General features: G+C 51.4%; 1 protein-coding gene across 7 annotated transcripts; it reads left to right on the top strand.

The window, feature by feature from the left end:
• The first annotated feature begins 10,418 nt into the window (after nucleotides 1-10,418).
• On the top strand, nucleotides 10,419-33,932 carry PCDH1 (protocadherin 1). 7 transcript variants are annotated; one of them, XM_066272801.1, is made up of 6 exons: nucleotides 18,278-18,405; nucleotides 18,578-19,440; nucleotides 22,356-24,551; nucleotides 30,270-30,489; nucleotides 31,469-31,507; nucleotides 32,693-32,830. In XM_066272801.1, exons 1-5 carry the CDS (start codon nucleotides 18,321-18,323, stop codon nucleotides 31,492-31,494), a joined length of 3,390 nt encoding a protein of 1,129 aa, XP_066128898.1. In that variant the 5' UTR covers nucleotides 18,278-18,320; the 3' UTR covers nucleotides 31,495-31,507; nucleotides 32,693-32,830. The 7 variants fall into 7 exon arrangements, with proteins under 7 accessions (XP_066128894.1, XP_066128895.1, XP_066128897.1 ...); XM_066272797.1 differs by lacking the exons at nucleotides 18,278-18,405; nucleotides 31,469-31,507 and adding an exon at nucleotides 10,419-10,643 and having other exon boundaries at nucleotides 32,693-33,932; XM_066272798.1 differs by lacking the exons at nucleotides 18,278-18,405; nucleotides 31,469-31,507 and adding an exon at nucleotides 11,862-12,144 and having other exon boundaries at nucleotides 32,693-33,932.
• Nucleotides 33,933-70,428: the final 36,496 nt, after the last annotated feature.

The raw sequence follows: 70,428 nt of genomic DNA, 5'->3' as shown, positions 1-70,428 counted from the left end.
TTCTTCAGATCTGATCTGGCCTTCTCTGCCATTCCCTCTTCCCTCAGATTAATAAAAGAGGTTAAGTTCCCCCATTATCCGCTCTCATTATTCTCTGTTATTTTCCTTGGATGCACCTATTATAACTGTAATTAAGTGATTATTTGTGTGATTATATATGTATAGTTTGTGGTTCCTGTAGACTGAGCACTTCAGTTGGTTAGGGCTGCCTTTCTCTCTGCTCTTCACTGTACCCCCAGTGCCTAGCATAGTGCCTGATACATAGCAGATATTCAATACAATTTAAATGAAACTAAAGGGTTTGGGGAAAGAAAAGCAAAGTAGGAGGGAAAGGGGCCCAGAAAGTCAGAGCAGATGGTTCCAAACTCTTTTGATTTGGGCCTCTGAATATCACCAGTCTCTCCCTCATCTGCCAGAGTGACATAATGTTCCCTGGGCAATGTCCAATGGAAATATAGAAGGACAGTACTAGGATTCAAGGAAACAGAGATTTCTCAGCAGGGGGGAACATGTTTGCGTGACATCTGGCCTGGTCTGGCTCCTCACTTTTCCACAATGTGACTATGAGTTCATATTTCTGGGTCAAGCCTTCCATGAGGAGCCCCCACTTATAGATGTTTCCTGGTAAGATAGAAGATGTTTGTTGCTGAGAACGTATGATTTTGACAATAATAACAAAAATATTAAAGAGCCGTAAGGTTACTATATGCCAGGCACTGGACTAAACATTTTATACACACACACAGACACACACACACACACACATTATTTTTTTAGTTGCAAGGAGGGGAGATAGTGAGACAGACTTCCGCATGTGCCCTGACTGGGATCCACCTGGTGACCCCATCTAGGGCTGATGTGCAAGTCAACAGTGCTATTTTTAGCACCTGAGGCTGATGCATTTGGACCAACCAAGCCATCCTCTGTGTCCAGGGCTTGATACTTGAACTAATTGAGCCACTGGCTGCAGGAGGAGAAGAGAGGGAGAAAGGGGAAAGAAGTAGATGGTCACTTCTCTTGTGTGCCCTGACTGGGAATCGAACCTCAAGTATCCATACACTGGGCCAGTGCTTTATCCACTGAGCTACCAACCAGTGGATAAATATATACATATTTATATAAAATTACTTAAATCAATTCTTTAACTATTTTGTGAGGTAAGTACATATTGTTCCCATTTACAGATGAGGAATAAGCTTAAAGATATTATGTCATTGGCCCAAGGTCACACAACCAGAAAGCAGCTGAGCCAGGAAAGGACTTTTTTTTTTTACAGAGACAGAGAGAGTCAGAGAGAGGGATAGACAGGGACAGACAGACAGGAACAAAGAGATGAGAAGCATCAATTATTAGTTTTTTGTTGCGCATTGTGACACCCTAGTTCATTGATTGCTTTCTCATATGTTCCTTGACCGTGGGCCTTAGCATACCGAGTAACCCCTTGCTTGAGCCAGTGACCTTGGGTCCAAGCTGGTGAGCTTTGCTCAAACCAGATGAACCTGTGCTCAAGCTGGCGACCTCGGGGTCTCGAACCTGGATCCTCTGCATCCCAGTCCAACACTCTATCTACTGTGCCACCGCCTGGTCAGGCCAGCCAGGAAAGGACTTTTGAGGCCATGCTTTTACCCACCAGAATATACTACCTTTCATTTTAAGCCCATGAGGAGATGTGAACCCACTCCCCATCTTTAGACTTTCCTACTCACTCAGCAGATAGAAACTGTGCCATTTGTGGACTAGGGATTTATTTGGGATCTTGGATGTTGTCACTATTTCCTTGTCCTAGAAGCACCTGGACCTGGCTCTTGATTCCTGGAGTCAGAGAAAAGGAGAGATGCCAAAACATTTGGAATCACAGGAAGAAGCAGATACAGGCAGCTGGAAGGTGCCAGTTCTTTGATGTTCTCCAGCAAAACAATGCTGGGCTCCGGCCCTCTTGCTTGAGAGATAGGCCCATGTTAGCCTTCTCTCTGTACTTCTCTATTTCCCGTGGTGATCCTGTGGACTCTTCACTGATCTTGAGGCAGGTGACAGGTGAGCCACATAAGGCCGCAGAAACCAAAACCAGTCAGTGTTAGGGGGAAGTTGCCACGGAGCACAGGACCTCTTTTTGAAACTGCACTCAGGGCCTCAGATTATTGTGCATAGCCCCTTCCAGGAAGTGAGAACTGTCTTGGACATTGGGTCATGGTCTCTTCTTTGCCCCTCTCTCTCCCTACTGCACTGACTTTAGCTTTGTTTCCTCAGTGACTAGCAGATCAGCTCTATAGCTCCAAATAAGGTCTAGAATCACTTTTAAGCCTTGGTCATGTAGCTCAGTTGGTTAAAATGTCATCCTGCTGAACCAAGGTTGTGGGTTTGATCCCCAGTCAGGGCACATATAGGAGTCAACCAATGAACTCATAGATGAGTGAAACAACAGGTCAATGTTTCTCTCTCTATCTCTCTTTCTTTCTTCCCCTCTAAAATCAACAAATTAAAAAAAAGACTACTAAGGTCCAAGACTTCATGTGGATGAAATTTGGTCTGTCACAGACATTTTCTGGCTCACCCTTTCAACCTGCATTGATCCTCTAGTCTGTGAACTCCTAAAGGGCAGGGTCAAGTATTGAATACAGTCAATTGGCATGTGTTCTCCATTTCTACTTTCTTCTACTATGTTACAGGAAATAGAAAGCTCGACTACATTTCCCTGACTCCCTTATAATTAAGTTCACTTGTGTGACTAGAAGGCAGAAAGGAGGAAGAGGCCTTCTCTCTGTTATTTTTGTCTTTCTGCCGGCAAACAGGATCCTCGAGACATGGGGTTCTCCTGTAAGGGCCACTCCAGCTTCCTGTCTCTTCTGCCTAACTCCTGGGAGGCAAATCTCTTGCAATGTGTTCTTTAATTTAATGGTTCCAATGGTGGCCTTTTGAGTCCCCATCTCTTTGATCATGGCCTAAGTATTGAATATTAGTTCTCCTGGTATTATTAGCTTTTTTGGTAAATTTTCCAGGAGTCCATTCTGCAAGTCCTTTTAATGTTTTTATAAACATGTTAAATTTCCTTCAGTTTAAAATACCTACAGTAGTTTCTGTTTCTTGCATTGAACCAATCCCTCAAAGAGTTGCAAAATGACTTCTTCAAGTAACTGAAAAAAAAAAACAAAAGCAAGAATAGTGCAGGATAGGAAGCTAGTGAGCAGAGACAAAAATGCATTATCAGCTTTTTTCACTGATAATCAGCAGACTTTCCCATTCAGGGTATAACAAAGATAGAGAGAGGCAGGGGCAGAGCAGGTAGGTAGGTAGACAAAGAAATGGACTTATATTTCAAAGGTTGTATGACATATGCATAGGGGATAGACAGGCAAATAAACACACAGTTCAAATATGGGCATTCAGAAGCTGGCTATAGATCCACTGTGGAATGTGAATAAATGTATGTGACCCTTAGACAGACAGACAGACAGACAGACAGAAAGATACACACACACACACACACACACACACACTATGACTCAGGATTTTCTCTCCTAGTTTGAAAATTCAACCCATTTATTTACTATGATATGGCCCCAAATGGGATGAAGAATGATATAGAAGGTAAAAGATGGGCATGTGTTAGGAGGATTAGACTGTGAAGTGATAAGGCTGCAGTGAAAGAAGGAAGAATTGTGTGGGAATAATGAAGAAGAGCCAGAAGTAGGTGGGAAGGTATAGTGGGAGTGAACTTAAATGAAAAGGAGGAAAGGAGCCTGACCAGGCTGTGGCACAGTGGATAGGGAATCAAACTGAGACTCAGAGGACTCAGGTTCGAAACCCCGAGATCACTGGCTTAAAGTCCAAGGTCGCTGGCTTGAACCCAAGGTCGCTGGCTTGAGCAACGGCTCACTTGCTCTGCTGTAGCCCCATCCCCCAATCAAGGCACATATGAGAAGCAATCAGTGAACAACTAGGGTGCTGCAACAAACAATCAATGGTTCTCATCTCTCTCCCTTCCTGTCTGTCCCTATCTGTTCCTCTCTCTGACTCTATCTCTGTTAAAAAAAAAAAAAAAAAAAGGAGGGAAGGAGGTGAATGAAGGAGTGTTTGAGGGCAGAAAAGCAAAAAAACCCAACCTTCTCACTCCTGGAAAACTTAATCTTTACCACACATGCCTGGAAAATAGTAGTCATTACATATACATTTACTGAACTGAAGAACAAAGGGAGGATGGGGAGGCAGGATCAGGCAGAATGGACTATGTGTGTACTAATAACCACTAACATCTGCCAAGTCTCATCATGAGCCAGCACTCTACTAAGCACTTTTTACATGTATTATCATTTTAAATCCACACAAACACTCTATGAGGCAACTTTTAAATTACCCCCACTTAATAGATGAAGAAACTGAGTCTCAGATAGCTTACGTAGCTCATCCAAGGTCACACAGATAGTAAGAGGCAGAGTTAGGATTTGAATCATGGCTTGTCAGACTTCAAAACCAGTGTTTCTCCCCACTACATGATATGTATTCCCCTCTGAGTCAAGGGTAGATCCATAACCCCACCTCTACATTCCCACCCAGCACACAAAAGTTTAGAGGGGAGCCCAGGGACATGGTCCCAGACCTGGCCTAGTAGAGAGGATAAGACTAGCAGAGGAGGGATGGGAGCAGGCAGCTGGGGCCAGGCCAGGCCCCCTGTCCGGGGAGGGACCATATTAAAGCCTCATCTTCAACAACGCAAAGAAAAACAATTTGAAACTTAATCATCTCCCAGAATTATGATCCCTCCCCACAGCAGGGAGCACATTAGTAGAGCTGAGAAATGATAATTCAGCAGCCCCCAACCCAGCAGGGAGGAAACTAGAGGAGGTTGGAAGAGAGAGGGAGGAAAACAGAAACAGAGGCACAGGGAGATGGGGAGAGAGAGAAGCAAGGGCCTGATCTCTCGGAGGTCTTTCTTCTGCGGGGTTTGAACAAAATTCCAAGGGAGTGGCCTGGAGGAACTTAACCCTTCAATTCTGCTCAGATAGGGCAGAGGTCAAGTTTACTCCTTGGGTCAGTTCTCAGCACAGATGGATCCCATATTTGGAGCTGCACTAATACCCACCCAGGACGGGTGTGGTCTGTGGTCTTAGCGGGGGGTGAAAGAGAGTTCCCAATCCCCAGGGCTGGCCCTGAGCACCCTGTTGTCCTATGGTACCTACGCGAATCAGCGGTCCGTCAGGACCTGAGGTGCTGGACAGCTCCCAGCCCCAGAAAAGCATCTTTGGAGTGAGGCAGAGGGGTGGGGCGAGGCTTCCCCCGCGCCCCGGCCGTCCCCACCCTTAGGAGACGCGCGAAGGCTTCTGGGAGCTAGTGGGGAAAGAGCTCGAGGTCGTGAAGCGGTTCCGATGGGGATCTGGTGGGGACCTGGAGACTGGAGCCCTGGGGGCAACTTCTCCAGACGCATTCCTTCCTCCTGAGTCGAGACCCCACATTGCCCCCACCACCCCGCGCCGGGGACAATGGCGCCTTCAGCCCTTAGAGATGAATGGAGCCTTTGAGAGCCGCACGCCACGGGGTCAGCGGCGGCCACCGGGTCCGGGGCTGCCCAGCCTCCAGAGCACTCTTGTGGGGAGGAAGGCATCCAATGGTCACTGTCTTAGAGACTGGTGGCTCTTAGGAAGGAGATTCATTTCGGAGCAGGCAGCTCCTGGTAAAAATCTATTTCGGGGGTGGGGCTGGGGTGGGGGGGGTGCGGATAGAACAACCCCTTTGACACCTGTACCGGGCGAGAAAACAGTTCTGTGTCCTCTCCTCAGCAGGCAGCACAGCAAGATGCGTGGAGACAGAATCTAGAACACTTCTGCTACCTCATCTCTCCCTTCCCCAGGTTCCATCCTCCCTTTGGATGAGACAGCTTTTCTCCTTCTCTCAGTGCCCATGTCTCTTCTCCTGGGTCTGCCCTGAGATCTGGTCTGTCTTCTTCCCGGCTACTGTCTCCCTTCCCCTTCCCGCAATGCACAGACTACTTGGTTTCTATAGAAACAGGCCCTGGAAGGCTCTGCCAGGAGGCCAAGGCCAATATTGCTCTTGAGGGGGAGGGAAAGATAGGAACAGAAAGTGAGGAACAGGAGATGAGTTCTAGCTATTCCCTGAAGAGGAGGAGACCTGTTGGGAGTGAGACTTTCACTGTTGGAGATGGGGAGTGAGGGCCATCAGGAAGAAGGGAGAGAGATGCAATTATGTAATGTGATTGAGACAGACTTGAGGGACTCCTTTTTGCTCCCCCAGTTCTCAGTGATCCAAACATCTGGACAAGCCCCCTCAGAAGGGAAAGTGGGCAAATAAGTAGGGAGACAGGTAATACCAAGAGCTCTGTCTGTTTCTATTCACGCTGAGGCTCCATATCGTTTCTATTCACGCTGAGGCTCCATATTGTTTTACTTTCCTGGAGTACATGCCCACTTGAAAGGAGTTCCCCCAGGGAATAGGAAGGGCCTAGGAAATAGGAGGGGAAATGGAAGTGGGTGTGGGTGTTTAGGGCTGTTCAGGAATGTCCCCTAGACAGATGGAACTAGAGGTGGCCAGAGGCCTAGGAGGGCCACGTGCTTTTTCAGCATCCCTCCTGAGCACCTCTTCTGAGGAGTTGGTGGTGGGCTGGGAGGCTGCAGCTGCCTCACTCTGTCCATCCTGTTGGGTTTGACTATGGGGAAAAAAAGCAGAGGTGAGCAGCTAGAGGGTTGCCAGCAGAGAAGTAAGAAGCTTAGGAAGGAGGGTCCAGGAGAGGGGTGGGTGGCTGACTGCTGATATGCATGTGGCTGGGGAAAGTAGGAAGCTTCCTAGAGGCTTGACTCTCAGATCCTGGGAAGTGAGCCCCAGCCTCATACCCTTGCAATGTTTCCAACTCAGGCAATGCTGCCTTTTGGGCAGGGACTACTGGAAATCTTGGAATCCTGGGAGAGTGTGTTGTGGGGTTGCTTGGGAAGGAGCCTCTCAGGTTATTAGAAGGTTCAGCAAAGCTTCCCTGAGAAGAGGGGGAGCAAATGGGGTCCTTTGGACACATAAGGTTTCCTGGACTTGAGCCATTGGCTCTCCCTTGACCATAGCTCCCAGCACAGCCGTTTTGGTGTTTGCTTATTTTGGTTATTTTTTGATCAGATATTTTGGCACTGTGCACACTGCCTCCTGTTGCCATGGCAGCCGTGACAGGGGCTGAGACACCGTGAGAAAAATACCAAAATTAATGAGTGAGTGAAAGTGCAGCTGAAAGAAAAACAAGGTTAAAAAAAGAGTTAAAACAGTAATGAAAACAAGCTTCTCGGTTCCACAGCAGAACAGCTGCTGAAGCCTCCCCAGAGTAGCAGCCCCCGCTCAGCCTCTGGCTCCTGGCATCTCCCAGACCTCAAGGCAGAACTCACTAGCCTTCCCCCACCCAGCTAGCTACAGACACAGTAACAGCCACTCAGGACATGTCCCAAGTACAACAGCAGATAAGTTCCAACAGCAGGTCAGCTTTCATCTTAGGCAGCATCCTGTCTCCTAGAACAGCATCCCGAGGAACAACTTCTCACCTCCTAGGCAACATAGTCTAGGCTACAGCCCCCACACAACAGTGGTCCAGCTATATTACCAGGAAATGGCCTCCCAGCAACACTTGAGCTTCAGAGCTATGGCTGCAGGCATAACAGCATCCCAGCTAGAGTACTGCACACAGTAACAGCCCAGCCACAAGCCTGGGCAACAGCATCTTAGCTATAGCCAATCCCTGTACACTGTCATTACAGCTATAGCTTAGGACCAATAGCATCCCAGCTACAATACACAACAGTAGCTTGCTTTTATCCCAGGTAACAGCCTTCCTCCCCAGTACAGGCTCCTAGCAACAGCCTCTCATCTCCTAAGACCTAGGCCATGGATCCAGTTACAGCTCCACCTATGTCATATTAGTAGAGAGTGGGTTCACAACTATCCCCAGTCTCAGGTGTGCCAGCTTTACACCTATAGCTTCAGGTCCAATGGCATTTTAGTTACAGACCTCCCCTCCACATGCACACATGAATACACACACACATACACACTTATGCACAGCTTGGCAACAGTCTCTCTTGTAATCTGATTATTCTGGCTGTAGCCTAGGCATACAATATCACAGCATCACAACAGTGTCTCAGCTGCAATTAGAGGCAACAGCCTTTCTGTTACAGTGCCAGGCCTTACAGAAGCCCAGTCCTCTTAGCTACATCTCAGGTACACACATATCACAGCAAGAGCCTTAGGTTACAAACATCCCAACCACTCTTACACCTAGCATCCCCTTTGCTTCAATCCCAGGCCACAGTCTCAGCTGGAATCTCAAGGCACCATCAGTTTCAGGAGCCCTACAATTCTCTACTTGCTAAACAAGTCCTCCTCCCAGTCTGATACAGGACTGGGAGGCTGGCTTCTCTTCTCTTCAAATGCCGCCTCCCAGTCCCTGTCCTTTGCCAGCTCCCCTCCCTGGGGAAGTCAGTTCTAATCTCTATGTCTACATTGCAGGCTCAGGTCCCCCATAAAGCCCAGGTTGGCAGCTGGGTAGGAGGGTATGGGGACAGGGAGAAGAGTGGGCACACCCTGATTTGCCCTGGCCCAGTTCTGCTTATACCACTTGGTGCAGGATTTGGGTTTGATGGTGGTGAAGCAGAGAGGACAGAGGAGAACATCTGGGAGATTAGCATTTCCTGCCCAGCTCTGCAGCCGCCTATCTTGCTCAGCCCCAAGCAAGGAAGGAGAACAGAGGAGCCTTTGAATGGCTCCCAGCAAGCAGACTGGGGAGGGCTTGCTGCATTGGGAAGGAGGCACATGCTGGGGGCAGGGAGGCTGGGGCAGCTCCTATGTGGAAGATTTCTTCTCTCTGGGCCACTGATTCCTTCCTTGGAGCTGTGCTCAGTGATGGGGAGAGTATGAGTCTTGCAGGAGACAGAGAGAAGCCACTTACAGGGCAGATCCTCCTTTTACTAGCTCACCCTATCTCTCATCCAGAGCCCCTGACCTGGGCTCCTGGGGCTAAGGGCTAAGGGCTGGGGGTAGAGACTAGATCAGAGTCCAGGCCAGAAAGGGAGTCCAGTTGAGGTGGACTGCTCCGGGAGAGATCTTGGGCAGTCCTTGTGAGGCTTAGCTGGCCAGAGATCCCACCCTTACCTTGAAGAGCGTTCTATAGATAGGCCAGGTATAAGGAGGGAAGGAAGCAGAGGGAAGAAACAGGGATAGAAGAGTGGTATGGATGGGAAAATGGGGGAAGACAAGGAGGAGGAGTTAGAGGTTATGGTAAATAAAGGCCCTTCAACTGGTCATCGATAATAGGTCTTTCCACACCGAAGGCCAGGCCTTGCCAGCGACAGCCTTCTTCATTCTTCTGACCTAGAACATCCTGCCTATGCCTCTAGGTGGCAGGAGGTCATATTGAACTGGGGCATTTGGGAGCCTAGGGTACCAAACCCTGAGCGAAGGAAAGGGAGTTCCCAAGCTGCTCTGCGACCTCTAGATGGCGCCAGAGAGCCAGAGCTGAGCGAGAGAAACAAGAGTATCCAAATTGTAAGACATGGCGTGTGACACTGTGTGTGACTCGGTGAGTGTGAGTGTGACAGGGAACGTGTGGCACTGCGAGGGCATGTGACACAGGCCGTGACACTGCGCGGCCTCGCGGGGCAGGGACCCGTGTGACTCTGTGTGAATGTGTGTATGTCACTGGTAAGTGTGTGGGGCCATAGCTCCCTTCCACCCTGAGAACAGGTGATTGGGGGACCCTCAAATAGCCCGACTCGGCGCGTCACCTCATTCTCACACTTGCAAATCTCCCCCATTCACATTCTACAGGAGGCTCCGGGTCCCATTACCCTCCACCTCCAATGGTCCCCTCCATAAGCCCCACCTCCACGGTTTGCTGCGGCCACCGAGGCTGACCGCTCTGCGGCTTCGGCCAGAGGGGGAGGGGTGGTTTTTCCCGGAGCGCAGTGGGAAGGGAGGGCCACACGGGGTGATCTGGGGGTCCTGGCGGGAAAAGAATGGATCTGGAGGAGCAGAGATGCCCATAGAAGAAGGCCCTGGGGAAGACACTTCCCCTGCCTCGACTTCCGGGAGGTGGGGGAATCAGGGTAGGGACAGGTGTTTGAGTGAGGTTAGGAAGGGAATTCAGGAGGGGTCCCAGATGGGGGTTCGGGTGGTCTAAGTGTAAAGTGAAGAGCCAGGAAGGGGGACGGCCTGTGTATCCGGGCCCCGAGTAGTGGAGAGATAGCAAATGGGGCTCCGGGCTTTGGGGAGCAGTGCTCGGGGTCCCCTCCCAGTGGGACCAGAACGGTCCGGAGCTCCACCTCCCGGCCGGGGTTGTGGGGGGCGGGGAGGCGGGCGGGAGGCGGGCAGGCGGGCCAGGAGGGAGGAGGAGGGAGGGGGCGGGACGGGCTGTGCGCTCTGCTAGCTGCTGGCTCCGCCGCCGCTGCCGCCGCCGCTGCCGCCGCCGCCGCCGCCGCCGCCTCACACACTCGGGGAGCGGGAGCGCGGCGCGGACGCGGAGCCGCCGGGGCTGCTGCGCCCATAGCCAGCTGGAGCCGGAGCCTGAATCGCAGCGCCAGCCCGAGCCGTGCCGAGCCGCAGCCCGGGCCAGGGCTCTTAGTGGCTCATGGACTGCAAGGCCGGCGGCCGGCGCTGCCCCGAGGCGGGTAAGGATCCGGCGGCGGTGGAGGCGGCGGCGGCTCCCGGCCGGGAGCGGCCATGGCCGGAGGGAGCTGCGGGAGGGGCGCTCATCCGTACGAGGCCAAGGGGGCCCCGTTAGTGCTCAGAGCGCTGGGGCAGAGGTGGGAGATGCTGGAAGGTCGGAGTAGAGATTGTGGCCGGGGCACCCCGGCCTCCAAGGTCCGCGGCGAGAAGCAGAGAGAGGAGCGGGAGTGCTGAATCGGACCCCAGGTTTGGCGTCCCGCACCCATGCTCGCTTGAAGCCGCCAGGATAAGGAGACTGTAGGAGCTTGCGGGATGGAGATGGTTTTTGGGGAAGCGCACAGCACCCAGTTTTTGGGGGGGGTCCCCGAAGACGAAACAGCAAACCCCCTCATTCACAACGCGCGCGCGCGCGCGCGCGCACACACACACACACACACACACACACTTGTTGGGTGACCAGCTTTGCTCGCTCAGGCGCTTCCAGATCCCCGCGGGCACCCTGAGGACCAGACCACAGACATACGTACACGCATACACACATCCGTTCATATGTGCACACAGACATACCTTCGGCACACCAGCGCCCACTGGGGCACCCTCACTAGCTCAGAACCCGCTTCAACGCCTGCATGTTCAGCGGCAGGGACACACAACCAGTGTGACATTCGGACACATCACAATCTTGTGCCCTCATGTAGGAGTGTCAGGGCCACAGTTCGCCAGATGAACACTTAAAACCTAGCCTCACACATATATTCTTTTGAGAAATACACCCTAAATCAAATTATGTTACCTACTTCTTGGCCAGAACATAGGTACACATCACAAGTCGACTTTCATCCCTGGACTACAACCACATAAACACACAACCCAGTGTCTCAGCACACGCGGTGAGGGCACACACCCTAACACAGCAAGTGGCACCTGCAGCAGTGCCTCACGATCACAAACATAAAATCTATTGCTTCAGCTATCTCCTAACAGTGGTTGTCTAACACACCTTACAACAAGAGTGTCACATTACACCTCGCAGTATATACACACTCCCTCGGAGGCCAGATTCCCTCTGGCGTAGCCGGGCTGCCTGGCGAGCCCCTAGCGCCCCTTCACCTTAATCACATTGTTAGTGTAAATATCCGCACAGAGAGAACCTGGGGACCTGCGGACCGGCTTCCCCGCCGGCGCCTCCCCCACCCCCACTTCGAGGCTGGGCCGGCTGTGTATTCCCGGAACCAGCTGGACCAGGCTGGCCGCGCCATCCAGCCTCCCCGGGGCTCCAGGGCCCTAGGTCCCTTTGCAGAGGGTGCAAGCCTGGGGCGGCGTTTGTGATCCTCTCGGACCTTTAAGCTGTGTTCGCCGAGCCACCTGGGTCCCCAGCACACCTGTTCCCCTCTCACACCTGGGCACCCCCTCCGCGGGTTCTCGGCTGCAGGCCAGAGTCTTGAGCGCTGGCAAGGCCCTGGGGCCAGAAGGGAGATCGCAGCACGCGCAGGAGCAAAAGTGGTAGGTGAGATGAACTGGCACCCCTTCCCCCGACTATCCTCGGTAGCCCAGACTTCTGGCCTCAATTTCCCCAGCGGTGGTTGGCAACTGTTCCGTCTAGCAGGAAATACTCGGGTCGGCTTTGAGGTCTTTGAGGATTGAGCGCGGGGCAAAGACCCCTTTTTCCGCTGGCCGCGAGATGGTCGAATTTATGAGAATGTCCCCGCCAGGCCTGGCTCGCCGCTTTGTGATTCCGGCGCCGGATCCCTCCCCGCCCCCTCCTGGCGCCCGCTGCGTGGCTCCAGCCCACGCGGGCTTGCGGGAGACCCTCAAAAGAGGCCAGAGATGCGGGGGAGGGGTAGAGATTCCCCGCAGCTGCCCTTGGGGCTGGGGGCGCCAGGGGCCCACAGGCCGAGGCGCGTGCTCATCCCGCGGCGCCCCCGCCTCTCCTGGAACCGCCTGAGCTCGAGGATGGTGGTGGATTAACTGTCGCCATCACCCCCTCATCCCCCACCCTCAACATTCCTGTGTTCTCTGGGAGGAGATGCCCCGCTCTCTGGGTGTATGCGGGGAGCGCCCGCTTACCACCGCGCTGTAGCCAGGGGCTGCCCTGGCCGGCAGAGCCCGGGACGTCGTGCTGGAAGACGCAGGGAGCCTTCCATTACCTGCTCTGGGCCCTTTTCTGCCAGGAAAGAGGGCACCCAGGAGGTTTTTGTGACAGCCCAGAGGTCTGGGTGTTTGTCTGGGGAGGGGCAGAGTGTTACTTTCTTGACGTAGGGGTCTCGAAAGATTGAAAATTGTAATTACAACTAGACCAAGGCAAGGGGTGAAATTGAGGGGGGAGGGATAAGAAGAACCTCCAGAGACGGCGGCGGGGGCCAGTGTGGTAGGGGAGCAGGTCTGGTTTCCCTGCTTCCCTGCACCACCCAATCCTCAGTTCTGAAAGGGATCAGCTGGAAAGGGGTATCATGCTGGTCTGCTGTCCTCCTGGCAGAGGACCTGCTGCTATGGCTGTTTCTTCGGGGGAGCTGGGCTAGACCCTGAGAGTGAGCTAACTGCTGGGAAAAGTGGGATGGAAGGGCTAGGGGAGGACCTGCAAGGGTGGGGTGTGTGGCTGGGTGGGAATCAAGGATGAGCGGGAGAGGAGATGGAGGAGGCCCCTCTAATACAGACAGGGTGAGGGCTGCCCTGTGTTGAGCAAGGATTGTTGGTGCTGCAGGGAGAGATTCAACAATGTACTGAGCACCTGTCTGCCAAGGCCCATGGTGGGTGGTGAGGATGCAGTACAGTAGTAAGGTACAGACCATCATTGCCTTCATAGGTCTTCCCAGCTGGCAGGAGACTGATTTGTCTTTGAACCAGTGAGCACCTACTGTGTGCCTGATGCTGGGAATAAAATGCTCTAGTCAGTGATAAAGAGAGGTGTGTGTTTATTTATTTATATATCCTATACAATGTAACAGACCTTGATGCATTCATTTAATCCTCCCAAATAACTTCAAGAGGCAGGATTTATTTCCATTTCATAGCATGGAAATAGGTTCAGAAAGGTGTAGTCACTTGGCCAAGGTCACACAGCTAGGAAGTGGTGGAGCAAGGGTTTGAACCCTGACAATCTGATTGAAGAGTGCAGGTGTCTGGAAGCCCTGCAAAGACTAATAGAGGGTTGTGGGAGAGAAGGGAGAGAGGAGCTAAGGGTTGGCACTTGCTCACTGTGGGAGGTCCTGAACAACTCCACCCCACACAGTCCTGCTTGCTTGCCTTCCTTTCACAGACATTCACTTTATCTCTTGGTGTTTTGTGCTTGGTGTGGGTGCCTGTTGTGTAACAGTGCAGAGGTGAGGTCTGGGGGTCTGGGACTGACCTGGTCACTGGGATATTGATAGCTGACTCCTAGGATTTAGTGTATCTGTGGCCACAACATTGGAAAGGAGTGGACCCCAGTCCCCGAAGTGGGTTGAAAATGAAGGTTCTAGGTGATCCCTCACCACTGCTCTCCTCTCTCCCCAAATATTGACACAGATGGTGTTTTTCCTTGGCCTTTCCTGGACTCTGCCCCCTCACACCTCACTGTGCTTTAGGTCTGAGAAGGATGAGTCAGTGTCCCTGCTGAGGCTCTGGCTTCTCAGGGTCCTGGGTGCCCATGTAACTGGGCAGAGGTGGGGGTAGCCTGGCCAGGAAGGCAGCCAATGCTTGGGGAAGGGCAGATAAGGCAGTAACCACTTCAAAGGCTGCCATCCAGGACTAATGACTCCCAATAACTAACCGCTGGGACAAAGTTCAGGGATGGTGGGAGTAGGGGTGAGGAAGGGCTGCCTCACTGCTGTTCCAGGCAGCTCTGATTCTCCCTGTGTTCTTCTGGTCTCTGAAGCAGCCTGGGAGACTGGGAGTCCTTCAGTCCTTGAACCCTAGCCTTCTCTTTGTTTCCCTCTGCCTGGCAGGTTTGGCAGCTCAGGGACGTGTGTGTGTGTGTGTGTGTGTGTGTGTGTGTGTGTGTTGGGGGGTACATGGCTAACATCATATTATAGCCTCCATGCGTGGTTTCTGTTGAATACTTCTCCCCCATCCAGCCTTTCCTCCAGACTCCGGCATGGGAAAAGGCAGTCTTCTTTCTCAAACCCTGACTTCCTCTTATTACTTCTGTGATCTAAGACAAGTAATTATTCTTTTTGAGCCACAATTTTTATCATCTGTACTGTGGAAACCTGTATAATAATAAATACTACTCACTTCAGAGGGTTGGGAGGATTAGATAAAATAATATATGTAAATGTAGTAAAATCTCAGGGACCTGGTGATGACTGCAAAGATGATGGTAAAAGTAATGATGATAGGGTTTGTACTTCTTTCTCGACTCCTAGGATTTAGTGTATCTCAAAGTTGTTCTCAGAAGTTCAGGGCCATTACTTCCTGCTGCCTGAGACTTCTCCAGGTCCTTTCCCTGGAATCAGAATTCCTAAGGGTGGGGCCTGAAAATCCTCATTTTAAAGAAACTCCAGGTGCTTTATCCGCCTAAACCCTCTTCAACTCTTACCCCTACTTTGTGCACCCTCCCTTAACCCCGTTTCCCCCCAGAGTCTTCTTACCTTTCAGGAAATCCCCTCCCCCATATTCCTTTGTTGGATATTCCTTTGTTGTTTTCTTTCCAACTCAAAAGTTGGATACCACAGTCCTTTCCTGGCTCCTGTGCTGGCTGGAGGTAAGGGATCTCTTTAAGAGTGAGTGAGAGAGAGAAAGAGAGAGAGAGAGAATTGGGGAAAGGCATCAGAAATATGTGTTTGTGCTGTCTGGAGGCCTGAGGGGTTACAGCCCCAGGTTGTGACCCTGATGGAGGGAAAGAAGCCCCAGCTACAAATCAAAGTCACTCTAACTCTGCCAGACCATGGGCCTTTGAATTTGTAGCCAAAATTTGTGATCATTTTTCTTGGAAAAATCTGAACTATAGTTTCATAAAATTTATAAAGGGGGAGGATGTGACCTAAAAAGCTTAAGAATCCTTGATCTGAAGAGAGAGAGTGGAGGCAAGCACACAACTGCCTTATTTATCCTGGTTGTCAGGTTTAGGGTGATTCCCTTGTAACCCCCACCCTGCCAAGACTTATTCACGGAACTGGTGCTTACAGTGATGCGTGATGTGGGGAAGGGCAGAATAAGGCACCCAGAGGGAAGGGAGTTCTTTGGAGACATGTGTGTAGGGGTTGGGGCATGATGGTAAGATAAGCCTGTGCCTGGTCAATGAAGGTAGAGGGGAAATGTCTAGAGAGTGAATCCAAGTGGACCATCAGATAAATTCTTCCCTCTTTTAAAGAGATTGAGACTGCAGCCGGGAACAAACATTTACTAATCTGATGAGACAGTCTACTTTAAGCACATTCTGAGAAGTGACCAGGGAGGGGCTGTGCTTTGGGCGGGCTATGAAGAGGAAGTGAAGTGTTTGACTTGTGTAAGGAATCTACATGTTCAGCGAGCATTTCCTGAGTCTACTATGAACCTAAACAGAGAAAGATTAAATTTAACCCCAGCTGGTTCTCAGGAGAACTGGGCAGGAAAACAAGCAAGGGCCACGCCAAAAGTGCCAGGATAGGTTAAGCCTGGGACCTAAGATAATCAGCCATAGGAGCCCTTGTTGAGTGCTTACCGTATGCCAAGTCCGGGGTTGGGTCTTGAGAATCTAGGAGTAAACAAAGCAGAGGCTCTCCTGCTCTCTGCTCAGTCTTGGAAGAAAGACAATTCGCAGATTATTTCCCAAACAACTCCGTAACTACAATTGTATGTTGAGAAGCATTTGCTGAGTACTCACTGTGTGCTTAGCATTTAGCTCGTATGATTTCAAACTCCTTAGGAAGAAGGTAGTATGATCCCCATTTTACAGATTAGGAAACTGAGGCTGTATATCATTTGCTCAAGCTTATGCAGCCAGGAAGTGGGTAGCTGGGGTTAGTCCCAGACTATCTAATGTCATAGTCCCTGCTGTTCCACCCTGCTGTTGTACATGTGCCAGATGGGTACAATCATACAAAACTGATAAATAGTCATTGAGTTAAGAACCGTTGTCAGCTTCACAATAGCAGACTGCATCTGTCCTGTTCGCCGCTGTGTCCCAGTGTGCAGGACGAAGCTTGGCACATTGTAAGTGCCGAATAAATGTTCATTGACTGTATGAGTGAGCACCTACAGTGTGCCCAGCTTTGTGAAGGATCATGGGTGGGGGTTGGGGCATGAGTGTAGGGAACCTCGTCTCTTCCTTGAGGATGTGTAGTGTTTGCCTGGAGCCTGGAGAGGCAGAGGACACAGGAATAGGTGCATAGTACTGGGGCTGAAGAGCATGGGCGGGTGGTGTCCCAGGCAGAGTGATTCATTGCTGAGGGATTGGGGCAGACAATAAGCGGCTGTGAGCTGGAGGAAGGAGAGGTCACCGTGGGCTGGAGAGGCCTGGAAAAGATTCCTGGGGCACCAAAGCCTGCCTTCAGTGGGGTAGGTGTGGTCTGTCATGGAGCCTGGGGTGGGATTTCCAGGTGTGCGGCAGGTATTCTGGGTATACATGGGAAGATGGGGAACAGAGATTGAACGTGAGCCTTTTGCTGAAGTGCTAGGCCAAAGACTTCGGGTTTTAACAGAGGGGCTGGCCATGGTTTTGTTGGAGAAGAAGAGGGGGTCAAGACTGAGACAGAAGCTAGCAGGTCTGGCTGGGGTCTGCAAATGCACAGCCTCAAAGCTAGTGGGAGATGGGCCAAAGAGTGAGTCATTGTGTTGGGGTTCAGCTTGTGGTTGGCTAGGGCATTCAGAACTGATTGGAAGGATGTGGGAGTGGGCAGGGAAAGATGAGACCTGACCCTTAAGGTAGGGAGGAGCCAGGTATGAAATGGGGGCCAGATGTCTGGGGGGGATAGAGATCAAACAGAACCAAATGTTCATATTGAGAGACTCTGAGAAGGGGAGGGGGTGTGGTCAGGGAAAGGCTGGTGGTGTCATTGGCACCTCTGTCCCAGTTAGACTTGCTGGGCTCCCTGTTGCAAAGGACAGGTCAGAGCAGCACCCAGTTACAATTCCAAGGCTGGTTAGTCCTGACCACAGTCCTGACCCCAATCCTGACCTTCACTATCTTCCCCACACCTGCTGGTGTCCGCCCCTACCCCCCAGTGGAAGGCAGAAGGAATGGGGAGGAGCCCTAGGAACTGTATGTGTATGCATGCACATGTGCTCAGGGGCACGTGTGTTTGTGGAGGGCTGACACCTGCTCTTCAACTCGAACCGTTTTCAGGCCTTAATTGGTACCTAGTTCAAGCTGGCCCTTCATGGGCATTGAGGGACATTGGGCACTATGGATGATTTTTTTCAGACAAGGATTTGAGATATCGTACCTCATACACTACACTGACTTGGCATCTCAGAAGAGAGAAACAAGACATCATCCCTTCCAACCAATCTGAGTCTGAGTGCTGAGTGGCCCTCCGTGTGGTCAGTAATGAGCCAGGGTCTGGGGCGTGGAAAGGCTACCTGTGTCTCTTTTCTACCATGTGTGTTGGGGGGGGGGGGTGTTCGAGGCCTCACCCTTCCACTAGCTGTCTCTATCTCAGTATCAGGGTAATTACCACGAGTGACTAAGGCAGGATGCTGGTGAGAAGGAGGTGTTGGGCAAAGCACTGAGTAGAGAGCAGGGCGGGAAGGAGGGAGTGTCAGGTGGGTCAGGGCGTTCCATGGGCGGGACTGCACCAGACCTGTTCCAGGTCCCTCACCGGCTCCTCCAGCTGGGGCAGACACCACTGCTACGCCCAGCTGTGGGTGAGACTCGGGGTTCTTGGGTCTGCAGTCAGGCTTCTGTGCTGGACTGAGCTCTCCTCTTAGAAGAGTAGTGTGGAGGGGAGAGGGGAGAGTGGAGGGCTGGCTCTGGGCAGCCCTCAGGGCCAGATTCCTCCTACTAACTGACCTCCTGTTTTTCCTCTTCCCCCTGCAGCCTTCCTGATTCTGGAGCCTGCCAGGATGGGGCCCCTGAGGCGCAGCCCAGGCCCGGGGGAGCAACGGTTGCTGCTGCTCCCCTTACTACTGGTACTGCTACTGCTGCTGGCTCCATCCCCAGGCCATGCCATACAGGTCATGTACAAGGTGCCGGAGGAACAACCACCCAACACCCTCATTGGGAGCCTCGCAGCTGACTATGGTTTTCCAGATGCGGGCCACCTGTACAAACTAGAGGTGGGCGCCCCATACCTGCGAGTGGATGGCAAGACAGGTGACATCTTCACCACTGAGACCTCTATTGACCGTGAGGGACTCCGTGAATGCCAAAACCAGCTCCCTGGTGAGCCCTGCATCCTGGAGTTTGAGGTGTCTATTACAGACCTTGCGCAGAATGGCAGTCCCCGGCTGCTCGAGGGCCAGATAGTGGTACAGGACATCAATGACAACACACCCAACTTTGCCTCACCGGTCATCACGCTGCCCATCCCTGAGAACACCAACATCGGCTCACTCTTCCCTATCCCAGTGGCTTCAGACCGTGATGCTGGCCCCAATGGTGTGGCATCCTATGAGCTACAGGCTGGGCCTGAGGCCCAGGAGCTGTTTGGGCTGCAGGTGGCAGAGGATCAGGATGGGAAACAGCCACAGCTCATCGTGATGGGCAACCTGGACCGGGAGCGCTGGGACTCCTATGACCTCACCATCAAGGTGCAGGACGGTGGCAGCCCCCCACGTGCCAGCAGTGCCCTGCTGCGCGTCACTGTGCTCGACACCAATGACAACGCCCCAAAATTCGAGCGACCCTCCTATGAAGCTGAGCTGTCTGAGAATAGCCCAATAGGCCACTCGGTCATCCAGGTGAGAGTCCCCTCCACCTCATTGTCTAGGTGACTCACCTTTAGAAATGGGACCTCACCCTAAGCTGGTGAGAATTCCCTTCACGTAGGGGGAAAATCACAGGATACTGCAGGGAGACCTCTTGTCCCTAGCCCCAGCTGGGTGAGACCTTCCCAAAGCCCCAACCCACCCTATCAGGTGATACTACTTGCCTCTATCAAGCTACTTCAGTGACAGTGACATAGCATGTGGCTGGTAATCCCCTATCCCCAAGGCAGAATCAAGTTGGGATATATCTCTGAGAAGTAAAACCTCCTCCCAAGTCAATCGATCTCCCCCCCCCCCCCCACAGCCACATGAGCTGAGCCGGAACAAGGGAATCACCTTTTGTCCAAGTAGAATCTTTCCAGACTAGAGAGTATCTGCCCAACCAGGAGCCCTTAAGCCGATGAGACTTTTCCTGAAGCTGGAGACGGAGCTTACTTTGCCCCCTTCCTCGACGAAGTCGGATGAGATCATTTTAGCCAGCGTCCTCAGAGTTCTAGAATACTACTCAGATGTTTGTATACCGGTTTCCTCCACTAGGCACGGGGTGCCTTTGGGTGTGGGGTGCTTGGCACAGTGGGGGGGGTTGGTTGCCTCTGCTGAAGTTCTCAGCGCCCCTGTCCATGGGAACTGCCCCAGGGGCTGGGCAGCTTGGTAAGACCAGGGCCTGGGAGGGAGCAGAGCAAGCGTCCCTGCAGACAGGTGGGTGTATCTCCTACTGTCATCTCCGCCCTGGCTTCCCGCCAGTCCTGGCTCTTTTCTCCTTCCCCATGGGCTGAAGCTGTCTGTCTTTGATGTGAGGGAGCCGAAGAGAGCTAAGCCTGCCTGGACACCGTTACCCGTCCTAGGAAATCCTTCATACTGTGTCTTCAAACTGAAGTGGGACATGGGGAGGAGTTTCAACCTTTTTTTTTTTTTTTTAAGAGGCTGGTGGACTGTAACCTGTAAAAGAGAGAAATGCAAAAGAAGAGAGACAAACAGTTGGGAATAATGAATAATAATAGTGTAGGTGCCAGGACTGCTCTAAATACATTATGTGTATTTTATCATTTAATCCTCATGGTACAAGGTAGACATTATCCCCATTACACAGATGGGAAACTGAGCCCAAAGTGATTGGGAAACTTGCCTGATACCATCCAGCCTATGTGTTCAGATCCCACCTTAACCATGCCAGGGGTCTGGTTTCAGAGCTTGTGTGTGTGTGGCTGCTAGCACTCCTGCCAATGGGTAAAGCAGGAGAGTGGGGCAGAGACAAGACTGGAGCGGACAGGGCAGGGCAGCAGAGGGGGGGGGGAGAGAACCAGCAGTGGGAAAGAGGCAGAAAGAACTGAGCAAGCATGGAAGGGAAACAGACAGAAGTTGAGCCCTAGACAGACAAAGGGAGGTAAAATGCCATGAGAGGCAGCTAAGAAGCAGGGTGACCAGTGTAGAGACAGGAAGACAGTGGGAATCATAATGAAAACGTTGACAGATAGATCTATGGGGGGTGGATTGAGCAGTGAGGAGGAAGTTTGGCTTTCAGCAGGGTGAGAGTTTGGCTTACAGAGGTGAGCAGAGACCAGGGTAGCTGGGAAACCCTGCTGTCAAAAAGTCCTGGCAGGAAGGAGAGGAGACGAATAGTGGCTTGAGGGCCCATTAGGTGCGGTGCCCAGCACTGTGTTAACACTGATTTTCAGAGATGGACAGATAGGAGGATGGATGGTTGGACTAAAAGAAGGATCAGTGTTATATAGGGAGCACTTGCCAGGCAATGTTAGGCACTTACACGTATTATTCCATTTAATTTTTACTACAACCTCATGAAACAGGTTCTATTGTAACCCCATTTTATACATTTGTAGGCTGAGGCTTAGGGAGATTAAATAATTGGCCCAAGGACACATAGTTGGGAGTGGTAGAGCTGGGATTTGAATCTAGGACCCTTCTACTCTGCTCCCCAAAGCTCTGCCAAATTATGCCTGTCCCCTTCACCCCCCACCCCACCTGTCATCACACTGTTTAGTACCTACCTCATGGCCATTTCTACCTGGTTCCAGTTGTCGGCCCCCCCCCCCATGTGCATCTGTTGGTGTGGGAGGGTGTGCCCAATGCAAAGGGACAGACAGTTCATTGTTTGATGCTGGGAGCCCAGCCTGCTGCCAGCAGGCTCTGTGGCCTGCACCAACCCCTCCCTCCTGGCTGCAGGCTCTGCTGGATTCCTCAAGTTGGTGCCTGGCCAGTACCAGCCCAGTGGGAGGGGAAGAAGCTGCTGAAACAGGTTTTCCCGGTTTGACAGAACAGTGGCCTGGCCAGCTCCCTCTGACCCATATCCCTACCTGGCTGCTTTTAAAAGAAATCCCCTCACCTGTGTCTTCCAGGTGGACATGTGGGGCTCCACGCATGTGCAACCACACACGTGCACAAACACATAGACTTCCTCCCATGATCACAATCACATGATTGCACGTGTATGTGCATGCATGTGTACTCACATATGTCATGCATACATACCGTCTCTACTGCTCACACCTTTCCACTCTTCAGGAGGCTTGAAGGTCAGTTTAACCAAGTGGAAGGGCTGTACTAGTTGGGCAACTGGATCCTCATTCCCATACTTGGGCAGTTAGTGCGGGAATGATAAGTAGAATTTAACTCTGCCCTCTCCCGTCTCTGGTCGTTACTTGTAACACAGTTGAAGAGTTGCAGACTGCACCTGTGCTCGTTAGGGAACTAGATCAGGAATGTGTGCCAGGGTGTTGGGATTGGGAAAGGGGCAGTACATGTGTTGCTTTTGGAAAGGGATCCGTGTTGGATCGGTTGTGTCTGTTGAAAAAGCGGCAATGCATCCCTTAATTTGCTGTTCCAGACTAATCTGTCCCTCTTTCTTGCTTTTCGCCACTGCTCTATAGGTGAAGGCCAATGACTCAGACCAAGGTGCCAATGCAGAGATCGACTACATGTTCCACCAGGCACCCGAAATTGTGAGGCGTCTTCTGCGACTGGACAGGAACACTGGACTTATCACTGTGCAGGGCCCCGTGGACCGTGAGGACCTAAGTACCCTGCGCTTCTCAGTGCTTGCCAAGGACAGAGGCACCAACCCCAAGAGTGCCCGTGCCCAGGTGGTGGTGACTGTGAAGGACATGAACGACAATGCCCCCACCATTGAGATCCGGGGCATAGGGCTGGTGACCCATCAAGATGGGATGGCTAACATCTCAGAGGATGTGGCAGAGGAGACAGCTGTGGCCCTGGTGCAGGTATCTGACCGGGATGAAGGAGAGAATGCAGTTGTCACTTGTGTGGTAGCAGGTGACGTGCCCTTCCAGCTACGCCAGGCCAGTGAGACGGGAAGTGACAGCAAGAAGAAGTACTTCCTGCAGACCACCACCCCACTTGACTACGAGAAGGTCAAAGACTACACCATTGAGATTGTGGCCGTGGACTCTGGCAACCCCCCACTCTCCAGCACCAACTCCCTCAAGGTGCAAGTGGTAGACATTAACGACAATGCACCTGTCTTCACCCAGAGCATCACTGAGGTCAGCCTCCTAGAAAACAACAAGCCGGATGAAGTAGTGGCCGAGGTCACTGCCAGTGACGCCGACTCGGGCTCCAATGCTGAGCTGGTGTACTCGCTGGAGCCTGAGCCAGCTGCCAAGGGCCTCTTCACCATTTCACCTGAGACTGGAGAGATCCGGGTAGAGACCTCCCTTGATAGGGAACAGCGGGAAAACTATGAGTTGAAGGTGGTGGCAGCTGACCGGGGCAGCCCCAGCCTCCAAGGCACAGCCACTGTCCTCATCAATGTGCTGGACTGCAATGACAATGACCCCAAGTTTATGCTGAGTGGCTACAACTTCTCAGTGATGGAGAACATGCCAGCACTGAGTCCAGTGGGCATGGTGACTGTCATTGATGGGGACAAAGGGGAGAATGCCCGGGTACAGCTCACAGTGGAGCAGGACAACGGTGACTTTGTTATTCAGAATGGCACAGGCACCATCCTCTCCAGCCTGAGCTTCGATCGGGAGCAGCAAAGCACCTACACCTTCCAGCTGAAGGCGGTGGATGGTGGCGTCCCACCTCGCTCAGCTTATGTTGGCGTCACTATCAATGTGCTGGACGAGAACGACAATGCGCCCTTTATCACCGCCCCTTCCAACACTTCCCACCGGCTGCTGACCCCCCAGACGCGTCTTGGTGAGACAGTCAGCCAGGTGACAGCTGAGGACATTGACTCTGGTATCAATGCTGAGCTGACCTATAGCATTGCTGGTGGCAACCCTTATGGACTCTTTCAGATTGGGTCACATACAGGTGCCATCACCCTGGAAAAGGAGATTGAGCGGCGCCACCACGGGCTGCACCGTCTAGTGGTGAAGGTCAGTGACCGCGGCAAGCCCCCACGCTATTCCACAGCCCTGGTCCACCTGTATGTCAATGAGACCCTGACCAACCGCACACTGCTGGAGAACCTGTTGGGCCACAGCCTGGATACTCCTCTGGACATCGACATTGCTGGGGATCCAGAATATGAGCGCTCCAAGCAGCGCGGCAACATCCTCTTTGGTGTGGTGGCTGGTGTTGTGGCCGTGGCCTTGCTCATTGCCCTGGCAGTGCTTGTACGCTACTGCAGGCAGCGGGAGGCCAAGAGTGGCTACCAGGCTGGTAAGAAGGAGACCAAGGACCTGTATGCTCCCAAGCCCAGCAGCAAAGCCTCCAAGGGAAACAAAAGCAAAGGCAAGAAGAGCAAGTCCCCGAAGCCTGTGAAGCCGGTGGAGGACGAGGATGAGGCAGGGCTGCAGAAGTCCCTCAAGTTCAACCTGATGAGCGATGCCCCTGGGGACAGCCCCCGCATCCACCTGCCCCTCAACTACCCGCCAGGCAGCCCTGACTTGGGCCGCCACTACCGCTCTAACTCCCCACTGCCTTCCATCCAGCTGCAGCCCCAGTCACCCTCAGCCTCCAAGAAGCACCAGGTGGTACAGGACCTGCCGCCTGCAAACACATTCGTGGGCACCGGGGACACCACGTCCACGGGCTCTGAGCAGTACTCCGACTACAGCTACCGCACCAATCCCCCCAAATACCCCAGCAAGCAGGTAGGCCAGCCCTTGCGGCTCAGTACACCCCGGCCCCCGTCCCACCCCTACCATGGGGCCATCTGGACTGAGGTGTGGGAGTGACAGCAGGTGTGTCAGGCCTGTGTGCTCACCAGCCCATGTGAGGGCCAGTCCAAGCCAGCAGTGGGAGGTGGGACCAGAGATCTGGGGAGGCTGGGGTCCTGGTTGCCTCACCCAGGCATAGAGAGTCAGGTGGAGTAAAAACAGGGAGGGTGTGATCTCCTGCTCCCCCCACCCCCGGGAAAGGCCTGTGACTTGTCAAATCCCAGGACACTAGACCAGCAGCTGGGTCTTGCAGGTGAGGGCTGGTGGGCAGGTGAACAGAAGGATTTCGAGGCAGAAGGGGGAGGGAAATGAAGAAGTCTCCTCTAAACCTGAGTCTCCATCTGAGACCAGCCATGGTGCTTCTCTGGAGGGAAATGGGAGTCCTGGGTCCTGATGGGTAACTGGGTGGGACTCTGTCAGGGAGGGGGCCTCCCCACTTGTGCCTTCTACGTGTACTGTGTGCCACCCTCTTCTCCACGCCAGGTTCCTGGGGCTGGGCCCCAGTTTCCGGGCCCCAGTCCCAAACACTTATCTTTAACAATAAAGTTCTCTATTTTTGGAGTTTTGGTTTCTTATTTTCCTGGAACTGAGAAAAGGAGTGAGAGAGACTGGAAATGGCCCTTTGTCCTTAGGTCCTAGCCCAGTTTTCCCATCCTTTCTTCCTGCCCCTTCCCACATCCTCGACCTGCCCCTCTAGCTCCAACCCTATCTTAATGTACTATCTTCCTGTTTACCCCATGTCCATGTCCTGGGGAAAGTGACCTGCCAAGTAGCCTTCAACATGTCCCCTTCCCCCCTGTTTGTGAGGCCTTTCTCCTAGGAATGACGCCGTTCACCAAGAAAGGGCAGGTGGGCATGCATCCAAGTCCTGCCCTTTCACCACTGGCTGAGATTTCACCTTGCCAATCTGTCCGTATTGAGCAGCCTCTGACACAATTCAAACCAGAGCACCTGCACCTGCTGGGGTGGAGTGCAGCCTGCTCGCCTCGGGTGAAGGCAGAGAAGCGCCTCTTGATTATATCAGCCACCTTCCCTCAAGTCAAGATCTTCCCAAGTCCCTTTCCCAGCCTCTTCATCCCAATACCACTGTCAACACCCAGCAATTAGCAGGCCCTGCCCTGTGTGTCCCCACCAGATCACTGTCCTGGGCTGCCTGGAGGGAGGGCCCGGGGAGAGGGGAGGGAATCCTTGAGTCCTTTGAATTGAGCTATTCTGTATCCCCACTTTCAGGGTGCTTCCTGCTGCCTGGAGCGGAGGCATCCTAGCTGCCCCCTCCCTTCCTTCTGCTCCTTGCTCTGGCCACCTGGGTTGCTGGCTCTCCCTCTCTCTCTCTCTCCGTCTCTCACTTCTTGCTCTCTTGGGTCTTCCCTAGCTGTGCCTGAGGGGGAGGGGGCTAAAGTCTAGGTGAGGGGCCTCAGGTCCTGGCTGAGTCTCTGAGGCCAGAGGCAACCTCTCTCCATGGCGACTGAAGAGGCTTGAGACACTCCCAGGAGGTCCCAGCCTCCAGCTCTACTCTGATTTGTCCACAAACTCCCCCGATGCCCCGGGGGTAGCCCCAAAGTGAAAGCTCCTGGGAAGCGAAATCCAGTTTCCTCTCATTTCTCCCGGACAAATTAGCATCTCCAGGGTGACCTCCAGCAACTCCTGACCAGTCATTTTTTTTTTCTCTTTTGTTCCAACCTTGCTGCCACCAGCTCTTCCTTCTATGCCTTTAGCTCCTTCATCCTTTTTCTTTCCCAGAGTCTGAGGAATTATCCCTCACTTGGCTCCAATCCAAACCGTGCAGGGAGCCACATGGCATCCCTTCTCCCAACCTTCGGACTCAACCAAAGCACAGCACCATTGTCATCAAAACACAAAGGCTGAGTGCCTACTGTGTGCTCGGCATGGTACCAGACCCCGAAGAAAAATGGTCACATTTTTGCAAGATGTACCAGTGAGACGATGACGCAATTGAGAACTCGAAGTGTCGAGTGAGAAATGCCATAGTAAAACTTTTCCCAGCTTGTCCCACAGCGACTTCTGCTACTACTTGCTTCCTTTTTTTTTTTTTTTTTTTTTTTTTTAGTTTTTACTAGGTGCAACGTACCATGCTAAGCACTTTATGTGAATTAGCTCATTCAATGCTCATAACTCTTCGTGACATAACTCATTATAATGACCATTTTACAGAAGTGAAAACTAGTTAGTGCTGAAGTCAGAATTCAAGCACAAAGCATCAGGAAATCTGATTTCCAGAGTCTGCTGTTAACCATGATGTGACAAAGTGGGGGGGGGGGCTTCATGATCAAGTTAGTTTTGGTAGGAGGAGCTGCACTATCCCATTGTCCTATTAAAGGCTCTGCGAAGCCTGCAAGAAAGGGGGAAGCTGTTAGACTTTGTATAACTCTAGGTTTTCCAAATTTGACCAGAGTGCCCTCTCCCTTTCTTGGAGGAGCACAGTATGGGAAGACCTGCATAGGACATGGGAGTGGGCTCCTGGAAGGAGGATCTGAATCTCAGTGATAAGTAGGAACTGGGTAGGAGGTTCACCTTGTGAGCCAACTCCTGAGTCTGGAGTGATTATGACCAAGTTGGGGGCAGGGGGAAGGCAGGAAAGGGAGTATTCTGGCTGGAGAGGCGAGTATTGGAGAGGGCTGAGAGATGAGACTAGAAGAACTAGAGGTTGTGAAGAACACAGATGCCTTGCCAAAAAGTTTCTTAAGAGGAAATGAGAGTTCCGGAGAGCTTATGAGTTTTGGATGAACTGAGTTTTACAAAGTCCACTGGAATGGATGGTAGACTTAAAGGGAGTAGAGCGAAAGCTGCTGGATTGAAACCAAGATGGTGGCAATGGAGGTGATAGATGGATGGATTTGGCTGAATTTAGGGAGCAAAGACACATAAGACCTACGGGTAATTGAATATGGGGGTAGGGATGGGGAAGGAGGGGAGAGCTACCAGGATCCCAGGTAGATAGACATCATCCTTCTGAGTCTGGGTGACCGGGTAGTGTAGAAGCTAAGTGGAGGAAAAGAACTTGGCTTCAGACATATCTAAAGGGCCAGTAGAGATAGCCAATTGGAAATATCCTGCAAGTGTCTAGAACTTCAGGCTATAGTTTGAGCGAGCTTTTGGATCTAGGCTTTCTAAGATTTAATAGGAAGCCTGACCAGGCGGTGGTGCAGTGGAGAAAGCGTCGGACTGGGATGCGAAGGACCCAGGTTAGAGACCCTGAGGTCACCAGCTTGAGCGCGGGCTCATCTGGTTTGAGCAAAGCTCACCAGCTTGGACCCAAGGTCACTGGCTTGAGCAAGGGGTTACTCGGTCTGCTGTAGCCCCACGGTCAAGGCACATATGAGAAAGCAATCAATGAACAACTAAGGTATCGCAATGAAAAACTGATGGTTGATGCTTCTCAAGTCTCTCCGTTCCTGTCTGTCTGTCTGTCCCTATCTATTCCTCTCTCTGACTCTTTCTGTCTCTGTAAAATAAGAATAAAAATTAATAGGAAGTATTAAAGGAAACATTTGGTGTTGAGTAGGACCCAACCCTCCATTTTACAGAAAAGAATCGTAGGTAAAAGAGACCAAGTGACGGGCCTCATAGGCAGGATTGCAGCCTTAGGTGACCAGGTACGGGTTCTGCAGGGAGGAAGGCAGGCAAGGGAAGCACCTGACAACCAGACTGCCCTGCGCCCCTCAGACTCCTTCTGGAGCTTGTTCACTCCAACACCAGGTGAACAATGGTCCTTTACAACCTCTCAGCCCCAAAACATCCAGGTCAGTTTTTGGGACCTGGTCTGTCATCACCCAGATCCTTCAGTGTTTTGGATAACAATATGGATCCTAAGAATGGTTGTCTCTTCCTGAAGATGGGGTGGGAGCCAAGCTGGGAAGGAAGGCAGTTCTGGGCTGCCTTCCCATCAGCTCCAAAGCGCCTTGTCCTGACAGCCTCCCCCACCCCAGCTGCCTAGACCGGGATGGCGATTACATGTGGTATCAGGAGGATGGGGCTGCAATCCCAGGACCACCTCTTCTGGGTATCTTGAAAACCTGCTATTGAGGGTTTTAGAGGAAAGACAGAGGGAGCCTGTGCCTGGGCAGCTCCCACCTCTGCCCTCCAGAGGCCCTGGCTCTGCATTCTACATAATTCCTAATTTCTGGTTGGCAAGAAAACCGGTGGCGGTCCTAGGTGGGTGTTTGGGTGACTGACTGGTTGTGCCAAGTGCCAAGCTGGGGTTGCCAGGTTCCTGGGGAGATCATTAACCCATGGTAGGCAGGCAGGGCTGGCTGGGAGCAGCCTGTCACAGTTCACGCCCCCCACCCAGCCCCAGTCCAAGCATCTAAATCAGGGGTCCCCAAACTACGGCCCGCGGGCCGCATGCGGCCCCCTGAGGCCATTTATCCGGCCCCCGCTGCACTTCTGGAAGGGGCACCTCTTTCATTGGTGGTCAGTGAGAGGAGCATAGTTCCCATTGAAATACTGGTCAGTTTGTTGATTTAAATTTACTTGTTCTTTATTTTAAATATTGTATTTGTTCCCGTTTTGTTTTTTTACTTTAAAATAAGATATGTGCAGAGTGCATAGGGATTTGTTCATAGTTTTTTTTATAGTACGGCCCTCCAACAGTCTGAGAGACAGTGAACGGGCCCCCTGTGTAAAAAGTTTGGGGACCCCTGATAAATCCTGGCTCCACCAAGCCCGCAGCCCTTCCCAGAAGCTCCTTCCTGTTTCCAAGAAGGAGTCTATCTGAGGCCAGCCTTCTTAACCTCTGATGATGCTGATCCCCTTCTGCTATGCCCATGTCCTCTAGGGCCCTGCCCTCTATAGTCAAGACTGTTTCCTGGTCTGGATGGTGAGGGTCTTTCCATCGTTCCACTTTCCTGCCCCAATGGGTGCTGGTTTGTTATCTGGCTCCCTTCCATCTTCCCTCCCACCTTTCCCCACTCCTAGGCCTCTCTGGGGGGAACTGAAGGGGGTGAGGGGATGGGGGGAACTGTGGAAGCAGACTCTGCAGGGGTCCTGAGGCTACCTGCAGCATTGCACCAGGCGGAGGAACAGGATCAGAAAGAGGTTGGCTTCTCATTTGATTGGAGGCAATGGGAAGTTACAGAGCAATGAGACAGGTGAGGAGCTGGAGTTTGGGGGGTGCTATTTGGAAACCAGGGGACAGTTGTATTGGTGAGCTGTTTTGGAATTAGGAGTCTGTACTGCTTTTAGGGAGCTGTTCTAGAAATTGGAGGCTTGCTAGTGTTTAAAGGCTATGCTTGAATTAGGGGATTTGGCTGATACTGTGCTAACCTGGTGTCGGCTGTTCAGGAATTAAAGGGAGGCTGCGCCAGTATCGGGAGGCTGTGCTCTAACAAGTGGTTGTACAGGATTAGGCTTATTGTGGTGGCCTGGGGGCTATAATAACATTGGGGCCTATGCTGTGTTGGGAATTTCAGGATGTGGTCTTGGCTGTACTGGGTGCTGTCTTAGACTTAAGGGGAAGGCCTCTATGGGGGTGTGCCTTCTGGGGGCTATGCTGTGCTAAGGGCTGGGCCTCTTCATGGTTGCTGCTGAGGGGGCAGGAAGATCTGGGAGTGGGCTGGGCGAGGCTGGGGCCTGGTGTGGTGGGCCCCAGAGGGCAGCCTGGCTGGCCAGCAGTAACAAGTTCTCTCCCTGCAGTTACCTCACCGCCGCGTCACCTTCTCAGCCACCAGCCAGGCCCAGGAGCTGCAGGACCCATCCCAGCACAGTTACTATGATAGTGGTCTGGAGGAGTCTGAGACGCCGTCCAGCAAGTCATCCTCGGGGCCCCGACTCGGTCCCCTGGCGCTGCCTGAGGATCACTATGAGCGCACCACGCCCGATGGCAGCATAGGAGAGATGGAGCACCCCGAGAATGGTGAGGCGCGTCCGCATGGTCAGGGCACCCCAGGAGTGAGCAGAAGCCAGAAGTGGTGACGAGACCTTAGAAATATCCTCCATTTATTGAGGATATTCGTTGTATGTTTATTAGTAATCACTGTGTGGAGTGCTTTCGGGTGTATGTTTATTTAATCTTCACAACCACTCTGTGACCTGAGAACATTATTGTGCCCACTTTACAGTGGAGGAAACTGAAGCTCAGAGAGGATGAGTCACTTCCCACAACCATGCATAGAAAGTGACAGATATGGAAGGGATTCACACCCAGGCTTCTCTGACTCCAATGGCCTGGCATTTAGCACTATATTATCCTGCCTTTCTGGGGCCTGGACCCATAAGAATGGTGACCAGAGGGCTCAGATAGTAGAGATGGAAACTTGAGGGGACCCTGAGGTGAAAGGGGTCCCATAACAGGATCAGAGGGCCTTGAGAAAAGGGAGGGGACATAGGAGGATCTCAGAGAAGGGTATCATTATCTCCTGGGGGGAGGCACACGAGCAGGTTTGGCTGAGGAAAGGGAGTGGGGAAGTCTGGGAAGCTAAGAGGCTTGTCTGGGAGGGGTTAGGAGGGTGATGGCAGAAGGAAGGTGCTGGCCGGAGCAGAGGTCAGTGTGGACACGTGTGATGGGTGTGCTGTCAGAATGTATGTGAGTAGTGTGTGTGAGTGTGTGTGTGTGTGAGTGCATGTGTGTAGGCATCCATAGCAGCCTGTGGAGGGATAGACTGAATAAGCCTCCCCTTGGGATGGACAGACTCCCCAGCTTGGAGCTGTCCTTGGGATTCACCCCCTCCCTCCATCTACTCTCCCTGCCTCTAAAAGGTGAAAATTCCAGCCCCAGCACTTAGGCACCAGGCCCTGTCTAACCTCCCAGGCCCCGGGTCTCAGAGTACCCTCGCCCCCACCCTGCCCTCCATGCTCTATCTCATGCCCGTCTCGTCCTTTTTGTGCCCGCGCAGAGCCGGCTGGTCGGAGCAGGCCCTGAGGCGGAGTGCCAGGTATGTGGGAGCTACTCTGGGGTCTGGGGGACTTGGCCCAGCACCCCACCCCACCCACCCAGTGCCCATACTCTGCTCCATGCCACCGTGGGTTCCCTAACTCTGCTCTGAGTTTAAGAGCCTTGGCGCTTTGAGGGTTAACAATAGAGCTGTCCTCTCCTCACTGTCCATTGGCTGGAGGCCAAGCCAGGTGGGTGCTGTTGGGAGCCCCTGCCCCAGGCGGTCAGTCACAGTCCCTGAGTGGGGTCATGGCCTGGTACTATCCCTGAGCGAGGGCGGGACAGGGGCAACTGTGACAGGAAGTGCTCCTGGCCTAGCTGTTCCCGTGGAGACCCTGCTGCCCAGCAACCACACTGGCTACCGCTGATGTCAGGCGGCCAACTCCCGTTCCCGTGGGTGTTCTGGGCAGGGAGCCGGGGCAAGGCCAGGGGTGGTGGTTGGTGTAGGGGACTGGAGTGAGGTGGGAAGGTGCTGCATGAGCGTGCTTGTGTGCGTGTGTGCTTCTATGTGAACTCCCCATGCAGAGGCTTGTCTCCTCTCCCTGGCTATAAAGCAGGGCCTTGTTGCTCTGGGGTGGGGTGGGCTTCCAGGATGGCTGGGAGCATGGTGAGGCTTGAGGGGGTTCAGAAGGAAGGTATGCACCATTTGTCTGAGGATAGGGATGCCCAGTGTAGATTTATGTGTCCACCCTTATCTGAGGGCAGGTGTGTGGGTGTATTTGTGTGTGTGTGAGAGCAAGAGTCCTTAAATGAGGCTGGGGGTTTCCTCATCCCTACTGGATGGTACATTTGCATGTCTAAGAGTTACATGATGGAGTGAGTTGAATTGGAGTGAGTTGAGTTGCGTGGGTGAGTTGTGTGTTTGTGCACCTGTCTAAGAGCAGATTTCGTGGGTGTGACCAGAGCTGGAGGGTGGGTGAGGATGGAAGGGATGTGTCTATTTAAGGCTAGTGTGTGCGTGTGTGTGTTTAAGGCTACAGTGTGTGTGTCTGTGTGTGTGTGTGAGAGAGAGAGAGCGCGCATGTAGTGGATGGTGGGAAGGCATGTGTCTATTTGAGGGTGTGTGCCTCTGAGCTGAGTGGGCAGGAAGGGATGTGCACCCCTGTTCTAGGTGCCAGTGGGAGGCTGTGGAACACAGCTTTGCAAGGCCACCCTACCTGATGTCTGTCCTCACTCTGTTCTGCAGACCTACGCCCTTTGCCTGATGTCGCAATGACGGGCACATGTACCCGGGAGTGCAGTGAGTTTGGTCACTCTGACACATGCTGGATGCCTGGCCAGTCATCTCCCAGCCGCCGGACCAAGAGCAGCGCCCTCAAACTCTCCACCTTCGTGCCTTACCAGGACCGAGGAGGGCAGGAGCCCGCGGGCGCCGGCAGCCCCAGCCCCCCAGAAGACCGGAACACCAAAACGGCCCCTGTGCGCCTCCTGCCCTCCTACAGTGCCTTCTCCCACAGTAGCCATGATTCCTGCAAGGACTCGGCCACCTTGGAGGAAATCCCCCTGACCCAGACCTCGGACTTCCCACCCGCAGCCACACCGGCATCTGCCCAAACGGCCAAGCGCGAGATCTACCTGTGAGCCCCCTTCTGGCCGGTGGTCAACCCCTCGTCCAGCCGCCGGCCAGCTCCCAGATAGGCCCATTCCAGGGCCCCACTCCTGACCCCTCTAGTGTGGACTTCCTGGCCAGGGCCCCAAGTAGTGGGTGGGTACTGGCTTCATGACCACACTGGCCCTTCCCCCATGCAGGGTCCAGGTCCTCTCCCTTCTCTTCAGCCCCCAGGGAGTCCCACTTCCCCTTGATGGGGCTTTCCCAACTGATGCCCAAGAGGGCTCTTCTACAGTGACGAGGCTCCCATCCCTCGACTTCCAGGGAGCACCCCCTCGCTCGGGCAGATGGTGGAAACAGGGGTGGGCCACACACTTTTAAGTACGTTTCTCCCACACGGCCGACCAGGGCGGGGATAGGACGCCCCATTCGAGCACTGAAGCAGGGCTGAACTGGGGAGCCCCTCTCCCTGGGAACTTCCAGAGGAAACTCCTGACCACCAGGGGCTCCCTGAAGGGCTTTTGTTACCAAAGGTGGGGTGGGGATGGGGATGGGAGTGAGGGGGAGGCCTTGTCTTCCCATACCACTTCTGGGCTGACATGCCTGCCCGCCACAGGCCCATGCCTATTCCATCGGGGCCCCTTCCCTGCTGGTCATGCAGTGTCTGTATATAAGGACCTTGGAATGATGTCCCTATTTCTGCCTGATTTGCAACTTTTCTTGTTGATGTTGTGTTGTCTTGGGGGACCCCTCTGGGGGGGGACCTGCCCTGTGTCCCCTACATCCTGCCACAGTGCAACCACCCGAGGCCTCTATTGTTCCATGTTGTAAATACCCCTGAGGCCACGGTGGGATGGGGGTGCAGGCCAGGGAAACAACGGGGGTGGGGTGGGGGTGGGGATGGGGGTAACATTTGCCTATCAGCAGAGCTGGGCTTTTATTTAATTTTTTTTAAAAAATACAAATCTCTATTTTTTTGGAACTGTTGCGCTGTGCCCTGGGGGGAGATCCCCGCTCAGGCTGGCCCCCCCCCCACACCCAGATGAGCATCACAGAGGGGCCCTGAGGCTGTGGGGGACAGCTAGACAGGGGTGGGATGACTGTGCCTCTGGCCTGGTTGGGTGAGTTGGGAGCAGGAAGGTTTGCTCAGGGGGTGGCTGATTGCTGCCCCCAATAGGGGGGACCTGCACCCTGCTTCTTCCCTGTCCCCCACCCCCCAGCCCCTGCCATGACTGACCCGTCAGCCTGTAAAACCACCATTGCCTTGATCTCGGGGTGGGAAGGGCTGCCTCAGGGCACCCTGGGCTCCTGGCCCCCTTCTTCCGTTGGGCTTCCCTTTGCCAGGGTCAGGGGTCCCATGGGGGAGTGGGTAGGGAGATTGGGGGCAGAGAAGCCCAGTCAGCCATGATGAGGTGGAAATCTTTTTTTTCACCTCAGGGGGCCAGGGTGTGAGGGGCATCCTGTAGAGCCCCCATCTCCCACTGTGGCCATCTCAAAGCCTCAGTCCCTCTTCCTTCCAGAAACCCCCACTGCCTTGGCCCATACCTCTCCAGCTCCCCAGGGGCCCAGGCTGGGAGGCTGGAGACTCAGGGTATGGCCCTTGCTTGACTTAGTCTAAGCTTAGGGGGCGGCCCAAGGGTGGGAGGGGTGGGTACAGGCTGCTGGGTTGTCTGGTGCCTTTGGGAGCTGTGTTGCTGGGGTCTTGACTCCTGCAACCCCAGAGACCCCACCTCCACCCCAGAAAAGCCAGGGAGCTGAAGAATCACCCTATACCCTGCTCCTCCCTCCTAACTTGGCTTGGAGTAACAGTGCTGGGAAGGAGAGCATTGTTAGGCTGGTAGCCCCAGCAGACACAGCCCTTCTATGGAGGGCAAGGGGTAGAGTGGGCTGGGGTGTCAGCAACCAGGTCTAGGGGTTGGCCAAAGGCTCCTTTCCCTGGGGGGAGGCCCAGGAAGTGGGCTGGGGCTTGTTAAAGAGACAGCCCTTCCCCCTGCACAAACGGGGCAGGTGCAATAGTGGTGGAGTTGGTAACAGGAGGCGCCCAGCTGGTGGGACAGTGACCTCGAGGGCTGCCCTGGGTCCTGGAGGTCAGGATTCTGCAAGAAGATTGTATGAGGCCCATTTGCTTGGTGGAGAGGGTGGTCCAGACAGGAGGCATTCAGTGTACTCCCCCAGAAGCTCCTGGTGGTCTGGGCATCCTGCTCTGGTCTTAGAGACTCCTGATCTGAGCACTGGGTTGAAGGGCAGAGAAGCATTTTGCACAATGGAGAAGCCAGAAGGAAGGGGTGGCCCAGATGTCTGGGAGGGCTGAGAAGCACAGAGGAGAAGCCCTTCCACAGGCAAAGGCAGAGCCCCTGACCCCCTGGTTGGGGTTGAGGCACGCTGAGTCTGTCACCACCTGGGCACTCGAGAGGTGAAACCAAAGGTGGGCAGGGGATGGGTGACAGCACTTGGGGACCACCCCTGTTGGTCCTAAGTCTGTGAAGCTCTTCCCTAATGCCTGTGTCGTGTACAGTTTTATGTACAAATAGGCGACATTTGGCCAGAGGAGACCCCCTCAAACCCAGCCTGACCCAGTCAGTGTCTTCCTAGAGGGGACCAAATCGGCCCCCACTCCCCTACTTCAGAGTTGTCTCTTGGTAGGGGTAGGGTATATGGGGACATATTTCTTCCTGGGGTCCCTAAAGTGTATCTCACACCCCCGGAGGAGGGTCTCTGGAGCATCCCTCACCTCTGGGGACTCCCGAGACCCTATCTCTCCCCTTGGGAGCCTCTGGGGGGACATGTATTCCCATTGGGGACTGTGGGAGCATGTCTCCCCCTACCCAGGCTCTCTGGGGAGCCTGTTTTCCTCCCAGGGTTCCTGGGAGTACTTAAGGCATGTCAGTCTTGGGCCATCTCTCTTCCCAGGGAAGGGGGTGATCTCTGAAGCATGTCTGGGAAGGGGTGTTCCTGGCCCTCCCTGCATCTCTGCTCTGGGGGTCTCTGACGTGCAGCACTTTGGGAAAAGACAGGACAGCTCTGAGTTGTCTTTTCTCCTAGGGGGTCTGGGGTACCTCTCTCTTCTGAGGGCCTCCCCGCCTCTGGAGCCATTTCTTCCCTGGATGGGGGCTGTCTCCTGGTGGTGGGAGGGCTTGTGTTGGCCATGAGAAAGTCTCTTCGGGGGCGTCTCCACGTGGGACTTCTCTGGGAGGGGGGGACTGTGTCTCGCCCATGGGGTTCCCAGGCAGATGCGTCTGCCCTTGGGAAGGAGGAGACTGTGTCTCCTCTGGTTATCTGAGTGGGGAGGGGGGCCGTGTCTCTCTAGTGTGTTGGGGGGGTGGGGTCAGGGAGGGGGGTTTTGGGCGCCATCAGGTGCCCACACTGGGGTTGTGTTTCTCTTGGTTAGTGCCACTTCCCACCGCCTCGCTCCTCCCGGGAAGGGCCCCCGCCCCGTCCCCACTCCGCCCCCGTCCCTGGCGCTGCGAGCACAATCCCGTTGATTTGTAATGATTTCTGTCTTTCTGTCTTTCTCTTTCTCTGACCTACCCCCCCCCAACCCCGCCGTGAGCATGCGCAGGCACCGCCCCTACCCCCTCCGGTTCTGGTTCGTTTCCGGTTTGTTTGCTGAGCTGTCAATGAAAGACCCGTGTAATTATTCCCAAGCTTTACAATAAAAGTGTGAAAACCGGTCCCCACTTGGCTTCTTCCAGGCGCTCGCTCGGGCCTGTGTCCCGGAGAGATTGGGAGGCTAAGGGTGGAGCAGAGACCTTGGAGGGGACCAGGGGACGCGCTCCAGAGAAGAGGAACCAAGACCCAGGCTGGGATCAATCGGTGTCAAGCAGGGATAGGGACAAGAGGACGCAGACTAAGGACAGACATTTTCTTCGTGCATCTCAAAGTGCCACCTAGCTGGCCGCTCGGTCCGACCTACTCCATGCACCCCACCCTCGCCAAGAGCTAAGGTGCAGACTAGGGATGGGGGTCGGGTGCAGAGCTGGGGAAAGTTATACGGTGCTGCCTTCTTCCAAGAAGCTTGTATCCCCCCTCCAACACCCCCTAATTTGGCAAAGAATACGAATCACGGAACTGGATGGGAGAGGAACGGGAGACATCTGTCTGTCGGTCGCTTCCTGCTGCGCTCAGGCACAAGGGTTGGAAGTAGATTTGGGGACACGAAAAGTTTCAGTCCCCTTCCCTGACTGCGATCCCCACACTCTCCCCGTTTCCGGCCCGAGCGCCAGGGCCTCCTCCGTCCGGCTCCCGGGTAAACACCAGCTCCAGAAAGGCTGAAGAACAGAGACCGGATCAGCGGGTTTCCGGGCCCCGCCTCTGGGGGCTCCCGCCGCCCCTCCACCCCCCCGAGCCCGCTCACCCCCCTCCCCAGCCCACCATGAGCTCCCGCTAAGCAAAATGCTTCTCCCCTGTCCGCGCAGCATGGGCCTGGCTCCAGGACACTGGGGTCGGTTCAGCCGCAGGGATTAGCCAGAGCAGGGACTAATCCTGGATGAGCTTTCGTGTAAACCCGGATCGACCGCGGGTACGGTGGGGGTCATGGTGCCCCTTCACCCATACACGGGGTTTCGCAAGGTCTGGCGCCCACTCAGAGACACGAGATTGGGTCTGCTGTAGGGACAGGCTGGGGTCATGGTGGAAATGAAGAAGACGCTGCCAAGATCAGTCCTGGATCAACCCTTGTTGCGTAGGAGGTGGGGAAGGAAGGGCAAAGACCCCTCTGACAGTCTTTGAATCCCTAAAGTCTGGTCAGTTCCCTGGCTCAGTGTGCAAGCTGGTGCCCCTACTAATCTTCCAGTTACAGAATTACCAACCTTCCCCCTACCAGTAGCCAGAGTGACTGGCCCCTAACCTCCAGGCCTCACCTCCAGATCAGAGAAGGCGCTGAATCAATGGGAGGTCCTCATATTCTTCCCACCCCTGACTTGGCCAGTGTGGGGTGAGGAACTTCTGTTAAGGCCAAGTCCTGGAAGCCATGTCAGAGGTCAAGGGACTTCAGTACTAGAATCCTGCTCCTGGTTGGTCTACTCGTTCTACAAACATTTCCTGAACCCCTTCCTTGTGTCAGCACAGGGAACTGGGACACCCCAAGAATGACACATGGTCTCTATGGAAAAGGCAGACAGGTAAACAGTAACCACATCATGTGTTCAGCCCTGCCCTGAGCTGTAAATTCAGGCTGGAGAGCCAAAGTAGGTGTTTCCTCCAGTTGGAGTCCAGATGGCTTCCTGGAAGGGGTGGTGCCAGAGCTGAGTTTCAAAGGGCAGGTGAGGAACAGCTCACTGAGGAATGGGTCAGTGTTACAGGCTGAGGGAGTAGTGCTGCAAAGGCTTGGGGGTGGAGGAGGAGGTGAGGTAGTTCCGGGAGGCGAGAGAAATTGGAGAAGAAGGCAGGGGCCAGAACTAGAAGGTCCTGCTGGTCAATGTAAGGAAGATAGAAGTGGGCCATATCAGGATCCTAAACCTCTGAAAGAAGAGGTCAGATTTATAAGCTTTACAGATTCTAATTGTTCTCTTTCCTCCTCTCCCCAGGTTTCTCTGGGAATGCCTGGGTTGGGAGTGGAGACATACCCAGGGACACACAGGAAGAGGAATCTGGAACAGTGTAGGTTAGGAAGGATGGTCCCCACCTCCTCCCATCACACCTGGAATCAGAGACCTACATTGGAACTCTGGCTGCACCACTTCCTAGTGGTATGACCTTGGACAGGTGACTGGACCTTGGTTTCTTTATCTGTAAAATGGGGAGACTAACATTTACCATCACAGATGGTTATTGTGAGGCTTCAAAAAAATAATTTGTCCACTCTTTTATTTGATATATTTAACACCTACTATGTGGCAGGAACTATGCCAGGTGCCAGCATTTCAGCACTGGATTAGACAGGCATGGCCTCTACTATCTCTTGGGACTTAGATTCCAATGGAGAAGACAGATATTAAATAAACAAATGAGATAATTATAAATTGCGTTCTGTACCATGAAGGAAACAAACAGTGGGACCTGAAGGAGGATAACAAGGTGGGGGAGAGGGGTCTTACTCAGTGTGGCCCAGGAAGCTTCTCTGAGGACACCTGAAGGTTTAGAGCTCAGAACAGAGCATTCCAGGAACAGGAAGCTGCAGCTGCTCAGACCCTTGGATGGGAGCTCATAAAGAAGTTCCTCTTAGATGCTAAGCTTACTGCAGGCATGAACCAATGTCTTTCATTTCTCACAACCTTCTTCATGAATACTGGTTAAGTAAATAAAAACAAGTGGAATGCCAGCCTGCTGGACCAATCTCCCCATCCTCATCCCCTGGAGTAAGTAGTGTTGGGGGTGGGGGATGCTGGCCTCTTATCAGTCAGCCCATCTGTACAGCTTAATCTTTACCACAGCTGTTCCCAATGGAACCTTTCTGCTTACTCCAGTTCCTTTCCTGGGGTTCCAAGTCTTCCCCTTGAACAGGAGGGGCAGGTTGAGGCCCCACCAGAATCTGCCAATCCAGAGCCTGGATTGAGCAGAATTTAGTATCTGACTTGCAGGGGGTGAGGGACAGGATGTGTGTCCCTCACCGAGAGTTTTAGGGTTATGGGGCCTTGGCCTGCATCTCACTTCAGGGAGATTATGAAGAATGCTTCTTTGCACATTGGTACATTTCACACACAGCCACCCGAGCTAGAGCGTACACAGCTCCTCTCACACACCAACCAGCTGCACACTGCATCTCCATGGCAACCAGTAGGCCTGGTCCATGGATGTTAGAAATGAGTGCCAGAAAAAGGAGAGAGAGGAGAAACAGCAGGCATAAAGATACTCAGAAAGATAGCCTTCCAAGGAGGCCTCCACTCTTTCCTTGAGCCCCCTGCTAGGAAGATTTGAAGGGCCTGAGGATGGAGGGCTCAATGTGGGAACTAAGCAGAGAGCTGGAGGCTAACTGGATACAGGTAAGGGGGGTGGGGCCTGGGCAGTGGGCAGTGGGGGGAGGAGCAGGCGCAAGGGAACTTGAGCGATAGTCTGGAGTCTTGGGCTATGATAACTTGGTCTGGGTAAATAAAGGGCAGATGAGGGGGTGGGTCGGGTGGGAGACTTGGGGAAGCTACTTTCCCTTCCTCCAGGCCTAATTGGCTGTTCAGGCTGAAACTGCCTTTTAGTCACTTAGTTTAATTAGAATTGTTCCGGAGAGGACGGTGGGGGAGGGAAAGATAAACTGGGGTGTGAAAGGGGGAAGGGTGGGTGAGGACAGCTGGGTGGGGGTGAGGAGTGTAAATTCTATCACCTTCCATTCATTTTACCACCATCCAGCACATGGGCTGGGCTATGACTGTCCAGGCTGTGGGTCACTCTGACACCCCCATCCAACTGTCACTTATGTTCCCTCACACTCACCTGCTCTCTGCCCTAGCCCTGGCTCTCTCTGTCTCCCTTCCTCTGGCTCTCACTTGCTCTCCTGATACTCACCTCCCTTTTCTCCTGTCCCCATAGTCTCTCAATCCCTGGCCAACAGTGTTTGTCTAGTAAACAGGTAAAGCATTTAGCAGTTAGGGCTGGGGTTGATCCACTTAGAAGTGGAGGAGGAGCAGGGGAGGGAAATATATATATTGACAACAACTTCATCGTTGGGTAATACAAGGAAATGGGGCCGTCACTGCCCTGGCATGACTAACACACACACACGCACACGCACACGCACACGCACACTCTATACCCATCCATAAACCCAAAGACTTTGTTGCAGAGAACACAGTATGTGAAGCTTGGTCTCTGGGGCTGGACTGTCTGGATTACCTGCAACTAGTTTCTTAACCTCTTTGAACATTAGTTTCTCTAGCTATGAAATGGGGATAATAAATTCTATATTCGTAGTGTGGATTGAAGGTGATAATGCGTGTAAACTGCTTAGCACAATAGTAAATGCTCAATAAAAGGCAGCTTTGATTATCACTCCCAGACTCCTTTCCTTTTTCACCAGGGCCCTTCAGGAACCTGGACATTGCATCTGTAAAACCCCCTCCTGATTCTGCTTTCTTTTGAGCCAAAAATTACCTCTCAGTTCTTAGACACCCCCTTTGCTTACTTCCCAGTGGGGAAGATACTGTCCCCATGTTGAGGACGTATGGTGTGGGAAGATAGGCCTGGATCCCACCCCCTGCCCACAGGTTAGGGATAGACCCTCCTCCAGACTTGGGTCTGATTTCCCTTCTCTGCATCTCTGAAGAGGAGGAAAGGCCAGGCAGCCACAGTGATGTAGGGAAGTGTACTTGCTGAGGGGGACAATAAGGGATGAGCAGCATTCAGAAGCCTAAATATTTCATGGGGCTGCAGCACCGGGAAGGGCAAAGTCCCCAAGTTGTGTTTGTGAATGTGCTCATGACTCCACGTGGCTTGGCGCTCTTCCACATGTCCAGTGCCCTCTGCACATGCCCCAACCCTCAAAGTGCTGCACCTGCAGAAAACTGCCCCAATGAACCCTTTCCTGGCCACGATCCCTCCAAAACCCTCCTCAGCACATGCATATCTTATTTCTTACGGCTGCAGGAGTTTGTTCAGGTTTGAGGCTATATTTTGACATGGTCATATTTTTCTTGCCTCTGTGCATTCAGATTCCCCATTTAGGTTCCCCAAGACTGGAACCTTGACCCTCATCTCCTTGGTATTATTGGGAGAGCTGAGTAATTGATAAAGCTGGTGGGCTGGGAACAGGGTTAGGGGTAGGAGTGGCAGGGAGGAGGTCTCCCCAGCTTTATGTCTTTGCTTGTCATGGTGAGGAGGAAGGAATCCTTCAGAGCACGTGGGGAGTGGGCAGATAGCGGGGTCCAGTGGCTTTCATGCTCACTGCTTACACATGAACTGGGGAGCTGCCTCTGCCAAATCTCTGTCTCCAGGTGGCCCCTGTCCTCTGCTCTCCACAGCTCTCTTCCTCCATATCAAAGTGGGGGAGTAAAAGGTGACTTTGTAATCTCTGTCACAATTCCTCTTTTGTCCTTTTCCTCGACCTTGTCCCAATCTATCATTATTTCATTTGTTTGTTTACTTGTTTAATTTCTGTCTCTTCCCACTAGAATAAAAGCTTTAGGAAGCAAGAATTTTGTTTAGCTTTTTTTCCCACTACTCAAAAATATTTGCTGAATGAATGTATGAATGAATGAGTGAATGGAAGGAAATCTGGTTGTGGATTCCGCAGCCAGAGCAAAAAAAAGAGGACAGAGGGTGGACCACAGGTGTGCAGGAAGGCAAGTGACAAGGGCTATGGTGGAGAGAGGGAAAAAGATGGGAAGAAAGGGGGAAGTGGATGAGGGGGAAGTAGGAAAGGGATGAGGAATAAGTGGATGAGGGGGAAGGGAGGAAGTGGATAAGGGGAAGCAGGAAAGGGATGAGGAGGAAGGAGAAGTAGATGAGGGGGAAGGGGGAAGTGGATGAGAGGAAGTGGGAAAGGGAGGAGGGGAGGGAGGGAAGGGGATGAGGGGGAAGGGGGAAGTGGATGAGAGGAAGGGGAAGTGGATGAGGGGAAGGGGAAGTGGATGAGGGGGAAGCAGGAAGGGGATGAGGGGGAAGGAGGGAAGTGGATGAGGGGAAGGAGGAAGTAGGTGAGGGGGAAGGAGGGAAGTGGATGAGGGGAAGGGGGAAGTGGATGAGGGGAAGGGGGAAATGGGTGAGGGGGAAGGGGGAAGGAGATGAGGGGAAGGGGGAAGTGGATGAGGGGGAAGCGGGAAAGGGATGAGGAGAAAGGAGGGAAGTGGATGAGAGGAAGGGGGAAGTAGATGAGGGGGAAGGAGGGAAGTGGATGAGGGGAAGGGGGAAGTAGGTGAGGGGGAAGGAGGGAAGTGGATGAGGGGAAGGGGGAAATGGGTGAGGGGAAGGGGGAAGTGGATGAGGGGGAAGCGGGAAAGGGATGAGGAGAAAGGAGGGAAGTGGATGAGGGGAAGGGGGAAGTAGATGAGGGGGAAGGAGGGAAGTGGATGAGGGGAAGGGGGAAGTAGATGAGGGGGAAGGAGGGAAGTGGATGAGGGGAAGGGGGAAGTAGATGAGGGGGAAGGAGGGAAGTGGATGAGGGGAAGGGGGAAGTAGGTGAGGGGGAAGGAGGGAAGTGGATGAGGGGAAGGGGGAAGTGGATGAGGGGAAGGGGGAAATGGGTGAGGGGGAAGGGGGAAGGAGATGAGGGGAAGGGGGAAGTGGATGAGGGGGAAGCGGGAAAGGGATGAGGAGAAAGGAGGGAAGTGGATGAGGGGAAGGGGGAAGTAGATGAGGGGGAAGGAGGGAAGTGGATGAGGGGAAGGGGGAAGTGGATGAGGGGGAAGGGAGGAAGTGAATGAGGGGGAAGCAGGAAGTGGATGAGGGGGGAGCGGGAAAGGGATGAGGAGGGAGGAGGAAGTGGATGAGGGGGGAGTGGGAAAGGGATGAGGAGGAAGGAGGAAGTGGATGAGGGGGAAGGGAGGAAGGAGATGAGGGGGAAGGAGGAAAGGGATGAGGGGAAAGGGGAAAGTGGAGAAGGGGGAAGGTTAGAAGGGGGAGGGGGAAAGGAATGGGGGATGAGGAAGGGAATGGGGGAATGGATAGGGGACATGGGGGAATGGGTGGGATGGGGATGAGGGGACTGGGGAAGAGGTGGGTGTGAGGAGGGAACTGGGATGGAGCAAGAGCCAGAGGCACAGGCTTTGAGGGAAGGCTCCAGACCCACAGAAGTGCTAGAGGGGCTTTAGGCAGGAGATGGTCAAGCTTGGAATAGGGAGCCAAGGATAGGGTCTGCCCGCAGCAAGGCTATGCTTGGAATTTGGGTTTGGGCCAGGCTGGGTGGAGTACAGAAGCCACCAGAAACAGCTGGGCCATAGGGAGTTCCCAGGGCTTGCTGGTGCCATCAATGTCCCTCCAACTTACCCTCACCCCCATATCTGGGCTGGGTGCCCAGCCTCAGGTTCCCTCCCCTTGCCCTTCTAAGCCCATAAACAGGAAATGCTCCAGGCTGGGCTGGCCAGTGCTACCCTCAGAGAAAGAGCCAGGGATCCTCCTAGGCGGGGGAGGTACACAGAGCCAGCAGGGGGTTTTGACCCTTTGACTGCCCATGTTCCATACAGAAAGGCCCCTTCAGAAGCCTCTGTTCTCCCAAATCAAAGGTGACAGCAATATTAACTCATTAGCGCTAAGCCCCCAGAGGAAGCTAAGATTGAAGAAGGAATCTTTTCGCAGTTTCTGCCTTGTACCTTGACTCTCTCCCAGGTCCTGAGATGCAGGCAAGGGATAGGAAGGTAGCCTGGAGAGAGGATGGGGAGACTCCCATCAAAGAGATGATATCTCCCCCAAAACTGGCCAGAGTGGCTGTGGTGGTGGTGGGGGGAGCAGAGGAGATTGGGGGTGTGCACCTGCAGTGGTTGTCATGGAAACTTGACTTGACTCCCAAGAGGGTGGCCTCTCCCCCAAAGCCCTATGAAGCCTGGAACACAAGAGTGGACACACACACACACACACACACACACTCTCTCTCTCTCTCTCTCTCTCTCTCTAGGCTTTGCAGAATTATTCCTGAGAGTGCAATCAGCTTCCTCTCTCTCCTCTTTGCCTGGGACCAGAGCGAGGAGAAGAAGGATGTGTCGGGGGGCTAGGCAGTGGAGCAGCTCTAGAGGGGGAGTGCGCCTGGGGTGGGGCCCCAGTGTGTGTGGAAGACATGTGTATACTCAACTGACCCAGCCCCAGTCCTGCAGCCAGACCACACAGGAGAAAGATTTGGGAGGGAGATGATTATTAACAAAGACAACAATAATCACAGTTAACCTTAATTGAGAGCTCATTAAATCCCAGCTATGTGACTGTGGTAAGCATTTTACAGGCAGTGTCTTATTTGATCTTCACAACTGTGCAAGGTAGGAATTATTAGCCCCATTTATAGATAAGAAAACTGAGAGTCTAAGAGGTTCCATAATTTGCTGCAGATCCACACACTGGAAAGAGACTGAGCAAGACTTTGTTTGGGGGGAGGAGACAGAGAACAGGGGTGCCAGTCCCTGAGGCCACTCATCTTGTCCCCACATCCTATGGGCCACTTATGCCTATATGCCCCCATGCTTCTTGGCAGGCTTGCTCTGGTACTGTGCCAAGAGGCAGGGCCTGGGAACCTCAGATTGTGGTGCCTGCTGGAGCTGGGGTGGGCTAGGGCAGCTGAAGGCACCTGTGAGTATGTGGGGACACTGAATGACGGGCATTGTGATTGGCACGAGCCAGGGGAGCGGCTGGCAGCCTTGCTCTTGGTAAACACGAGGAGAGGTTACTTCACAAGGAAACAGTAATTAACTTTAATTAGCACCTTGCATCTTGGAATATTATTAACATCTCAATTTCTCTAATCAAGGGAGCAGGAGAGGGGTGGCATCTGCCTTGCAGAATCCTTCCTGGCCATGCTCCCCAGCTTGGCATAGTTCCTGCTGCCCCCACCCCCGAAGGGCACCCAGGAGCACCTCCTCATTGGTGGGTTGCCAAGGGGAGCAGGGGACTGATAGGGCAGAGAGCAGATCCAGGCCAGGGTCACATAGCCAGGAACAGGACAAAAGGACAGGAGCCAAGACTTTGTGTGGTCATCTTCTCTTTCTAAGTAGACTCTAACCACCAAAGATAGGGTTAGGCTTGTGTCCCCTGAGTCAGGGAACAGACAAAGCTGCCTTGCGACCCCCTTCTTCCTTCCTCCCTCCCTCCCTTCTTCTCCCTTCTCATCTCTCTCCCTTCTTGGAGCTAGCCTGTTCCTTCTCATATCTTCCTCTTCCTTCTTTCTAACTCCCCTTCTCCTTTTCACCCTAATTTTCTATTTCAACACATTTATTAAGCATCTGTTACAGGATGGGGCTGGCTTCCACCACTGGGGATGCAGTAGTGACACAAGATAAATCCTGCCCCGGGGAGTAGAGGATCCCAAGGAGGAGATAGGCTTGGGTATAAAGAACTCTAATTGGACTCCTTACAGATAGCGTCCTAATGGAGATGCAGATAAAGCTGTGGGGTTCTAGTAGGAAGGCAGGAGTGGGAGAGACCAGGACCCTAGTCGTGGGCACGAAGACAGAGATGATTTGAGGTACTATGAAGGCAAGGGGATCCTAAGGCAGGGGGGCACTTGGTGCTATTCAGCCCTCTTCAGAAGGCCATCAAGGAGAGAAGGTCCTGAGGGCTCAGGAGGTGACTCTCTTTATTAGAGCCACCCTTGATGGCTGTTAACCCTGCTGATATTAACAGCTGACTGGCCTCCTTGGTTTAATTACAGCAGCCTGCTGCTTGCACAATTTGTTATTTATCTGGCAGTGTCCTCGTGGCTGTCTCCCCAGTCCGACCAATTTGTGTTTATTGAGCACCTACTATGTCTCAAGGGCTGGGTCTGCCCTGGAGGACACTCCAAGTGCTGGAGCTCCTCTCTACAGGGGCTGGAGGGATCATGGGAGAGCTGCCTGCAGATTTGCACAGCTCAGCAAAATGGCAGTGATCACAGAGGGTTCTTGGAAGGGAAGAGGCTGGCCCCACATTGGCTGTGACAGTACCGCTTGTCCCTACTGTGCTGTGCCTACAGTATCATCTCTGCACCTCTCCCACCCCTATTTTTATACCAACCACAGGAGAGCAGCAAAAGATTCGGGTTCAAATGTAAAGTCTTGTCCAACATCAACACAGAGGGTAGGTTAAATGTTCAGTGGAGACTCAAATCTCAAACCCACCTAGTTTGAGAGGGCACCCACCATTTGATTTTATTTCTTAACCTTGGTTCAGAAAACTGACCACTCACACAAAGTGGGACTGGTTATGTCTGACCACCCTAAAGTGGGCAGGATCTGGGATGGGCCTTTGCTATCTCTCTGTTTGCCAGTGAGGATCATCTGTCATTGAGGCCTATAGCATTTTATTTAATTCTCACAGGAGCCTGGAGAACTTCCGCCCATTTTATAGCATAGGAATCAAGGCAAAGAGGTGGTCACATAGCTGGAAAGAAAGTGAAAGCAAAGCAGGACAAGAATCGCAGGCTTAGGATCCTTTTCCTAATGGGTCTCCCCAGTTTATCATGAACCCACCCTCTGCCAGGAGCTGGGGCGATGGGTGAGGACCTGGCGCGGCTTCTGCCCTCAAGGACAACCAGAGAGTGGCCACTTGTCTTTTAGCACAGTGGTCCCCAACCCCCAGGCCGCGGACTGATACTGGTCCGTGGGCCATTTGGTACCGGTCCGCAGAAAAAGAATAAATAACTTACATTATTTCCATTTTATTTATATTTAAGTCTGAACGATGTTTTATTTTTAAAAAATGACCAGATTCCCTCTGTTACATCGGTCTAAAACTCACTCTTGCTGCTTGTCTTGTAAGTTCGACAATTATATTTAAAAATACCACAGTTTTTACTCCGGTCGCATAATTTTATTTTGTGCATTTATCCGTCCCACCCTAAAGGCCGGTCCGTGAAAATACTTTCTGACATTAAACCGGTCCATGGCCCAAAAAAGGTTGGGGACCACTGTTTTAACAAACCTTAGCTCCCCCCCTTCCTCCTCTGTCTCTTCCCCGCCCCTGCCCCACCCCCAGCCCTAGCGCCACAGGGCGGGGGGGGGGGGGGGGGGGGGGGGGGAGCTGGGCCTCAGTAATTGCAGAGTAGCCAGCGCAGGGCGGGTAAGAATCTGACGTTTCCAAAGGCCTTTTGGATGTTGATGATTATGGCAATGATGAAGCTGTCCATCTCCTACCAACACTGGGGCCTTTTTTGTTTCTCTCTCGATCGAGGTCTCTCTCCCTCTCACTCTGCCCTGAGGACTGGTATTGTCAGAGGACTAGCATTTGCTTCTCTTTCAGGGAGAAAAGGGACAACTGGGCTGAAGTGAAACCTGGTGAATCAGCCTACCCTCCACCTTTCCAGAGAGGGGAACAGGGGTGTGCTGACGTAACATTAGCACATAATTTGCATAAGGAACAATGGAGGAGATTGGAGTCAGGCCTCAGAGGAAACACCTGCAAGGAACTGAATGAAATTCTCTCCCGCCCCCTACGCTGAGATTCCTCTTATCCTCAACCCTAGGATGGGGGTGGGGGAAGTACAGGAACCCAACTGTGCCTAATGATGATGATGGTGACCACAGTTATCATTCCCAGAGTGCCTACTATGTGCCGGGCACTGAAGATGTTCTGTATCTCTTAATCTTTTTTTTTCTCCTCTTTTAAAGCTATTATTGGCTGATTTCAGAGAGAGGATAGAGAGAAAGGCGGGAGGGAAGGAGCAGGAAGCATCAACTCATAGTTGCTTCTCACATGCGCCTTGACTGAGCAAGCCTGGGATTTCGAACTGGCAACTTTAGCATTCCAGGTCGACACTTTATCCACTGCACCGCCACCACAGGTCAGGCATGTTTCTCTTAATCTCACAGCCATGCCAAGTGGGACATTTTATCATAATACAATACAATTTAAAGAGGAGGAAGCTGAGGCTCAGCACCCCGACCCCCCACAGAGATGATGTTAATGGCAGTGTCCATGCCCTTGACTATCACAGCAGGTTGGCATACTCTGGGCTCACCCCAGCCACCAAGATCCAGTCTCCATGGGCCAGGTGGGTTGTGGGAGGCTTGGAACAAGGACTCAAAGACAGGCTCTTACACACAGACATACATGCACAGCCGCTCTGCCCTGCCCCCACCCGGGCTTCTGGAGGCAGGAGGAGCTGGGCTGACTTGGCCCATAACCAGGTTAGCCAAGATCCAATTAACTAGTTAGCGCAGGCAGAGCTGGGGGCAGGCAGGACACGCAGGAGAGCTGGACGGATGGGTAGGGTAATGTGCAGAGACAGCCAGAGACAGCAACTCCACTCTAACCTGATAAGCAGCTCCCAACATCGATGAGGCTGACGTGGCAGGCGGAGTGGCCTCAAACCTGGTGGCAGTGGGTGGGGGGTTCTGGGACAGCCTCTGACCCCCAAACGTCCCCCTGGCTGCCACACAGCTCTTCACAGTGCCCTCATCCTCTGGCCTCCCCTGAACCAAATTCTCTCTTACTCTGCCTCCTCTAAGGGCTGGGAGAAAGGCAGCTTTTGTGAGATACATTTTCATCCAAATGAGACTGGAAACATCTGTCATTATGCAAGGAAGATACAGGGAAGCAACCATCTCCTCCAGGTGGGAGGGTGGAATGAATGGGGGGAGGTAAAAATAACAGTAGCCACTGTTTATGGAATTTACCATGCGCCAGGCACTGTGCAAACTACTTATGTGTATAGCAGCTCCTAGAATAACGTCGTCGTTTCATTTAGCATCTTTGGTTATAACATTGAGACACCCTAGGAACTTAGCTCTTATTTATATCAATTAGCCTGTGGTTAAAGTGATTTCAGGATAGGTCGTTTGGCTTAAAGTCACAGCCTATTGCCGACATTAAGGGAAGACTTAACTATATACTCAGTTACACTCATAACTCTTGGCTGTAGGTCTATTAAAATCTCCATTTCACAGATGAAAAAAGTGAGAAGTAGAGAGACTAAGAATCTTACCCAAGGTCTCACGCTATCAAGACAACTCTGGCTCAAGACCACCACACTTTATACTATCCCTGACCTGGGTCTAGGATTAACAATATTATTGATAGTGGCACTTCCTGTCTTTGTATATCACTTTAGTGTTTACAAAGGCTGTTTGGATTTATCTTGACAAATTTATAATGTAGATGTCTTATTTTATGAATAAATGAAACTGAGTCTTAGAATGGCAGTGTGGCTTGTCCAAAACTTCATTGCTGGTAACAGTCAGGGCTCGTTTCCAGGAAACGTCTTTCTGACTCCTTGTCTAAAGCTCTCGAGGGACAATAGGAAGAGAAAACAGTGACATTCCTATCCTTAAGTCAAGGTTGGGTAGTCCATCTATTTATTTGTTTATCACAAGCTTGTTGGAAGAGTGTGTACAAACGAGTACTGGGCAGAGATGGAGAAAGCAGATGGCTTCCTGTCTCCATGGAGCAAGTGGAGAGGAAAGCCCCAAAGGTGGACTTGGGGCTGCCTTGGTCCAAGGAATGGAGGGCCAGGAGAAGGGTCTGCCCCTTAGGGCAGCAGACCATTTCAGGTCTGATTTCCTCCTGCTTTGCAGGGGCAACATCTGAAGCTCAGAGTGATATATGTTCCCAAGGTCACACAGACAAACCAGGTCTCCTGACTTTAAGGCAAGTTTCTCTCCCATTCATCGCAGGTTGGAGACTTCCTAACCTTGTGAGCTCTAAGTTCTGTCTGACGTCCCCTCACTACCCCCTTGAGGAGGAGAAGATGCTCGGCCTCTCCCTAGAGGAAGTGCCCTATTTCCCTTTATGGAATTTTCACAGCTTCAGGCAATCTGGGGCTTTGAGGTCAGGACTCCAGGGTGATAGTATTGAGCAGGACAACAAGTGGAAGGCCCCACTTGTGTGAGACAGCATTTGGGCCATGCCTACAAGGACATATGTGCATATCTGGGTTGCTTTCTGCTTTCCCTGATACCAGCACCAGAAGGGTTAAGGCGTCCTTAGCCCTGGAGACTGAGGAGTTGTCCGTGCAGGAAGCTGCTCTTCCAGTCCCAAAAGGCCTGGGGGGGGGGGGGGGGGGAGAGAAGCAACTTTCTCAGTCTCTTTCCCAGGCTCGTCAGCCTCCCTAGGGATCCAGCCACATGCCAGAAAGGTGACCCTTGACCCATCCCCCTCCACATGCCAGCCGTCCCCAGCCTAGCTGGTAAAGACGCTGTTCCCTGCTCTGGGCGCTGGGAGAATGAGATTCCCAGCTACTTCCTCACCTCATATTTCCCACCATCTCACTTATTCCCCATAGTGTTTAAATCCACTCCTGTCCCACAGTCACCATAGACCCCTGAGCTTCTTCCCCGGGCCCAGCTCTGGGCCCCTCCCAGCCCCCGCATTTGTAAACTTCTAAAAATAAAAGCCTGTGATTCAAGGAGGCGACTCCTGGAAATCTACAATCCAGCCCAGGCATCCGCTGGGTGGGGGGCAAGGAAGGACCAGGGTACAGAGCAATACCCAGACATAGCAGCCCCCACCCTTCCAGGTAAACACAGGAACCGTCTGTTCCTGAAATGAAAGCCAGCAACCAGTGGGGGAGGGGGGTGGGGGAGCCCCACTCGCTGGGTGAGGCTCTTGAGCTAAGGTCCCTAACAAGGAGGGTCTGAAGTCTCCTCATGGTCATCCCTGCCTGTCTTTATGAGTGACTGCTCTCCTCTGGTTTTCTCAGCAATTGCCTGGAGAAGTGGTGGGTTGTCTCCCCGCCATGACCAGCCCTGATATCCAGTCAGGACTGAAATCCAGGGAAGTTCCAGCAGATTTGGTCCTATCCCCTGCACTTTGCCCACTCTGGACAACGCTGTTCAGAGATCTACTCCCCATACCTCTGCCTCCTCCTGGACCCTGACAGAGGCCCAGGGGGCTCCAGGAGGCATGTCATCTGAGATCTTGTCTTTCCCAGCTGTGGGATTGATCAGGTAGCCACAGGAAACATAGCTCTGCAGTGGCCCTCTGTGGCTGGCCTGGGCCACTTCCTCAGGGTGACAGAAGGACTGGGACCAAATCACAATGGACTTTGGTAAGATTCACTCCCACTCTGGCCTTAATGGCCTTCCTGGTTGGAATTTGTTTGCTCAATTGTAGTACATTTGGGGACCTCACGTACAACAGTAAGAATTAGAAGAACAGCTAAAATTTTCCAAGCACTTACTGTGTGCCAGACCTGGCCTAAATACTATACATGTATCATTCTTACTTCATCCAGGAGCCCATTTTTATCTTCTTTCACTTATAGGTGAGGAGATTGAGTCACAGATTCTCACAGAGCTGACCCTAGCCCTACGTCACACTGGTAAATGGCAAAGCTGGGACTTGACCCCAAGTCTGTGTGTTCTACAGCCTTTTCCTCCTGGTCTCTGTGCTATGGCCCAAGTGTACAGCTCCATGCCGGTGAAGCATCTTGAAAGTGACTGTGGTCTCAAGGCACAGGTGGGCACCACTCACATGCTAGGACAGAAACCTGCTGGTAGGCTGGGCTTGCTTCCCATGCTGGCCTGGGCTTCCTCTCTGTGTGCTGTGGCGCAGCCATGGGCACAGCATGGGGTCAGATGATCCCTGGCTTCTTCCATCTGGGGCCGCTTACAGTTCAAGCCTCAGGAAAGCAGCATAGGCCAGCTTCAGGGCATCTGGGAATTTGCCCCACCAGCCTTGTCCCTGGATCCCTGTGGTCAGCTGACAAGCATCCTGGCTGCTGCCCACATGCTGGCCCTTGCTCACCCTCACAGGAGCTTCCTGCAGCGGTCTCGGCAGCAGCAGCAGCAGCAGGTCCCTGTTTGCTTTGCTATTTCCTGGGGGGGGTTCAGGGGCTGGGTGGCTGGCAGCCTGTCCACGGCTGCCCACAGCACGACTGCGAAGGAGACACAGACTGACTTGAAAGCTGCCCTCTCTCTGGTCAGCATCTTGGGACCCTTTTCCAACCTGGCACCAGGCTCTAATGTGTTCTCCACTCCTGGTTTTTGCATCCTGGGGAAAAAATGTACCTTTTCTCTCAGGGCTGAGGGGAGCTGTCCAGCTCTTCCTATATCATACACAGTTCCCAGCCAAGAGGAGACGTGTGGAATTGCAGCCTTTTGGTTTAGGCAAAACTCATCTATCCCATATGAATTATTAGATGGTATGCCTAGCGGAATCTTACCATTAAGTAAACATTTAAGCCAGTGCCTGGCATATATACAATGAGTAAGTTGAGGGTGGCTCAGGGGACCCCTTAAATGCATCACCTATGATAATAACAATGCTAACATTACCAGCTTGCTAGCCACTGCTTATTATTAACAAACCTGACACTATGCTGAGCACTTTAAACATATTCTTTTTTTTTTAAATATTTTTAAAACATATTCTTATTTAATATTTATAATGATTTTATGAGTTCCATGCTACTTATAGTCATTGTAAAGATGAGAAAACTGAGGCCAGATCTCATAGTAACTCATTGAGCTGGGATTTGAACCCAGGCCTGCAGATAAGTAACTTTCTTGTGGTCACTTCACTTCTGGCTGATTGGAGCCTTGGGGATGTCTCACAAGTGTATGCGCTCATCAGAAAAACTTGACAGGATTTCCTGAAATGCTAAAACTGCTCCAGGCATGTCTGACGATAAAGACATGTCCCGCAACCTGGGTCAGGTTTTGCTTTAAGCTTCTAATTGGCTGCTGGCCAGCACTCACCTTTCTGTACCAAACTATTCTGATCAATAACTAGTGGCTGCTTTTATGTTCATGAAGTAACCAACATAAGACCATCTCATTATCTCAATTCTTTTCGTTATTATTATTGATTTTTAGAGAGAGAGGAAAGAGAGTGAGAAGCATCAACTAGTAGTTGCTTTACCTTAGTTATTTATTGATTGCTTCTCATATATGCCTTGACCCAGGGACACAAATCAAGCCAGTGACCCCTTGCTCAAGTCAGTGACTTTGGGCTCAAATGAGCGACCTTTGAGTGACCTTTGGATCATGTTGATGATCCCATGCTCAAGCCAGTGATCATTATTACAGTTCTTTTTGTTTTGTTTTGTTTTTTAGTGTGCGCACATGTGTGAGAGAGAAAGAGAGAGAGAGAGAAAGAGAGAGAGGGAGAGAGGGAGGGGGCAGGAACAGATAGACAGGGGCAGACAGACAGGAAGGGAGAAAGATGAGAAGCATCAACTCATAGTTGTAGTGCTTTAGTTGTTCATTGATTCCTTTCTCATGTGTGCCTTGACCGGGGGGGGGGGGGGCTCCAACTGAGCCAGTCACTCCTTGCTCAAGCCAATGACCTTGAGGTCATGTCTATAATCCCATGCTGAAGCCAGCAACCCCATGCTCAAGCTGGTGAGCCCGCACTCCAGCCAGAGAGCCTGCACCTTGGGGTTTCGAACCTGGGTCCTCAGCATCCCAGGCCAATGCTCTATCCTCTGCACCACTGCTTGGTCAGTTTATTGCAATTCTTGATAGTTCCTCCCCACCAAAGAATCCCTTTGCTCCTGTCATGTTTGTCAGCTGAGCTACTAATTTGTATGATCCCTTTATCATTGGCTTATTTAAAAAATTCATTTTAGAGAGGAGAGAGAGAGAGAGAAGGAGAGAGAGAAAAGAGGGGAGGAGCAGGAAGCATCAACTCCCATATGTGCCTTGACCAGGCAAACACAGGGTTTCAAACCAGCAACCTTAGCATTCCAGGTCAATGCTTTATCCATTGCACCACCACAGGTCAGGCTATCCTTGGCTTTTAATTCCTACCTGGTCCTACCTCCCATTGGGACCTTGGAGGTCCAGGATAAATTCCATTCAAACTTCTCCTCCCCATTCCTACTGGTATGTCCTTGATACATAAATTTAACTCTAGCCCCTCTGTCTGTCCACCGTGTTATCTCTGTCTTTTAATATTTCTCCAGTCACATCCTGCCTGCTCCTCCTTTGACTCTCTCTTGTGTCTCTATCATAGATTCCCCCTCCCTGAGCCAATGCCACAGAATCACTCAACACATGTAAGTGTGACTGCTTGGAAAATGTAACTTTCAAGGAGTCTGAAATTGAGTGACAGTAAGCAGAACCTTGGAGACCCAGACATCATCGAGGGTTTACATGGATTCAGCAGCAGGAACTTAGAAATAAGGCAAGATTGGAGAGAGAGAGAAGGATGAGGATGATCAAAAGATGAGTTATAGGGAGAATTGGGGAATTGGGCATGTGATATTGATCCAACCAGGCCAAAAGAATCCTCGATTGACAGTGTTGGAAGAGCCCTTAGAGATAAACCAGTCCAGAAATGAAAAAGAAGTTTTAAGTCATGAGCTAAAAGCTGAATGATGAACAGCCAAAGCCGAGAGTATGTCCTGAGAAGAGAGTGCCGTTATTGATTAGCAATGTCTGCCATGGGCACTGGATTGGAAGTGGTGGCATCTGTGCCAGAATTTACATCCCTGATTTAGATCAACCTCTTCATTGTGGAGCAGCTGTGGAGCCCAGAGGGGAAGGGACTTGTCCAAGGTTTACACAGTGAATTGGAGGCGGATCTCAGGGCCCTTGCTATTGCCCAAAACCCAGGTGAAAGCTATACAGTGAGACAAAAACAGGGACCCAGGGAAAGTGGATCCTCATTATGGGATAACCAGTAGAGTCCTGAGTATGAGATAAGCCATTAAGGAGCAGCCAAGCTGAAGCAGTGAAGTGTGGATGCATCGCAGAGCGGATACTAGGTGAATGCTCAGTTCTCACTGGGTCTTCGGTTGACTGGATGTGCCACCTGGTTGTGCTGCCTCTGGCCTCTGGACAGTTCTCCTTTGTCCTCCCAGGGAGACTAAGGAGGCTCCCTGGAGCAGAGGCCTTGTCTGTCCTACACCAAAACTAGAGAACCCAGAAAAGGGAGACAAGAAGAGGGGGAAAGGAGCTTGGGGCAGGGCTGGCACCAAGAGGGGCAAGGACACAGACTGTGCAGCAGAGGGGAGGGCTCTGAAGAAGACGGCAATTAGCAGGAACTGAGAGCCAGGCAGGAGGCAAGCACAGAGGTACCTGTGTGCAGGCTTGGGGTGTGGGCCAGAGGAAGAGGAAGAACCTCCAGGTGATGAGAAGCACAGAATGGGGATAATGACATCCTGACAAAGCCTTGGGGACTTGGAGCCCAGCCTGGCCAGCGAGCTGGCACAGCTCAGCCATGACGTACCACTCACAGGCTGGGGGTGCGGGCAGGCAGAGGGGGTGGGCTCAGGTCCCCGACACTAGCACAGCCTTGGAAATTTGCTCAGGAGCTTTTGTTTCCCTCCTTTTCTCTATGTCTGTTGCCTTTCCCATCTCTTCTTTTCTCTTTTCTCCCTCCTTGTCCCCTCTGTGTCACAGTGTCTCCATCAGGAGCAGAAACCGGGAGAGGCGTGGTGAGAACAGTGGTGACACAGAAAGATCTGGGATCTCAGAAAGATCTAGGAGCTGCTTTAAATTTTTAAAAAATCTTTATTTTATTTCATTTTTATTTACTGATTTTAGCAAGAGAGTAAAGGAAAGGGAGAGAGACAGGAATATAGATTCATTCCTGTATGAGCCCTGACCAGGGATCGAACCAGCAACCTCTGTACTTAGGGACAATGCTCTAAACCAAGCTATCTGGCCAGGGCTCACTTTATTTTATTTTTTTTAATGGGTTTTTTTGCCTGACCTCTGGTGGCACAGTGGATAAAACATCAACCTGGAACATTGAGGTCACCGGTTCAAAACTGCGAGCTTGCCTGGTCAAGGCACATATGGAAGTTGATGCTTCCTGCTCCTCTTTCCTTTCTCTCTCTCTCTCTCTTTCCCCTCTCTAAAATGTATAAAAATAAAATCTAAAAAATTGAGGGTTGTTTTTTTTTACTGAAAGGGAATTTTTTTGAAAGAAAGAGACAGGAAGGGAGAGAGAGGGAAGAGAGAGAATGAGAAGCATCAATTTGTAGTTGCTTCGCTTTAGTTGTCATTGATTACTTCTTGTATGTGCCTTGAGGAAGATGTCTTAACTGAGCCAGTGACCTCTTGCTCAAGCCAGTGACATTAGGTTTCAAGCTACGACCTTCGAAGTCAAGCCAGTGACCTTGGGATCATGTTGATGATCCTGTGCTCAAGACAGCTGGCAACCCTGGGGTTTTGAACCTGGGACTTCAGCATTCCAGATCAACACTCTATCCACTGCACCACCTCTACTCAGGCTTAAATATGAGGGTTTTAAATTATTTTTTTTATTGATTGGTTTTAGAGAGAGAAGAAGGAGGAGGGAAGGGGAGGGAGTGGGAGGGAGATAGAGGGAGAGAGAAGGAGAGAAAAGGAGAAACAGGGAGAGACAGAGAAAGAGAACAAACTGCAGGGATAGGGAGTGGGTTTGAAGGGAAAGCAGGTGTGTGTGTGGGAGGGGGAGGGCTAGATAACTGAACTGCCATTCAACAGTAAAACAGGAATATCAGAGTTTATAGGAGAGAGCACAAAACTGAAGATGATTAGCCAGGCCAATTTGAGGTGGGGCAAAGCTTTTCTATTGCTACAGAGGCTGTCTAGCTGCATAATGATAGAAGTTCATCTGAGCCCCCAGTCTATGCAGGGTGTGCTTCCACATGGGGTGGGGAGAAACGCAGTCAGCTGAACTTCTCTTGACAATCACCCAGTTGCAATAGATGTTCCTACTAACCGCTCTTATGACTTAAACCTCATCCTGAGGTAGATTTTTTTTAATCTTTTTTTTCCCTTTATTCATTTTTAGAGAGGAGAGAGAGAGGGAGAGAGAGAGAGAGACAGAGAGAGAGAGAGAAGGGGGGAGGAGCTGGAAGCATCAACTCCCATATGTGCCTTGACCAGGCAAGCCCAGGGTTTCGAACCGGCGACCTCAGCATTTCCAGGTCGACGCATTATCCACTGCGCCACCACAGGTCAGGCGAGGTAGATTTTTTTTTTTTTAAATCTATTTTAGAATTTTTAAAATGTTCATCTTATTGACTTGAGAGAGAGAGGGAGGGAGACAGAAAGTCTGATCTGTTTCTGGGATCGAACCAGCAACCCCTTGGCTTTGGAACAATGCTCTAACCAGCTGAGCCATCTGGCCAGGCCCCAAGACATGTCTTTAAAATCAAATGAAAACATTCAACCAATCCTCATTATGTGCACTCCACACCCTCCCAACCCCTTCCTTATCGGATGTCTCCAGATTGCATCTGATTTACAGAACACCAAATTTAGTGATAAACAAGAGACAGGAGGAGGAACTAAATCACGAGATTGACTCACACTTGGTCCAGGTTGTAAAGCTCCGACGCATTACAAGAAGCAGGCAGACCACCAACCTCAGGCCTCATCTGCACTGCTTACAGGAAGTGCCAGGTGGGAATGAGGATGGGAGGAGGAAGTCATGCCCAGCATTGATAAGAAACTCCCTTCCCTTGTCCCAGGAACACTAGTGTCTGCACTGGGGACCCTGAGAAGAGGACATGGCCCTAAAGAAAGCCAGGGGGTGGTGAGGGTTGGTTCCTGGGGCCTGGGTCTTACTTCCTTTTTCACCCTTCCCCACCTTTCCCCCTTCCCTTCTGGAAAACAGTTGATGCCTTAAAATGAAACCACATAAACAAAATATTTATACATATAAGTACATATAATATATGATGTATAAATATATATAGTATTTAAGTGTTGTCATTTCCCTTTCCTTAACTTAACTTTCCATGCCAGTCCCGTTAAGATCTGCTTTGTCTTTTCGTACAGCTACATGGTAATTGTGTTTATTTATCCACTCCCTTATTGATGGACACTTAGGTTGCTTCTTTTATTATAGTTGCAAACAAGACCATCTAACACATTCTGTGCAGTGAACACCTAATACATCTGCACGTGTAGGAGTGGTTCTTGAGGATTCATTCCTAGAAGAGAGATTGCTGGCTCAAAGTGTGTATGAATTTTTCATTTTGAAAGATACTGCCAAGTTGGAGTGGAAACCTTTCTCCTGTGAAGGAGCCCTCCCTGGGGCTGAAGCAGAGATGAAAGGCACCCAGTGTGGAAAGAACATGGGCTTTTCAAGTCCATGTTCGGGTTCAAATCAAAGTCTACATGTTCAGGTTCAGGTCCTGGTTCTGCCATCTTCTCCCTGTGTGATCTTGGATAAGTCACTTAACCTGCTTGAGCTTCTTTTTCCTTAACTGCAAAGAGTAGGATCATAAGAGCTGCCTCACAAGGCTGTTACAAGGATTAATGGCACCCTCTAGGTCAAGCCTCTAGTACCGGCCTGGCACACAGTAGGCTCTTGGCCAGTGTCAGTGCCCTTTCCCTGCCTGATCCCTTTGTGCATTCAGCTTGGCAGGCCAGCATTGAGAAGAGGCCAAAAAAGGTAATTTATTAGTGAATGTCATGCAGAAGTTAGGACTCCATGTTGGTTTCTTCTAAAGGTCACCCAGGCAATTCTTGGAGCTAAGGACCGTTTCAAGTAAAGCATAAGGACTTGCTTTTGAGAATACATCCTGCCTGACCTGTGGTGGCGCAGTGGATAAAGCGTTGACCTGGAATGCTGAGGTTGCCGGTTCAAAAAAACTCTGGGCTTGCCTGGTCAAGGCACGTATGGGAGTTGATGCTTCTTGCTCCTCCCCCTGTTTTCTCAATCTCTTTCCTCTCTCTCTCTCTCTCTCTCTCAACCTCTCTCCAATAAAAATAGATAAGTAAAATCTTTAAAAAAAAAGAGAGAGAATACATCCACTGGGGGAACTTTCACTAAGTGATCCCTTCACCACCACCCCCCCCCCCCACTGTCCTCCATGTTCTCAGTCTTTGCAGAGAGGGGGAAGGGAATCTTCAAGGAAGAGTGGAATGGCTGGATTTTATCATAGGATGTGGATGGACTGCTGTCTTCACAGAGAGCAAACCAAGAACACAAACAGCAGACAGGACTGAAGGTGGGCAGCAGAGTGAGATCTCAGTCTTAGAGAGCCAACACGTGTGCATGCATACACACAGAAAGCTGCCGGCTACCCTGCTGGAGCCCCTGGCCTTGGAGGTGGCTTGTTCATCTCAGTTGAGGGGAAGGGTAGTTCCATGAAAGGGTCTGGAGAGCTGGTGGCCCTCCTTTGAGGGTAATGGCCAGACTGTATCCATAGTCCCAGTTGGATCCCCAGCAGTGCATAGAGCCCCTTAGCTACAGGTCACTGCATTCTGCTCTCACTAGGTGCCCTTCGCCCATCTTCAGAGCTATAATTTCTTCCTTCTGGAAACTACATGGGATAGAGGACCCAGGACTCTGCTGTCCTTCCTGGAAGAGGGTGAGTGTATGAGCCCAGAGGCTGCCACAATGGGGAACCAGGGTGGTGATTTTTTATTTTTTTTATTTTTTATTTTTTTAAATAAATTTTTATTAATAGTAATGGGATGACATTAATAAATCAGGGTACCTATATTCAAAGAAAACATGTCTAGGTTATTTTGTCATTAAATTATGTTGCATACCCCTCGCCCAAAGTCAGATTGTCCTCCGCCACCCTCTATCTAGTTCTCTGTGCCCCTCCCCCTCCCCCTAACTCTCTCCCTCCCTCCCTCCCATGTCCTCCCTCTCCCCACCCCTGGTAACCACCACACTCTTGTCCATGTCTCTTAGTCTCATTTTTATGTTCCACCAATGTATGGAATTATGTAGTTCTTGTTTTTTTCTGATTTACTTATTTCACTCCGTATAATGTTATCAAGATCCCACCATTTTGCTGTAAATGATCTGATGTCATCATTTCTTATGGCTGAGTAGTATTCCATAGTGTATATGTGCCACATCTTCTTTATCCAGTCTTCTATTGAAGGGCTTTTTGGTTGTTTCCATGTCTTGGCCACTGTGAACAGTGCTGCAATGAACATGGGGCTACATGTGTCTTTACGTATCAATGTTTCTGAGGTTTTGGGGTATATACCCAGTAGAGGGATTGCTGGGTCATAAGGTAGTTCTATTTGCAGTTTTTTGAGGAACCACAGGGTGGTGATTTTGACAAAAGAGATGGAGCTGAGCACCAATGTAACAGCAATGGTGACAAGGGTTCTAGTAAATATAGTCATCATGAGAGATGGCTTGGCTGGGGAGGCTTTGGGGACCTGGTAAGGAAGAGCTCTGGCCCTGTCCGATAGTTCAGTTGGTTAGAGCATCATCACTATATGCCAAGGTTGCAGGTTCGATCCCTGGTCAGGGCATATACAAGAATCAACCAATGAATGCATAAATAAGTGAAACAACAAATCAATATTTCTCCCTCCCTTCCTTTCTCTCTCAAATCAATTTTTAAAGTATTAAAAAAAAAAAAGAATGAGCTCTGTAATTGGAGTCTGAATACTTGGTTTTCAGTCTTAGATCCATTTATTACAAGCTGTGTGGCTGAGGGAAGTAGTTTACCCTTTCTGACCTCAATTTCTTCATCAGTAAAATAGAGACACTAATACCACTAGCTTCTCAATGTCTCCAACCAGCAGGTTTCTTTAATATGCCAAAGGGTAGGAATGAATTTAGGTGGAGTTACTTTGCTGAAAACAGCCTGGAAGGGGAGATGACTGAGCAGAACTGGTCACATCATCCCCAGAATGATGTCTTGTGTCCCCAGGAGACTTCTGCTACCGTGACTATATTTCCTGGTTCCCAATTCCTGCACTCGGGGTAGCTGAGAGCTCTGGCTCTTGCCTCGCTTAGCATCTCTCAGTGATGTTCTGGCTTCCTGCCCAAGCCCCACTCAGTGCTGATGCTGACCCTACAGGCCCATGGTTCCCTCCGCAGGGTCTGGAAACAGGGCCCATGCTTATTGGAAGGAACAAACAGGAGGCTTGCATAACAGGAGCTGATTATGGTGCCTGAGGGCTAGACCTGAGCAGTCTTAGCCCAGGGATACTTCTCAGGGGTCAGGAGGGTTTTAGCTCTATGCCTATAGGGGATAGAATAGGCATTGGGGGGGGGGGGGCAGGGAATTGTGTTCTCCAGATCAACCCATAAGGCAGCTGGTCCTAAAACAAGGGTCTTCCCTGCTTTGCCCATGCCCTACGCATGCTGTAGAGAGATGGGCAGAGACAAAGGATGAGACTCCACCCAGGGGCACCAACTTCCCATGCTGAGATAGGAGATGAAGGCTACTCAGTCCCACCATTGCAGAAAGAATAAAGGAAAGGACTGGGATCTACCAGCGCTTGAAAATAAAAGGGAGGGGGCAGGGTGGGGGCGATGACCCCCAGCAGGGGAGAAATGGGAAGGGAACTATCTTTTACTGGGCACCTGGGATATGTCAGATACTGCACCTGTATAGTGTCATTCATCCTTACGACCACCTTGTGTGGCAGGTGCTATCTTCATAGCTCCATTTAGCAGAAGACGAAACTGAGGGTCTGAAAGGTTAAGTCATGACACTACGAAGTGGCTGACCAGGAATCGAAACCCAGGACTGCCTGTTGACTGCTAAATTGGTGCTGTGTGTTTCTTAGCTACCTTCCCAGGGCTCAGGGCCACCTCCCTGCATAGCCACCTTCCCCAGGCCTCCCTCCAGGCCACAGCCTCCTCCAATCGCTCTATCTTTTGAGAACTTGAATCTCCACTCATTCCTCACTCTGCTTCCTTCTTGGAAACCAGCCACAGGCTTTCTTCTTCTATCTGAGGGAGGAAAATGGTCTCATTCCCCGCCCCCAGGTCTTTCCATCCTCTCATCCATGGGAACCTAAGCATCTCTGTCCTGCCCCTCCCCCTCATTTTTTTCCCCTTTCTGTTTATCCATCGCTAGAATCCACCCCCTCCCCCTCTTGCCTGTAGGTTCTGTGGCTATAATCAAATCATAACTTTTATTAAATTTAAGATTACTTTTTAATGGAATCAATTTCTTGTGTGGTGCTTCTGTGCCTGCCCGCGGGCTCCGCCGGCTCTGCCGGCTCCGCGCTAAGCATCCCTACCCGCGCGATTGTCTCTGCCGCTGGCGTTTCTGGCTAAGCTGCCTCGGATGGAGGGGTAAGGTCTGCCATCCCTAAACACACACACACACACACACACACGCACACACACACGCACACGCACACGCATGCGCGCGCGCGCTCACGAACACACATACACGCGAGCACACACACAAACAATAAGGTGCACCTTCCTGCAGAGCCGCTCCCCATCCCCAACCCCAGGCGCCCACGCTGAGTGGCGGGGGGTGAGAGACCATGGAGGTGGCAGGGGCAGGAGGAGGGAACTGCAGAGAGAAAGACTGAGGGCGCAAAACAAACACGGAGCCGAGCAGACATTTCTCAGCCTGTTAATTTCCTACAGTTCTGTTTTCCAGCCTCAGAAACAAGCTGGTTTCTGCCGGTCCACCCCCTTCCCCTGACTGCATTGTGCAGCTGGTGTGCTGGGAGAAGTTGCTGGGAGGGGGGTGGGTCCGGAACAGCCGCCAGGAGACTCAGGGCTTCATTTGATTTATAGAACACAGGCAAGATACAGAAATGTGTCTTGAGACTGGAACCCCAAAGAGAAGCCCAACTGGGAGATTTGTAGGTGGACCAGTCTAATTACAGAGGTCTGGGGCTACAGGAGGAAGAAAGAATGGGGGTACTGCAGAGAACATTCTGGATGTAAGGGAGGTAAAAGGGAAGAGAGAGGTTGAAGAGTCACTTTGATGGAGGGAGAAAGGGCTAAAAGATATTGAGGGGGGTTCTCATAGTGAGCTCATGGAGGTGCCAACAGATGGGAGTTTGCTGACTCAGCAGAGACTTGGCAGCCTCCTTGAGCTGTCTGGGTAGTCCTGGGCTCTGCTCCAGCTTTCCTGGGAGGCTCCCTGGACTGTCCCAGGTAAACAGGAGATCATGGTAGACATGCAGATCTGAGGCCTGAGTGGCCACTCCTTGACTTTCCACGCAGTCCTCAACATGCATTGTTTACCGAGTGTCAGGAAGGGGACCTCAGGTCCTTCCCAGTGGGAGGTGCATAGTTTAGTGGGTAAAAGCACAGCCATGGCATCAGGAAGTCTGTAAATCCAGACTCTGGTGCTTTCCAATGCTTTGACCTTGAACAAGGGACCTAACTTCTCCGAGCCTCGTCTGTAACTGAGGATTCAGTAAGGTGATGCATGTGGAACATCTAGCATAAAGGCTGCACATTTAGGAGCTCAATAAGTGGATTATTAATATTTGTATTATGTTTTCTAAGCATCAATCAAATGCAAATGTACACTGAGCCCAGCTGGATTGGGACCTGAGCCAAGCGGTAGGCTGGAGGGCAGGTGTCACCAGGTAGGCCTCAGGTACTGGATAGAAGTTATGTCCCAACCATTGACCAAATGTGAATGCAGTTCCAAGACTGGAATGGGGCGTGGTGGGGCTCTCCCTTCTTCAATGGGGTGAGTGGCTGATGCTGGAGAGCCCACAGTACCTTGTCAGGAGGAGAGGCAAGGGTCTGATAAAGGATCTTCGACACTGAAGGCCAGCCTATCCCTCACCTTTCACTTTCAGAGGCCAGTGAGCCCAAAGCACCAGCTCCTGCTGGGGCAGGAAAGAGGAAGAACTTCCTGTGGTCAATTCCTCCCGTGAAGCCTCTGACAGCCAGCTGCCTGTTGGTTCTAGGGGCGTTAGTGGGCTCTGATCTTCTTAGGCAGGACCCAAATAAGAGGAGTTGTATAAAGATTCAATTAGACACTGTGCATGAGTGATCTTTGCTTCTCATTTCTGTCCTCTAACCCTAGGGGGAAGGAAAAGAGTGGTGGAGAATGTGAACAAGGATCACAACTGGGAGAGGCTGGTTGTGTTAAGGAAACTGCATGTGGGCGCAGCATGACTCGGCCACAGTCACGGTATAAGTAGGATCTGCAGTGTGTGGCCCCACCAGGGCGGCACTTTGAGACCTGTCAACTGCCTTGGAGTGAAGGGCAGCTGGATCCTCCTCCTCCAGGCAAGAGCTCACCTTTCCCCTCTCCATTGCCCCAGAAGGAGGCTGGTGCAACGTGCTCAGCCTCTCCTTCTGTTTGACCCCTGGTCCAGATGTGCCTGCTGAATTGACACCTGGACCTCCAGATCTGTCAGGTCTTGTCTGGGCCTGGATATCCCCATAGGGCCGGAGATTAGTCACACACACATAGAACTTTACTGCACAAGGGGACTTTTGAAGTCCTAATATTATTCACTTCAATTATTTCACTTGCAAGGCAGCCAAGGCCTGGACAGGGGGAATCACATAAAGTGATGACCAAGGTCTCCTGAACCTTCCTGTGCTGCCTACTGTGCTTTGTGGCCCTTACTTCGATAAGGGCCACAAAGCTGTAACCCCCATCGACACCTGACATCACCCAGCCTTACACAGTGTCTCTCATTAGCTGGTAGTTTGCATATATTGCCAGCAACTCCATGAGGCAGGTACCTATTCCCATTTTACAGATGGCGAGGCTGAGGCTCAGAGAAGTTAAATAACCAACCTAAGCAATAAGTGCTGGGTTTAGAATTTGAAACCAGAATGTCTGGCCCAGAATCTCAGCTCTTAACCCCTTTCTGCTGCTGCTCTTCACCTGAAGCTTCACCTGCACGCAGAGACCTTCATTTTCCCCGTCTCCTGTTCCTTACTTTCACCATCACGTTGCCATCAGTGCCACCTTCAAAATCTATCATTTTCTTTTTTTTCATTTCAGTCTAAGCTAGGTAATTGCCCCAGACACATGAAAGGCTTCAGATTGACAGCACACTCCCCTTCCTCTTGATCTTCCCCGTCATTTCTGCATCATCATCTTCACCATTATCACGCTCACTATCGGCATCACCTTCACCATCTTGAAAATCCTTAACTGCGAATGACTGTGAACCTAGAGACTAATGCAGAAGTTACTCCTGCCTCAGGGTGGGAGGAGAGGGCTGACAGTCTCCCCCAGCTACCTATACTCCCTCTCAAGTAAAGGTACAAAGCTGGAATGTGGAGAGGCAGGCTCCCTCTTAGAGACTTTTCTGGAAATAAGAGGGGTGGTGGGGAAAGACACTGCAAACAACCAAAGAATGTCTGTTGAGGAAAATTAATCAATGGCAAAGGAGATTGCTTGTCATCTTTCAATATCTATAGAAATAACAAGCCTCCAGGAAGGGGGTCGAAACTTCAAGAGAAAAGAAGATCAGAGGATATTCTACCCAACCTGTGCCTCTAATGAGCTGCAGGGGAAAAATGGAATTATAGGCAGCTGCCACCCACTTTGGGTGTTGACCAATACCCCATTTCCTAGCCACAGCAGCTCTTACAGTCCCTGGAAAACAGCAGCAAGCAATACTACCCAGGAGTTTTAAAAATTGACTATTCTAAATCCCACACACCTCCCAGCCCAAAGAGCCTGCTGGTTGGCTCTCCGTGAATGCTGGCGGCCAGGGGGTGCCATCATTCTGCCCAGGATCCAGAAAAGAGGAGGCAATGGCTTCCAGAACCAGAGCCTCCACCCAGAATTCCAGCCAAGGCCCCAGAGCTCCTAGGACCTGGAAGAATTTATCCCCATGGTTGTGTTTGGAATTGGCTGGTTTTCTGGGCACCAGGCCCAGCTCAGTTTAATTTTTGTTTATTTTTATGTACAGATTCTTTTCTGTTTGGGGAAGAGCTTTGTGTAAATTATTATTATTTATATGATAAAAGAATAAATCACACCAAATAAAAAAACCCACAATCTCTTTTTCTCAATAGAATTACTAAATTAGGGGCTGAAAGGAGCAGCCGAGATATGCTGGGTTTTGGTTTCAGGAAGCCTTTGGACATGGATTCTCACAAAATCTCTTAGTAAATGGGCTCTGTAGTCCTGGATTTGATGCTACTCACAGCTAGCAAGGCATCTGGGGCCTCCCAGTAGGACTATAGAGTAGTTGAGGCCTAAGGGTGCTAGCTTCCTGCTCCTCCACACATCCCATCCCTTGGGAGATGAGTTGGGCATTTTTAAGTGATTCACTAACTCAGAATGAGACAGGGGAAATAGAAGAGTTGGTTTGCCAGAAACATCATCAAAAGCCCTGAATTGGGGTGAGGGTGGGGTAATAGGAGTTACTTGAATAGTGGCATTATTACATCAGGGTAAAATGAGCCAATCATTTCTTTGCCTAGTCATCAAATTTGCATACTTCAAATCTATTGGTTGGAATGAAATGAATTAGGAGGCAGGGATGCAAATGGACAGAAGACCAGTTTAGCCCAGAGTGTCCCCAAGTGGCCCACATCCCCAGCCAGGGTAGGGAGAAGACCAATTCATTAGAAGTACTGTCCCCTCAACCTCCATGTCCACTCTTACAATAAGTTATGTTTGGGACACTGGTGAAAGTCATACCTAGGGCAGGAGTCCATCCTGGTGATAACCTGCTAAAGACTGGAGAAAGGAAACAGCTGGCTTTTCTTTTTTTTTTCTTTTTTTTTTTTTAATTTCCTAGGATCCTAGGCTACTAGAGATTTTTAAAAACAGGCAGACCTGGGTCAGTTTTAGCTCAAGTGGTTACTTTGTCATGGCAGACTACTAAAAATCAGGCAGACCTGGAAGCAGTGCCTACCAGCTTTTGCACAAGCTGTGGCCTTCTCCTAGAATGGACTTCTGTCTGCTCGCCCAAGTCTTACTTTTGCTTCAGACCTAGCTATGATCACCGTTCTGATTAAGAACAGGGGTCTTGCCTGACCTGTGGTGGCGCAGTGGATAAAGTGTCGACCTGGGAACACTGAAGTCACCGGTTCGGGACCCTGGGCTTGCCTGGCCAAGGCACATGTAGGAGTTGATGCTTTCTGCTCCTCTCCCTTCTCTCTCTCTCTCTATAAAAAAAAACAAAACAAAACAGAATAAAGTTAAAAATAAAATATTAAAAAAAAAAAAAGAACAGGGGTCTTAAGAGAACATTTTTTTTAAATTTAATATTTATTTATCCATTTTAGAGAGGAGAGAGAGTGAGAGAGAGAGAGAGAGAGAAAGGGGAGAGGAGCAGGAAGCATCAATTCCCATACGTGCCTTGACCAGACAAGCCCAGGGTTTCCAAACGGCAACCTCAGCATTCCAGGTTGATGCTTTATCCACTGCACCACCACAGATCAGGCAAGAGCAGGGGTCTTAATTAGTTGGTGAGAGCATTGTCCTGAAGTACAGAGGTTGCTGGTTTGATCCCCAGTCAGGGTACATACAGGAACAGATCAATTTTCCTGTCTCTCTCCCTCTTACTCTCTCAATAAAATCAATTGAATAAAAAAAAATAAAAAATAAAAAATTGAGCCTGACCTGTGGTGGCACAGTGGGATAAAGCGTCGACCTGGAAATGCTGAGGTCGCTGGTTCGAAACCCTGGGCTTGCCTGGTCAAGGCACATATGGGAGTTGATGCTTCCAGCTCCTCCCCCCCTTCTTTCTCTCTCTCTCTCTCTGTCTCTCTCTCTCTGTCTCTCCCTCTCCTCTCTCTCTAAAAAAAAAAAAAAAAAGAATAAAAAAAAATTGAGCAGGGGTCTGGACCCTCCTCTTGAGCTTGAAAATCCACTCTCTTTTTTTTTTTTAATTTTTTTTAAATTTTTATTTTATTCATTTTAGAGACAGAGAGAGAGAGAGAGATAGGGGGGAGGAGCTGGAAGCATCAACTCCCATATGTGCCTTGACCAGGCAAGCCCAGGGTTTTGAACTAGCAACCTCAGCATTTCCAGGTTGACACTTTATCCACTGCACCACCACAGGTCAGGCCCACTCTACCTCTTAATAGAGGTTGAAAATTGGGGCAAGTTGCTTAACCCCCGCCCCCGAACCTTAGTCTTTCCATCTGTAAATGGTATGATAATAGTAATCACATATTACACTGGTTTATAGTGAGGAGTGAGAAAATCCATGTAAAAAGAGCGTAATACAATAAGTCCACAATCAACATGGTCTTTATTTTAAATAATACTATAATAAGCTATCCCAGTGTTCCCCAACTGGGAATTAACTCTACCCCCTATACCCACCCCAGCCCATGTGTAGTCTAAGAACACAAAGCTTCTACTCCTAAAGTTTCTACCTAAATAATTTTTCACACTCTTCTCGGAAGCAGCTACTATGAAAGAATGTGGCAGTCCCTAGTCATGCCTTGCATTTAGGAAATACTTGTTTAAAAAGTTGCTTAACCTGACTGGTGGTGGAACAGTGGATAGAGTATTGACCTGGGATGCTGAGGCCCCAGGTTAGAAACCCCAAGGTAGCCGGCTTGAGTGTGGGTCATCTGACTTGAGCACTGGCACACCAGTTTGAGCATAGGATCATCAACATGATCCCAAGGTCACTGGCTTGAGCTCAAAGGTTGCTAGCTTGAAGCCCAAGGTCAGTGGCTTGAGCAAGGGGTCACTGGCTTGGCTTTAGCCACCCAGTCAAGGCACATATGAGAAAGCAGTCAATGAATAACTAAATGACACAACTACAATTTAATGCTTCTCATCGCTCTTCCTTCCTGTCTCTTTCTCTCTTAAAAAAAAAAAAAAAAAAAGTTGCCCAGACATCAAATTCCCAAACTCTGTAAATCCCACTAAATTCTACTCTCACTAGTCTAGCTCCCACACAATGCCTGGTTCAGTCACTCCCAGGAGAATAGGACTTGGAGAACAATGGGAGGTAGGCTGGGTAAGAAGATCGCGGGTTGGGAGTCAGGGAGATGGAGCCTTTGAGAGACTCTACTTCTTTTTTTTTTTTCTTCTTTCCCAAGTGAGAGGAAAAAAGATAGAGAGACAGACTCCCACATGCACCCCAACAGGGTCCCACCAGCAAACCTCTATAGGGCAATGCTCTGCTCATCTAGGGCCATGCTAGCAACTGAGCTATTTTTAGCTCCTGAGGCAGATGCTCCACAGAGCCATCCTCAGCCCTTGGGGCCGATATGTTCAAGCCAATCAAGCCATGGCTGTGGGAGAGGAAGAGAAAGAGAAAGAGAGAGAGAGAGAGAGAGAGAGAGAGAGAGAGAGAGAGAGAGAGAGGGGGAAGGGTGAGAGAGGGAAGAGCAGATGGTCGCTTCTTCTGTGTGCCCTGCACTGGAATTGAACCTGGGACATTTACACGTTCTATCACTGAGCCAATTGGTACGGACGAGAGGCTCTACTTCTTTCAGGTCACGTAGACTGATCTCTTTTTATTGCCCCTCCCATAGGACACTTAAAATTCCACCCTTATCTTTGATTAATCAACAGCTGACCTGAGACATGCCTTCCTGTACAGGTCCTCATCCAGCCAGAGGGGTGGGTATTGATTAGCTGAACTAGTATAATGAACTGTATAGGCCATGACTCTGGATTGTCTAAGAGGCCCCTTGAGAGGTGATCTGTATAGGTGAGGGGCATAGCTGTGTGATTTGGGGCACATACACACTTGCTCATAAATATCTATACATTTATATATGTGTATTGGTGGGTCAACATATGTCATTTGATCTTGGAGTACATTCAGTAATTAATCCATTTGTCCATTTATTATTTATTGAGGACCTACTATGTGCCAGCACTATGTCAATGCTATAATGCAGTAGTCACTAACAAAATTCCTGCCCGTACAGAGTTTCTTTTCTTATTTTCTCACTGAGAGGAGAAAGCAAGAGTAAACATGCAAAGAAATAAATAATTCAATTTCAGATTGTGAAAGTGCTATAAAAAATAAAGGGCTAGAGAGTGGCAGGGCATATAGCGGGAGCTCCTTTTGGCTGGGTGGGTTAGGCAAAGCCCTGAATAATGAGAACAGTTCAGCCTCAGAAAGACCTGGGAACAGAGCATCTCAGGCAGAAGGAACAGCAAGTACAAAAGCTTAGAACTGCTGTAGCACAGCCACTTGATATGTCTTTTTGAAGCAAATTTCAATCAGCTCTTATTGTATAAACATCTTTGTATCTTTCCATGCTTTTTAGAATCAAGTCAACTCCTTGCTGAGGACAACCTACCCCTACACCCCAGTGGCTTCTTTAGATCCTTGAGCTCCTTCTTGCCATAGGGC

The sequence above is a fragment of the Saccopteryx bilineata genome, chromosome 4 (assembly GCF_036850765.1).
Source record: "Saccopteryx bilineata isolate mSacBil1 chromosome 4, mSacBil1_pri_phased_curated, whole genome shotgun sequence".
NCBI classification, from domain to species: Eukaryota; Metazoa; Chordata; class Mammalia; order Chiroptera; family Emballonuridae; genus Saccopteryx; species Saccopteryx bilineata.
This window is presented reverse-complemented; position numbering and strand designations above follow the sequence as displayed.

Excerpts from the sequence above, each read along its gene's own strand:
- PCDH1 (XM_066272796.1), top strand. The coding sequence starts at position 18,321 with ATGGGCGGGACTGCACCAGACCTGTTCCAGGTCCCTCACCGGCTCCTC. Across the intron at positions 18,406-18,577 it reads ACTGCTACGCCCAGCTGTGG|CCTTCCTGATTCTGGAGCCT; the intron begins GTGAGACTCGGG and ends TTCCCCCTGCAG. Across the intron at positions 30,490-32,692 it reads GATGGAGCACCCCGAGAATG|ACCTACGCCCTTTGCCTGAT; the intron begins GTGAGGCGCGTC and ends TCTGTTCTGCAG.